Genomic DNA, 72,089 nt, shown 5'->3' on the forward strand with positions numbered 1-72,089 from the left:
TAGCAGCAAGTATAGGGTCGATCCCACTGAGAGTGAGGAACTACTTTACTCTTCGGGTGCACAAATTGAGTTGTCACGGTCTCAACCTGTTTATCTGCACAAGTAAACTTAAACAAAGATCAAATATAACAAGGGGTAAGGTTTACGGTTAGGTCATAACTATTGTCAATATTTATTCCGGTCAAAGGCATACTGATGATCCGTATAGACTCAAGGCGTAGCCCCAAGACATTGGGGCGTTTCAAGAGGCTATACTTCACATTTAGGATGGTTGAGTCCATTGTGATCACTTGGTCCGAAGGTCACACAATCCCCGATCACAAGGCAGTGCTTCACTCCTCCATAGTAGTCATACCCGTTACTCACCAAGTATGACCCTCACCAACCTTCTCTCCTAAGGTCCCCAACTATGCACTTTGAGTGACACATGCCTCCTAGACACAACCATTTCTGGCTTGTCAACCGACCAGTCATAGACATGCTACGGCACAGTAGTTACCTTCCTCGTTTGATAACCATGGCTTTATGCCTCGTCACAGTTGATGGGTAGTTTCTAGAGAAGCCCAAGATTGAGGAAGGACAGTGTATCCCATCAATCCTTTCCTCACCTTCCGGATCTACAACGCCTTTTGTTGACGCTGCTCAGCTACTCGGTCATGGGTATACCGGTTGTCACGCCCTGGTATGCCCTGGCCTTTGCTTAACACGGACAGCGTTCTACCGAACGGAGATCACCCGTTAGGCCCCTACTGCCCATGACTTGGCACAGATCTGTCTGGAACCACGAGACTCAACCGAAAGAATAAATGCCTCATGAATGTTTACATATTGACAACAATTATTTTCACCCCTTAAACCTCACCAAGGGAACTACTCACACATATTGAAAAACGTAAATGCGAGATAGAATGAACACATGAATGAAAGGAAATTTGAAATACTTAATATAAAAAATACCTAAGGCAACAACCTTGGCTTTGTTCGTCACAACGGAATTGAAATACGAAAAGCAACTAAATCGTTTGGTGCGAAAAATGTAAAAAAACTGAAAATAAATTATTTCTTGATGAATTAACTAAAATCTAAGTCTAGAAGAGCACTAAAAATTCGTTTATGAGTTGTGAAAACCGAATGTAAAAACTCCTAAAACTCCTTCTGCCAGCCACACATGCTGAGATTTATATAGCAGTTCGGTAGTAGTCAAACCCTAGCCGGCAGACCAAATCTGGCAGATTATTTCCTTCCATACTTAGCTTGATCCTTGATTTGATTTGATAGATAATGGATCTCCACCGGATTTGGGGTTGATTCCACATTATTCCAGATCCTTCCATTACTAGAATTCGCCAGAATCTTCCGGGCAATCTCATCCACACATCTTTCCATATATAGCTCCAACTGCTGACTGCTGTTGACGGGCATGATCATACTAGCTGCTTTCTTCGGTTGGCCTCATACTAGGTGGTACACTTCGAACGTTCCCATGCCTCGAATAGTTCTGAGGGGTACTTCATCGAGCTCTCTTCCTGGTTCATATATAGCTCATTTGTGCTGACTGCGACTGCTGTTATGGCCTTACCAACTGCTTCCTTCGGTTAGCCTCCCACCAGGTGGTACACTTCAGAGATTCCCGCGCCTCGAATGGTTCTGAGGGGTACTTCGCCGAGCTCTTTTCCTGGTAAGTTTCACTTCTGGAAGCTTGGATAGTTTTGTTCCAGTAATGCCCATTCTGACCATATTTCGTGCAGATGCCCTTTTCCGAGCTTCCTCCTCCTGAATACCTATTTTCTCCCCTAGACGACTCAAACAAACACATAGAAGAGAAAAAACTAGGGCCAAATGGCCCAAAAGTCGAAGACGCATCAATGGCCAATAAGGTGTAACACCTCGTGGTTTTCCTTATTATTTATTTTGAGGATTCGATATTAGTGTATCGAGATTCTAGCATTAGGTTATTGGGGATGAGAATTTTTTTATAAATAAGATTGAGATGTGAGTATTTTAGAAGTTGATGATAGAACTAGTGGGTGAATCTTTAATAGAATGAGTTCTCAATAGAGATGCTGATTAAATTGAGAAGAGATCATATTTATTTCTGATGACGGATACCTAGCTATCTGCGAGACTGATTGTCTTATTATGTTCGTAGGAACATCTGGTTAGAAATAGAGTTGAGGAAGATGAATGAGAATCCCTATAGAGAAGAGTCGATTTGAGAGATGATTTGTTTGACGATGAATGTCGATTGTTTTGATGTGACATTATCTAAGACTATTTGATTGACTGATTATGTGACTATTTGTTACATGTGTACTTGTGATTGAGTGATTAGAATATTTTTGCGAATTATAGCATGTGAGATTTACTTTGAAATCTTTTACGAACGAGATTTATTTTAAACGGTGAATAATAATATCACTAGTGAAAATATAAATTATTTTTTCTAACGAAATTTCTTGAGATTCTTTTTTTCTGAGATAAATATGAGGTGAGTTATGTGTGTGCACTAATTATTAGTGTTATTATTTTTATTTTGGCCACATGAGGGCATAGAGTATAGTTTTATTTTTCGGTTGGGTGGGTTCTTTTTGGAGGGGGCTGTGCAGTTTTGCATGTCAGGCGCTTGATTGGTGCACTCTTTTATGTTGGATAAAGATTTTGGGATGTTGGGTTGATGGGTTTTGGGTGGATCGAATTCGTTATAAGTTGAAAACTCGCTGGGGCTTTTCTTCGAACACTTGGTGTTCTTGGTTTCGGACTTCTGGTTTGGAGCATTTGCTGCTGCTGGTGGCTGGGTTGGGAAGCGTCTCTGGTAGTGCTCAGGGCTATGGATGCGTGAGCGTTTGGTGGATCTGGTGGTGGACGAATGAGAGGAGGTCGGACAGTCAACTCTGGTGCTTCTATGGGTTGTTTAGTATCCGGCGACGGAGTCTCACCGGCCGATGCTTGCAGCCTTGTGTCTTTCTTTGATGTTTTTGTTAGTAGGATATTACCGGCGACGACATCTAACCGGCCGGGTTTCTATCCTCTTGGTGTGCTTTTCCGTGTTGGTTGTTGTTGAAAGTTCATGGCGACGGCGTATAACCGGCCATGTAACTTTCTTTCGTTCTCTGGTTCTGTTCTTTTTGGGCTATCGGCGACGGCGTCTTTCCGGCCGTGTTTCCTTTTTTGGTTGGCACTTTGGCGACGGCATTACTCCGGCCATTTGCCTCTGCTCTTTTTTCGTTTTGGGGGGAAACGCCGGGATCGTTTGGGGACGATGGTTAGGCCGAAGTTCCGGAAACTTTCCCTTCCGCTTTTCCCCTCTTTTGCTTTTGTTTTTAGACAGGTACTCTTTTCCTTTTTCACGGTTTTTCCCACTGAATTTTCCGTGAAAAGGTTTTAATGAGGCTCGGCCCTTAGTCTGCTTTTCTTGTGCTTTCAAGGGTTTCTTTTAGATTTTTTCTTTTCTTTTTTCTAATAAAATCGCATTTAATAAGAGTATAGTTTTATTTTAATTAGTGAGTGATATTACATGATTTAATTTTATCATACACTTTACACTCACAACCATTATTTTAATAATTATAACATGTGATTTTTTTTAGCAAGTGGCAAGTGGATTAATGAGCATTTAATGAAACATTAATTGTGCAAGTGGATTAAGGAACAAGTTGTGACAAAACAAAACAAATTTCTCTCTCTCCCCTCACTCCATTCACACCACCCCTCTCTCTCTCATCTCTCTCTTTCTCCTCCATTGAAACACCATTGTTGAGACCTTCAAATCTTACAAGATCAATTCTATACTTAGTATTCTACCTAAAATCAAAGCCAAAGCTCTTTACCTTGCATCCAAGACCAAGATTGTTTGAGTTAGAGTGAAGAAATTTTCATTTTTCTCAAAGCCTTTGAGTAAGTGTTTTAATTTCATAGATCTAGACCCTATGGTGTTATGTGTGTATATATATGCATGATTGAAGCAAGAAAACACCTCCTCTGTTTTCTTTACAATTTTTTAAAATTATAGGGTTCTCCCCTTCAAAAAAAATTCTTATTCTTTTCTTAAATTGGCATGAGATTTATGCTTATTGAGGTGTTTTGAGATGATTTCTATGTGTATTGAGAGGCTTTGTCATGAGATGTGAATTTTCACTTAGGTTTGGTTGCCTAAAAATTGGGAATTCTTGAGTCTATGGATTAAATGATGAATTGATGACGAGTATGAGCTCATGAGATGACTAATATGATATTTGATGGAGTAGATTGATGATTAAAGTTGATGGTAAAATTTTGATGGGAGTTAGGTTAATGAGAATTATGTATATGTGTCTCTATGCTTTAAATTGCTAATTGATGGTTTATATATGTGATTAAATAACCTAATTTGATAGATCTAAGATTGGATTAATGATTCATACACAGTTGTGAATTTTTAAAAAGTTTTTTTAAAAAAAGGGCTTTCACACCTATGTGTTAATTGTTTGAATTGGCTTAGGATAAATGATATTGAGCGTGCTAATAGTGTTTATTAATGATTAAATTGGTTAATTGTTGCCAATATGAGAATTTAGTTGAGTTTAGTTTACATAGGTTTTGGGTATTCTTAGATTAGGAGGGCAATGTTTGGTTTGAGGATGTCTATGTGCTACTTGGATATTATATAAGATATGTCATACTTGAATTGAGAATTTTCGTTGATATGTGGATTTTTCCCCGAGTTTAGTTTGCATGTACAAGAGGAGTCTTCCCTAATGTGTTAAGTTATGATATAGATGCGATCATATATGGCTATTTGAGGATTATTTGAGCATGTATATGTGATAAGAGATGGAATGGATCATTCCTTGAAAATATTGGTTGAGGACCGAAAATGATGATGAGAAGAGGGGAAGTCGAATTTGTTTTCTTTTGAGTCGATTGCTCATGTAGTTATGTTCTTGGGTATTATAAGAGCTTAATGTGAAATTTTGAGAACCTTTTTAAAAGCTACTGACCTACTGTTTTCGACAGGGTGTTGTTACCCAAAAGTCTTAAAACTTTTATGGTAAGTATATATATGAATCTTAAATATTCTGGTAAAATTTAAAGTCATTTGAACTTTGTTAACTATTTCTTTAAAATACAAAACTCCAACTGCGACTTTCTACCGAAAATTTCGAAGGGCAGCCACTAGAGTCACCCTTTTCAGTAGCTTCCCCTGAGATATGCTTTCCAAATTTTTATGGTAATGACATTATTGTGTTATCTAGATACGCACCAACTTTTAAGCCATTTTGATAATGTTTACTATTTTTTAAAAATCAAAACTCTCGGTTGCACAAAACTGCCAGATATGGTAGACTGTAGGAGAACAGCCATATTTCTTAAACCACTTGGAGTTTTTCAACCTACTTTTTTTTAAATGAAACTAGACTCAAAGAGGTTTCCATTGATATGAGTCTCAAACCCAGAAGAGGTCTGAGGTGAAACGGATAAAATTTTTGGTTTCAGACAGTGCAGAATGGTGTTTGTATGTGATAACTTATATATGTGATTCTATGTGCCTTATGTGTGTCTATGTATGTCTATGTGCTTGATTGTTATTAGTCTAGCCCTACTTGAGTGATAAGTCGAGAGTATGATTTGTGATTTCTTAGGATATATGTATATACTTAGGAGATTGAGACAGTTGGAGTATATAAAAGATGAGAGATGAGATAGGAATGATATACATAGTAAGGGAGTTCCTGACTAGTTTCACTTATCTTATCTCATGAACCGCTCTGATGTTGTGACATCTGAAGATACGAGCGGAGGACGGAAGTAAGATCACCCAAGTACTACGAGAGTAAGCTAAGTTTGCCAGGTGGGCATTATTTTGAGTATACATATTATACGAGCTTTCTTAAATGATATGATATTTATGATTTTGATGAGTTAATGTTATGCTTGAAACTAATTGACTTGCCGAGTTTTGTTGATAATGACTTGTGTGTTATCCTCTACTGATGAGACGAATTCGGTCCTGCCACAAGCAGAATTTTGTGCACAGAGGTGATTGTGAGCCGTCTATCGGGTCGGCCGGTCACGGTACTTGAGAGGGAGGCCTATTTCTCAGTACCTATAATGATGAGTTGTAGATGTGGTACATACATGCTAAGTATTTTGACTGCAGTCGCTTATTTATGATGCTTATGATTTACAACTACTTACACAGGTTCTTTCCAACTAAATCCTTGTGTATTGCTTATGTGGCAAGTTCAATTTATAGCTCTAAGAGCAAGTTTTCTCTTGTTTTTCGGCATATGTCCACTGAATACTTTGTACTCAGCCCTGCATGTATTTCTAAACGTGCAGCATAAGCGAGGAGGAGGGAGATTGGTCTGGTGCTGGTGGGGACTTGTTCTGGATGCCGATTGTTTCCTTTACCGTATTTCTATTTCATACGGTAGCTTTTTTTGAGGTTGGATGTTTATATTTTGAACTCAATCAGGAAATACACTCTCGGATATATGTCTTCATACATATAGTCTGATCACATTTTGCTGCGAGACTCTGTAAATTATAAAACTTCGTAAATATTTAACTATGTCCGCTTTGTAAACTTTGTCGAGAATTGATTTATGCCTAATTGTTCGTATTTTGGGGGTTTGATTGTGCCATGTTTGAGCTAAATATTCTGGAATTTGGTGCGTTTATGAGTCTGTTTTATGCTTTGCAGGAGATTTTGATATAATAGGAGAAAGAATGATATTCTGGAGATTTTGGATTAGAATTGCGTATTCTGGCGCAAACTGGTGCCCAGAGCTGAAAAGCCCGTGCCAGAGCAGAACTGATAATCCCACGCCAGAACTGACCACGATCGACAGAGCTGAAATGCCATAGCCAGAGCTGACTTCCATAGTCAGAGCTCACTATCTCCAGAGCTAAACTTTATCTCCAGAGCTGACCAAACGTTACAGAGCTGACTATTTCTATAGAGCTGACTTTCAGCTCTGCCATACTCGCCAGATCTGCCATGATTTTCCAGCTCTGCTAAGATGCCAGAGTTGCCCAGACTTGCCGAGCAAGTTATCCTGAAATCCCCTGTGAGCGCACGCTGCTTGATGTTTATCTTTAAAGCCCAGTTTTGCAAGGCCTTTTTGATCAGCATTAGGGTTGAAAGAAAGTCTATAAATAGGTCCTTAATGTTCATGTAATAATCATCCTTTGTCCTAATCTTTTGTTTCCGTCTTTGAGAACTAAGCTTCCGTCAAGGCAACCAAATACGTTAGGGTTTTTCAAGTTTTCTTAGTTCTTCAAGTTTTTGAGATTTTTGTTCTAGTTTAATTTCAAGTTTAGTTTTGCTTTAGTTTCCGATTGAAGTTGTAATCAAGTGACAGTGATTGCATCCTCAAGAAGTTTATGGTATTTTGTATTACTTTAATTCGTTTGCTTTATTATGTTTACGTTTAGCTTTCAATTATGCAATTTCGTTATGTTTATGTTTTGCTTTAAACTATGCAATTTAGTTTATGTCCATTCGATTAGAGGCTTTAATTAAAGTTATTTAAATTCTTAGTTAGAAGCGTTTAAATTCTTAGTTGCCTTTACTTTAATCGTTTATTTCTGCCTAGGGTTTAATGGCTTCTTTATGCATGAGTTTTTACGTTTAGTTCTTTTTCGCCTAGTTAATTCTAAGTTCAATTTTAAATTGAGTTTTTAATTATAAGTCTTAGTTTAATAATCAAAGTTTATTGCTTTCGTTGTGAGATAATTAAAAGCCCTTTAAGGTCTTCCCTGAGAGACGACTCCCTGTACTTTTGAACTTATGAAGCCGATAATATTTGTGTCTTTGAGATGATGTTATTGTTGTTCATCTTTGCATGTTTTGTTGTGAGCTTCCGCTTGTTGTTTGATCTAGTTCTTCCTTCTTTACTTCATTCTTTTATTTAGTTGTATCGATACCCAGTCTACGCTATCACTGGCTAGACGTCGGGCTGCGACATAAGGATCGACAATTGAGATAATACGAAGAGAGTTTAGAGACTTCATTACAATTATAGGGATAACTTAGGGGAGTTTTTAGGACACTAACACAGACGTTGGATTGAGGCTACACAGTTCGGAGTTGACGACATCAAGGGCGTTCTACACCTGTTGCCAGTTACCACTACTACCGCCGGGGTGGCAGAAATATGGAGTTTACCCAACATCGCAGTTTATTGACATGACACTGATAAGATGAACATATTACGGAGACCTTAGGGGATGCATAGATACTCTTGACCAACTGTACTTTGCAATAGAGATACCTTCACCGGGACCGCATTTGTTGTCGCTAGATTAGTTCGTGAGAACGGACTTACTGAGCCCCTATCCCATTATGATCATATTTCAATTATTCTACATCCATTTGAGCTCATGCTGGAGCCGAGCCATTTGTGCTTGAGACGATTTTTCCAGATCCACTGTGTTCGAGCCTGAGCCATTTGTGTTGGAGATCCTTACTTTGACAATGGACAATTGATTCATTTTCCACTTAGTTGATTGTTCCTACTTCCAGTATTGATCTACCTCCCATCATATCATATCACAGTTTCTATTCTAGTTTTCGTTCTAGCATTTGATCTTACACTGATTGTGACTTCTTTATTTATTCTTGAGTCAGCACTGGCGGTTATTGAATCATTCCTTTACTTGAGCTCGCCTTGTATAAAGATCAGGCATTTTTATTCATCATACCTTATTCCCTACCACACCCGACAAGAGTTAGGGATTTCTAGGTAACTAGGATGGTATAGCAAGAATGATGATTCGTAGAAAGATGATTTATGGGAGCAGTCGTAGGACACAAATATTACGGGACAAGCACAATATCAGACCATGGATCCTCTCTTATTAGCCACCTGTGGAGAAAGCTAAGCATTTCGAGGACGAGAAGAAGTGATGCTAAGCCAGAAGTAGGCAATAACAGATTCTGAGGAGGATCGAGATGACGGTTTGGAGCAGATGATGTGTTTCACGATAGCAGACTAAGATGATGACTAGTATAGATGTAGCATCTTAGTAGTATTAGGGGATGTTTTGCTGCTTTTATGCCCCGCAATTTGTGAAAGTTCTCGAAAGAGGAAATTTTCTTATATATCTATATATGATGATGACCAGAGGGTCTTTATATTTGAGTAGAGCTTTAATTCATATTGATCCGATATTTATAATCCGATATTGCGATGATAGACATGAACAATGTCTTTGGCATTGAGTTATGAGAATTATGGAAATAGTATGATGTTGAGTAAGAGTCCTATGATTTGTGAGTTATGAGGATTAGTTCTAAGGTTGACGTACGTTTCCTTAGACTGCCGCCGAGAAAAAGAAATAGAAACCGAAAGAAGAAAGAAATAAAGTTTGTTAATTCGAAGCAAGGAAATAAAACCGCAGCTAAATACGATCGTCAATTTTGTGACTTGGCTCGATATGCCACATATCGAGTATATATGAACGAGAAGATGTCAAAATTGTTCCATTCACGATTGAACAAGAGATTCGAGTCGTTTTAGTGAGTCAGAGTGCGTTTATGTATACTGAAGCATTAAATAGAGCCCTAGATGTGGAACTGGCAATGCAATCAGAGAAAATGATTCAAGCTTTAGTATCCCAATCAAATTAGAACACTCAAACGCGAAATCCTCCTTTTTCTGGACAAGGACATGAAGGAAAGAAAAAGTGGGACGATAGAAGCCAAGGTCCCAAGAAGCCGTGGCAGAGTCAGAATGCGCCACCTCATTATCAGAACAGAGATAAACGGCCTTATGTTGGCCCAACTGCCCCAGCAACAGCTCCACAAGGACCGCGAGGGATACCACCTTTCCCGAAATGCAATAAACTATATTTGGGAGAGTGCAAGATGGGACATAATAGCTGCTACACCTGTGGAAGGGTCGGACACTACTCAAATCAGTGTCCAAACCGCCAACAAAGTGGAAACGGAGGAAGACCGAGTCAGATTCGGTCGCAACTCAAAGCGATGAAGGGAATCCTACCGCTACCGCCACCATAGTGACAGCAGCCACCCTATCGACAACGTCAATCAGAAAGGCAGCCATCAGCCTCGGAGGCGAATCAACCACATCATCAGAGAGTGTTCGCGCTTGAGCAGAAAGCACCAGACAAGAATCGAGGAAATTTAGCTGGTATTGGTGAGTTGAAAGGTGTACCTATAGTGATATTATTCGATACTGGAGCATCGCATTCTTTTATCTCCCATACTTGTGTCGATACATTGGAACTGAACATAGAGCCTACTCCACAACATCTAAGAGTAACCACACCCATAGGCAGAACTACTACGGTTTCACACGTGTGTCCTAACTTAGTATTCGAGTTAGGATCGATTAAGCTTAAGGCTAGAAACCTGAGATTGATGCCTATGTGGCACTTGGACATCATTTTGGGGATGGATTGGTTAGAGGAAAACCATACGACGATACAATGTAAGGAGAGACGAATATCATTCCAGCCTCCTGGCCAAGAACCTACCTTCTTCATTGGCATTGAGGGAAAATGGAAGAAGACGCCCATCATCTCGGCACTGCGAGCCAGGAAGCTCTTACAAAGAAAGGATACAACCGTGTACGTTGTATATCTGAACCAGAGTAAGGAGTCTAAGACGAATATAGAAATTACCGAAATTATGAAGACATTTTTTTTTCTGACATTTTACCGAAATTACCACCGGATCGTCAACTTGAGTTACAATCGGGCTCGAGACCCGAAACCCATGTCCCCGTGTTTTATTCGATCTAGTGTTTCCCCATGAGGAGCACCAGTTCTCTTCGTTAAGAAGAAGAATAGCAGTATAAGGCTACGCATCGATTATCGAGAGCTGAATAAGGTAATGTTGAAGAATAAGTGTTCGTTACCCCGAATCGATGACCTATTTGACCAACTACAAGGAGCAAACACAATTTCAAAGATCGACTTGAGAATGGTATACCATCAACGGAGGATATAATCGAAAGATATTCAGAAGACGATGTTTCTTACGCGATATGGCATCGCTATAAATTCGAAGATATTCGGAAGATGTGCCTATTTGGATTAATGAATGCCCCTGCCATGTTCATGGACCTCATGAATCGAGTTTTCCACGACTACCTAGATAGGTTCGTGTTAGTTTTTATAGACGATGTTTTGATTTACTCGAGGAATAAACGAGAACGCGAAGAATATTTAAGGTTCGTGTTGGAGGAGTTATGAGCTGAGAAGCTTTATGCTAAGTTTAGCAAATGCAAGTTTTAGCTTGAGGAAGTCAATTTCTAGGCCATATTGTTTCCGCGAGAGGAATTGAGGTAGAACCAGCGAAAATTCAAGCGGTACAGGAGTGGAGATCACCGACTACGCCGCACGAAATTTGTATTTTTGACCGTACGAGATGAAGTATCCGATACACGATTGAGGATTAGCAGTGGCAGTTCACGCTTTGAAGATGTGGAGACACCATCTCTATGGAGCACGAGTGAAATATATATACAGATCACAAGAGCCCCAAATATCACTTTGAGCATCTGAATACGCGACAAAGAAGATGGCTTGAGTTGGTAAAGGATTACGATTTTGGAATCTATTACCATCCCAGAAAAGCTAATAATATCGTAACTGATGCATTGAGCAGAAAGAATCAAGCAGAGTTGGGATTTCTTCTTAATCGAGAGAAAAGAACCTGACTAAAGAAATCGAGAAAATGAACTTGGAGGTAGTAATACCACTCCAAACGATAGATATCACGATTGCTACGATGAGCATCACCCCAATTTACCATCAAGATTATCACAACGCAATGGGAGGATGAAAGATTTGAGAAGTTACGATTGAAGATTTGAACCGAGATAGTGGAAGGTTATCAAGAAGCGGCAGATAATGCCATCTCAATGAAGAAGACTGTGAGTGCCTGATAAAGAAAGGTTGGAGAATGAAATTGTGAGCGAAGCTCATGACACACCCCAAACCGCACATCTAGGAAGCACGAAAATGTACCGGGACTTGAAACAACGTTTTGATGGGAGAATAACAAGTGAAAGATGGCATCTTTCATAGAAATATGTGAAGGATGTAGCCCCACGTCGATCGTTTCTCATATATCATAATTCACCATACAACGATTAATTCCTAACATACTCCTAGGAATTTAAGTGATGCACATTGGAGTTAGAATCACTTACTTGTGAATTGGATGCAGAGGTTGTTAATGGCTGAATCGAATGACTCCAGTTCTAACCTTCTGCACTGTATCTCGCTCAATTCTCAACGTTGGATGGACAACGAACTATGAGAACGCCCTTGGAGAATTCGACCACCTACACAGGCGCCCCCTGCTACTCTCTCTAAAACCCTAATTTTTGTGTGTCTTATTTTGAGAGCAGATATTTGTATTTAAAGACAAAACACAGACCTAGGGCCCCAATAACAGTAGTGGGCGAATTTTACTCCTACTGGGCTCAGGAGACTTTGGGTCAGTCCAGGGATCGGATACAAGGAATAAAGATGGACCTCTAATGAATTAATTCTTATGATCAGCCCAGTTCATAATTAATTCATAAGTATTAATTCATTCCACTAGAGAATCAATATTGACTTACCCCTTTATTACCGATGATGAGTCGGGGCTTGTATTTAGACTTATTATATCTCCGTATTTAAAATCTCCGACATCCATTAATTAATTAAAGCTCTGACAACTTATATTAATTAATCTCTTTGTAATCCTTAAGTAGTACCACTCCAACCCTATTATTGCGCCTGAACTTAATCAACCTGCATGGTTGACAAAGCCGTCGTTTGAGCTTCGCGCAAATAAAATATCCTGTGCCCACAACTAGACTAGCTAGTGGTAAGTCCAGAGTCGAATCCACAGGGAACTGAGCAGTAACTCCTCCTGCAAGGGTGTCACTAAAAAGGTTTTGTATCCTGCAGTGTTCTGACCACAACGTACTTATGGGCAGAACGGGGTTTCCAACCTAAACTGAAATAACAAGTTAAACAAATCAAATAACAAAACAATTCTGACTTGGGTTTGAATCACTAAACATGAACTGGACACTTAATCATTGGTGCAAAGATTAATCACTATACTCGCATACCAGTGGTTATAGGCATAAGAATTGTTGCGCCCCTATTGTCACTCGTCACGCACGCAAAAACCCCTTGCCCAATCTATCCTTTCAGTGTATGATCCCTTAGAAGGGTCAGCTAATGGAAATCAACTACCCCGGACAACATCCACGCTCTCTGCGATGGCCTATCGCTAGTTGTGTTTTGCCCAGAATGCTTTAAGATTTAGACAGACCCACTTGACTCTTACACCGATATTTCACAGCAGTCACGGCTCCAACACTCGTTGTACTTATTTGGAGGTCGATGGCGTTTCTCCTTATGCCCAAAGTATTACTTGTGACCAAAACTTCCTAGTTAACTAGTGATCAATTACTTAACCAAGTTGTTTCAACCTTTTTGGAATCAAACCTAGTGTATCGGAAATATGCTCATACAGTTGTTATGCCCAAATTAGACCTCTCGAGTTAAGTGTTCATGCTTAGATCATCTTGCCCAAACCAGAATATAAAACTTAGCCAAATATAAAGTAAATAACATAAGCAAAAGATATAAAGGAAAACATAACGGAAATTGAAATTGCTTAAAGGAAAATATAAGTACCTACGGCCAAAAGTGCCGTGCAAAACATGTAATGAAAAGAACTAGACTATGCCCACAGCCCGGGCAAGCTTCAACTTCACAAAGGCTGCACAACAGGTCAGTTTTTCAGCACCCTCGACTTCAAAAGCTCGTCGGGTATTTATAGATGCGATTAGGGCAACCTAAGACCCAGCCCATGATGTTGCGGCCGGATCCATGCAAAGCATGGAGATGCTTATCCCTTTTCAGACCTAATCTCTTGAAGATTTGTTTCCTTTTGGATAAGGCGGTGGTTTGGCCTCATCGGTCTCTTTTGGATAGCTGCCGCCTTTGGCCCATATCAAGCTCCTACTTGCAGTTCTGCCTCGTCCGCCTGTTGAGCCTCTGACTTCTTCCCTTGCCTTTCTTCTCTTGCCTGCCAGCTCTCGTGCGGTACTTATGGGCATAAGGGATGGTTTTGCCTCCAACTCCCCTTTGCTTCCGGCGCATACCTCTTTCACGAAAGGTGTTTCGACCCCTGGAGCAGCACCTCTTGCCCATAAGCTGGTCCTGCCACAGAATTACGCCCTCCCAGGCGACCAAACAACATAAACTAAAGGTAAAAGACTCGATCTAGACCTAAAATAGACACAAAAACAGAGCACAAACCTGGGCTTATCACACGCACACACTTTAAACACGGTTGTCCTCAAGCGTACATGCATGATTTTGCCCAAACACAGACACAGACGAAACAGACACACAAAACATAAAAAACGAGAACACAAAGCATGCTATACTCTCTCAGCCAAGCAGTAAAATGAAGATTAAAAAGAATAATCAGTAGCATGATCAAACAAACAAAAATGCCATCAATTGAGTCAAGATCGGGTTCTGGGCATAAGGATGTTCCTCCCCTTTCACTCTTTCTCTCAAGTGTTTTGGTTCGTGTTTTCACTCTGGACATCTTGATTGGGTTCTGACCATAAGCTTGCCTATCTTCTATTGTCTCCCCCTTTAGTCAAAAGCCCTAGGTGCATCTCATTAGGTCTTTCATTGGTTGTAATGTGGCTTAAGGCATAAGGTGAGAATTTTTGGTACGAGGCTAAGGTCATTCTGAACTTCATTCTGGGCAACTGACTTCCCAAATTTTTAAAACCCCTTTGCCTATTCTTGCGGGCTTAAGCACATTCTTCCCATTATTCTTCCCCTTTTTTTTCTTTTTCTCTTTCTTTTTCTTTCTTTTTATTTATGGACTTTTTCTCTATGGTGGGATCAGATTTCCCATTTTTGTAATTTTTGTACTAGTCCTGCCCGTAAGGTCCACTACACTATCTCCCCTTCTCTTGCCCTTAAGTTCAGTTTGACCGGGACGGCTCAATTCTGGGCAACTTTTTAAGTGATTTCAAATGAATTATTAAGCTCAAAAAGGGCTGCAAGTAATAGATGTAGGGTTGTCGATTTGGTTCTGTGGGCAAAAGAAAGAATTGCCTAAATCATCTAATGCACCTAAGTTATGTACACAGGGTTCGACTAAGAGTCAAGGCAAGTTCTAGCATTACCCAAATCAAGATGTCAATAATCACTCAATGAAGGAAAGAACTGTTATGGGCATAAAACAGCAATTTAAAAGCTCAAATCCTCACATGGTATGCCCAATACCCTATCCATCGTCCTCAACTACATACGGCACAAGTTTGGGAAATCCTACTCACTAAATTGAACCTTCAAACCATCAAAACTGGAGTAACCTTGATTATACAGCATGCTGACACAAGACTCTAAAACATTAAAAGGAAACTGGGTCTTCCCTCCCACTCACACACTTTGCCTTAAGGCAAAGGGTGCGAGAAAAAGGATCACCCAGTGCAAAAACAACAGACGCCTTGGCCCCCCACACACACACACTTTGCTTTGAGCAAAGTAGGTGTGTGGAGGGGGTCAAGGAAGACATCAAACAAAAACAAAACACAAAAGAGAAACAAACAACAAAAGACACAGAAATGGCCATTGCTTTGGGTGCCTGCACCAAGTGTGTTGCCTTTTGGGCAAAACACCGGTGCAGGCAGAAGGTTACCCTTCCCGCAGCTTTGGCCAGACAGACTCAACAGAACAAACAGAACAAACACACAAAAGACACAACAAAGTAAAAAAAAAACTAACTACCTAGGGAGGGTGAAATTCAAGGGGCAGGTGCAGGTGGGTACCTGAACCCTTGGTGCTTAAAGAAGGCCAGAAGGGCCTTTTGGGTTGCTGCCAGTGCAACCTGGGTCTCCACGATCCTGGACTCGATCCTGTCCAGCTGATTCTCCTCGTCCTCTGATTCTGACTCCTCCACCTTTTCTTTTCCTTTGCCCACAGCAGGGCTTTGGACGATGGGGTTGGTGTGTTTCTATCGGAAGTGGTTTCGGACGTGGGGTTTTCTTCGAAGCTTTGGATTTCGGTGGTGTGGGGCTTTCTCTGGTGAGGTCGATTTCCGTGCCTTGGGGTATTCCTCTGAGTTTGTTTTTGGGTCTGGTGGAAACCATGGCGGTGGGGTGGTGGTTTTGTATGTCTAGGGCCGAGAAAGGGGGGTGGTGATTATGGGAAGTTGGATAGTTAGGGTAGTGACGTCGTGGGTAGGGGTTTTAGGGTTTTGGAGGTAAGGCTGACAACTGTCACTTGATGTGACGTGCGTCAGGCGGTTTCGGCCGCATTTTGCCTGAGAGCCCCCTTCTGCCTTTGGATTAATGCCCCTCCTTTTTACTGCTTGTGCCCATACTGCTTCCCCTATTTCTGCAAAGACAAATTCAAACCCTCCTCTTGAAGATAAAACTGAGCTAGCTTGTCTGACCCGTATGTGATCGGTATTGGCAGAAAATGAGCACACTTCGTGAGTCGATCCACTATTACCCAAATGGCAGTGTTCCCTTTCTTTGTCTTGGGCAAACTGGTCACAAAATCCATTGCAATGTGTTTCCACTTCCATTCCGGGATTTCCAGTGGTTGTAGTTTTCCATATGGCCTTTGGTGTAGGGCCTTTACTTGTTGGCATGCTAGGCATCTCTTTACAAATGACGTTATGTCTCTCTTCATGCCTTCCCACCAAAAATGCTTCTTTAGATCTTGATACATCTTAGTACTTGATTTATGCCTAATTGTTCGTATTTTGGGGGTTTGATTGTGCTATATTTGAGCTAAATATTCTGGAAATTGGTGCGTTTATGGGTTTGTTGATGCTTTGTAGGAGCTTTTGATAAAACAGGAGGAAGAATGCTAAGTTGGAGTTTTTAGATCAAAAATTGCGTATTTTGGGCTCAATGTAGTGTCCAGAGCTGACGGCGCATACTCTGCTGCCTCGACAGAGCTGACAGAGCTGAAGTCCATTCGTCAGAGTGGATTTCCCGTGCCAGAGCCAGAGCTAACAATTCTAGAGTCGTCAGAGTTGAATTCCAAAATCGACAGAGCTAAAGTTCCAGAGCTGACCAAGTGGAGCGCCAGAACTGACCAAGCACGACAGAGCTGAATTTCATATGCCAGAGCTGAACTTACATTTCCAGAGCCGACTAATCCAGAGCTGATACATCTCCAGAGCTGACAAACTCCAGAGCTACCTACGCCAACACTGTTCCAGAGCTGGAAATCTCCTTATCCAGAGCTGACTATGACTTACAGAGCTGACTTCCAGCTCTGCCATGACTCGCCAGAGCTGCCATGACTTGCCAGAGCTGCCAAGACTTGCCGAGCAAGTTATCCAGTGCAATGCCCTGTGCGCGCACGCTGCCTTGATGTTTATCTTTTAGGCCCAGTTTGGCTGGGCCGTTTTGAGGGTTTTTAGGGTTGATCGGTAGTCTATATATAGGTTTTAATGTTCTTCATGAAAAATAATCTTTTAGCCTTCGGATCAAGAATAGCTTCGACCTTAGGTAATCAATACAATCTTAGTTTAATTCTTGTTTTTCATAGTTCTTTAGTTTCGAGTTTTAGTCAACATTCAATTCCGTTTTAGTTAGTTCTTCTTTTAGAGTTGTAATCAAGTGACAGATTTGCTTCTCGAGACATTTTATGGTATTTCGTATTTACGTTTATTTATTAGTTTCTACTTGAATTATGCTTTGCTTTCAATTATGCAATTTCGTTTACGTTAGTTTAGATTAGAAGCTTTTAATTAAAGTTATTTAAATTCTTAGCGTAGTAACTTTTAATTCTAGTAGCCTTTACTTTATGCTTTTAATTCTGCCTATGTTTAATAGTTTATTTCTGCTTAAGTTTTTATGCTTTGTTCTTTTAAGTTTAACCTCTGACCGGCCGACCCGAAAGACGGCTCTCGGCCACCTCTGTGTACACAATCCCGCTTGTGGCAGGACCCGAATATGTCTCATCAGTAGAGGGTGACATACAGGCTCATCGTCATCAAACTCGGCAAGTCAATTAGTTCAACATCAATAAATCTCAAATTATTTATCAAACTCATAAACATCATCATCAGTAATAATTTTCATCAAACTGAAATTTAACAGTTAACTCATGTCATTTACTTCATTTCGTATAAGAGGCATACGATACGCAGGGGATCTCTATATACGTATAGTAAAAATAATGCCCACCTGATGGCTTTAGCTTACTCTCGTAGCACTCGGGGTGGACTCACTTTCGTCCTCTGCTCGTATCTTCAGATACCGTCACATCGGAGTAGTTCATGATAAGAATAAAAGAGATTAGTCAGAAACTTCCTGACTAAGAATATCATTCCTATCTTAGTACTATTTCATCTCCTCATCACTGCACTCCGTCTATCACGATCTCATATAAAAACTCTTTCTAAGTAGTCACTATTCTATTCTCGGCTTATCACCTAATTTAGGTCTAAACTCTGTCAAAGAACAACTCATAGATAAACAATCCAAAAGCACATAGTAATCACATACACAAACTCATTTTTGAAAAATCAGAAAAATTTAGCTGTGGAAAAACTCCCAAAAAATTTATTTAGAAGCCAACGATATTTTATAAAACATTCTTAATTTGATTTTTCAAAAATAATTCACATAACTAAATAATCTCATTTTATAATATTTTTAACAAACTAAACTCGAGATTTCATTGTTAGAAAATTCTCATAAATCCGTTTTAAGCTCACATAATACACAAGAGCACAATTACGGGTTCAAATGATTCAAGAAAAATCAAAATCTACCCTCTTCCCTTGGCATATATTAAGCCACTTCTCAAAAATTTTAGGGGTGATTCTTTTCGTCTCATATCTCATATATAGACTCATTTTATTATCACAAAGCCACATATATTCATATTTAACTTCTATCTCATCACAAAATCAAAATTTTATTCAATTCACTTTTTCTGCACTGCCTTAACTTAAGAGAATAAATTGTTTCTCCTTGGAACTTTCCTGGGTTCGAGACTCATACTATTGGAACTGTTTAAGAGATATGACCGTTCTCCCACAGTCTACCAGATTCGGTAGTTTTGTGCAACTGGAGGTTTTGATTTTTGAAAAATAGTAAACATTGCCGAAATGACTTAAAATTTTGTGGGTAGCTAGATAACACATTAATCTCTTTACCATAAAAATGTGGAAGGAAAAACATCAGGGAAGCTCCTGAGACGGGTGACTCTAAGGTCTGTTCTTTGAAATTTTCGGTAGAAAGTTGCAGTTGGTGTTTTGTATTTTAAAAGGGTAGTAAACGATGTCCAACTGACATGAAATTTTACAAGTACGTTTATAACACTCTTATATACTCACCATAAATGTTTTAAGATTTTTAGATATCAAAAACCCCGTCGAAATTCATCAAGTCAATAGCTTTTTCCAAGCTTGCCAAATTAACTCATCAATTTGCCAACTTAAGCATATAGCCAACTATACCCTATTTCTCATCAAACTAATTCATTGAAATCTTCATCAATCACCTCTAATCATCATTTTAGTCCATCAAATATCATCCCAACAAACTCACAAGCTCATAACCATAATCAAATCATCAATCTATCCATGAACTTAAACTTCCCAAAATCATATAAACTAACACTTTCAAAAAAAATCATGTATCAAGATAAATTCATTCTTTGCATACAAAAGATGACTAAAAAGGATATCTCAATAGCATGAATATAATCTCAATTTAAGATTAGATGATGAAATTTTTTTGAAGGGGTATGAACCCTAAATTTCGAAAATTGCAAGAATGAAGTGGATGATGTTTTCTTGCTTGATCTATCAATATATACTCATATCTAACTCAAATATAACTAGATCTAAATTGCTCATATCTAATACTTACTCAATGATTCTTGAGTAGAAAAATAAAATCCTCTTCTTGACTTCAAGCTTTAGAATCCCTCCAAAGTTGCTCTTAATACAAGGTTAATAGGTGTTTGGATCTTGTTTTAATGGAAGATTATGGTATAGAAATGATCTATGAAGGTTTGCACACGATCATCAATGGAGGATGAAGAAGAAATTAAGAGAGAAAGAGGGTGACATGGGACGGTACATTTGGGGAGAGAAAGAGAAATAATTTATTTTATTTAAGTCATTTGCTTAGCCTCCAAGCATATCTTATAATATTTAATTAATTGCTACACATGCTTAAATTAGCAAGTGGAGACCAGAGCTGAACAACTCAGAGGCAGAGACCAGAGCAGAACAACTCAGACGTCAGAGCAGAGACAATAGCATCTCAAAAGCCAGAGCAGAGTAGCTCAGACCAGAGCAGATCAGAGCAGAACAACTCAGAGATCAAAGCAGAGCAGCTCCAAGGCCTGAGCAGAGACCAGAGCAGAGCAGCTCCAATGCCTGAGCAGAGACCAGAGCAGAGTTTGGCGTTGCGCGGTCTTTTGGTAGGCAGTGGGGGTGCTTATGGCGACGGCGTATAACCGGCCTTCTTTTTAAAATAGCAGTTTATATAGCAAGTGGCACAATATCTCCATAGCTTTAATATATAATAATCATGTATCTCACATGCTTCCATATAATCATGCACCAAAAGTGTAAAAATAATTTAAGATACATGTCTCATAACAAAATCGTTACCCAACATCAAATAATTGTGTGACTAAAAATAATTATAATAATAATTAGTGCACACATAATTCACTCCTCATCTATCTCAGAAAACTTAATTCCGAGAAATTCCGTTAGGAAAAATTTTAACTCGATTTAATTATTCACCGATTAAAATATATCTCGTTGGTTACTCGTTTTAAAATTAATCTCGTGTGCTATAATACTCAAGGAAATCATATTCATTCAATCATAGTCACACATGTATCAAGTAGGTCACATAAAAGTCGTTTAAATATTCTCACTCAATTTAAATAGGTGAAATCCTAATGTCAGTGAAAATTTAACGTCAACTCAATCATCTCACTATTTCAACTCTTCTCTATTGTGATTCTCACTTACTCTCATCGTCTCTATTTCTAGTCGAGTATCCTCTTAAATTCTACACTCTAGACCATCTCAAAATAATTATGCTTCCTCTATCGAAAATAGAATCTATATCCTCATCCCAGTTCAATCAGCATCTCTATCAAAACTCATTCTCTCAAAGTAATTCATTCACTAGTTCCATCATTAGAATTCTAGAATACTCATATCTCAATCTATTGAGAAACTTCATCTCGGTCTTAAGCTACTGCTAATATATCAGTGCTCATAATAGTGTCTCGATCGTATCAATCATAGGGTAAAAATACGAGGTGTTACAATATCCTAAACACTCTAATCGAAAGTTGGGTCGGGCAAACTCTCTATCCTTTTAGACATAAAATAACCAACAAGAAAGCAACATGACTAATTAAAAGACATTATAAAACTCATGCACCATAAAGGAAAGATAAATAACCAACGATAAGAAGCTAACGGAAAAATACTAAAGCAATAAAATACTATTTCCTAGATGGCATAGATCTAACCTAATTGCTGGAAGAAATCAATGAACGCATTGCAACAATTATAAACAACCAAAGCATGAACATAAACCATAATTTCGAACCCACAAACTCAACCAACCAATCAAATATCTTGATCAAAAGTAAAAACTTGTAAATGCAATTAACTAGGCAAATAAATAAAAAAAGGAACAACCAAGAACATCAAGCAATTAAGGCACAAAAATAAATCTCAAACATCACTAGAAAATTCATAAATAAACCAATAACAATCCAACTCAGGGAATTATCAAACTAAATAGTTCTTACAATGATTCAAATGATAAATCCAATGTTGTAATCCAAAAAAAATGTACGCGATGAACTACGATCCGTGGAATCAACAAGTGTTTCAATGAGTTTAAAGCTCTCAAAAACTAAGGAAAATAAGTGAAAATCGCCCTAGGAAACTGCTGGAGTCGGGAGTGGTGAAGAAAACCCTAAAAATGGGTTTTATACTCAAAATATGTAACTGCCGGATTTACGTGGGCGGCGGCCGCCTGGAAGGCGGTGGCCGCCGTAGGTAGCGCCCACCGCCCCACGGCGCCGCCGCTTACCCCATTCGTGTCATGTTACAAATTGAACGCAGGCTGGCGGCGTGAGGCGGCGGCCGCCGTGAGGCAACGGTGGCCGGCTCCGAAAGTCTTCAAAACGCCTCCCTCACTTCCTGAAATGCACGAGATCCTGATAACCTGCAAGGACAACACAAGTGCACGAAAAACCATCGAGCAAGTATAAAATGATACTAAAAAGCACAGAGCATGCTCGAAAGTGCACCAAAACATCCACAAAATACGCCTAGAAATGAGGTAAACACGTACCCCTGGTTCAAAGAAGGAGTGAGCAGAAGCACCGGATGCGAAGGCGTGCAAATTGAGGCACGTATACTGCATGCACCACTTTAAAAAAAATTGAAAAATATTTTTCAATGACACTTTTTTGAATTATATATATATATATATATAAGGGAGGGCTACGGTAAAAACACATCTTAAAATATAAATATAAACGTTTTTTAATGTACAAATTTTATCCAACAGGGTTACGAATTCATCAAACATAGTTACGAATTACGAAAAATAATTTTTTGCTACCTTTGGGATTCGAACCCTGGACCACGAATTCATCCAACAGGGTTACGAATCAACCGTAGATCTTGATGATCTAAGGGCTGAAAATCATTTATATTTTATACACTTAAGAGTGTTTTTATTCTAGCCCTCCCCTATATATATATATATATATATATATATATATATATATATATATATATATATAGGGGTGCACTCCAGTGAGACCCCTATATAAATGTTAGACCTAAGACAAAATATATACCATCGGATCTTATGATCCAACGGCCTATAATAATCTGTGAGATTATAACCGATTTTAATTGTTCACTTATAATTCACGCGTTCACACTGGGATAGGGACTTTTTGGTAATTTTCTTGTTGACTCATGAAATGTCGTCCCACCCATTTCCTCGATTCCCGGGATTAATTAATGTGAAGATTTACATATCATTTTTACTCCAACCAAACGGTAAATGAACAAGATGCAAAATTGGAACCGATTTTTCTTACTTTTCTTTCCTTGTCAGTAGATCTAGGGTTTCATCCAAGTAGGAGCGAGTGGCGAAGACGAAGATCTTCCTGGTGAACAAGCGGCGTCCAAAGTAAGTTCCGAAATTTTTCGATTTTTTCGTTATTCAATGGTTTTTTTTTTCCTAATTTTTGGAATCTCATTTTGTTCAACACGATATCGAAAATCAATTAATTGCGGTGTTTTTTTTTCACTTTTTCAAGGTGTTAATCTGGTTGGAAAAGAGGTGAAAATAGTTTGTTCATCGAAAACGCAGAGGTTTGTTCTTGTTAGTATTGAAGTTTCGATTTTTGTACGACTGTATGCAAATGGATGTGGAAAAAGATTGTTTAGAGAATATTTATCTTTTGTGTTGTGTTCTGATTTTTGAGCTTTGATTGCTGTTGATTTTCAAAATTTTGCAAAATCAATTGAAAAATTCGATCTGCTTGTTATTATTTAGCGGACATATTTTTTTGGTGAATATTAAAAGATTTGAAAACTGGATTAGGCAAAATAGGGTTCACAGCAAAAAGAAGAATCTTGCTTCTGGTGCAGCAACATTAACGACACTAGAAGAATAAGAAGAAACCTAGAGGTAATACACAAGAATTAAAGTTATTCACTTCACAAATTACAATAATACAATTTAGGTTCTCTGATTATGTTTAATTTTTTAGTTTTTTTATTATTCAATTAAGGGTACACTTTTCAGAAATAATGCATTCTATTTTTTTTCCTGTTTGTTTTCTTTAATGGTGATTTTGGGAGCATTCTATTTTTAAAATTGTGGCTTTGGATATTTTTGAGAGCATTCTAACTTAAGAATTTAATTAATATTCTATTTAATATGGATGGATCATTATATTTAGTATCATTATTCAGAGGATGTGGAGGTTACTAAGGACAAAGATAATGGAGCTGTGGAGAAGGTAATGAAAACTGTATCAGAATTTTGTGTATTTCTTATGATGACATACAGAAGTTATTCATTTTATTTTAGCAGTAGTGCGACAACAGATTGGTTTAATTCATTAAAAATTCAATACTATACAGATTGGTTCAGTTCATTTCTGATTTATATATTTAATTGTGGAAGGGATTGACTCCCTTCTCTATGCATTTGATGTTGAAATAGGCGTTGCACATGGGTCAAACGTGTAACAGTAGTCGATGTTCAAGGACTCGCTGACAGGGGAGCTCACCCACCGTGGGAGATTGTTGTCCGGATTCTATGCAGGAGTGCTCTCGGGAGCTTTCGCTATCATCACTCCGTTTGAGGTAGTGAAAATTAGACAGCACCAGCAGAGAGGATTGTGTCCTGAGCTCTACAAGTATCAGGGACCTATGCATTGAACTCATATGATTGTTCAGGAAGAAGACTTGTTTGGTATGTGGGTTGGAGCTACCCCAACAGTTATGTGTAATGGAACAAACCATGTTGCTATGTTTAGTGCTAAAAATGTATTTGACGGGTTGTTGTGGAGAAAACACGAAGGTGATGGCAAAGTTCTCCTGCCTTTTCAATACTAGTGGTTCTTTCACCTCGAAGCTTTATTATTCAATGAACTATGCCATATTATTCAATAGCTAAATGAGCTTTGTTCACTAATATGGCTATATGTACCTTATGTATTGCATAGTTATTCAGTAAACATTTATATTCACTACATAAGTATATTTTATTCTCTTGAATACCTACGTTATTCATTAAGTATGAACATGTTATTCAGTTGGGGGATTTTCTTTTTGCTCTTAACTCATATCTTGTTTGAACTGATCCTAATGATGAAAACTCTGCTTGAATTTGGTTTGGTGAAATGTCAGATATGGGAGGATATTTTATCTGGGAAAGTCGATGAGGACTGCAGGCTTCTATCAAGATTCCTTGTCATTTCATTTGTTGACTTGAAAAAATGGAGCTTTTATTGTTGGTTTGTTTTCCCTGTATTGGTTCTTGACCCTCCAACAATTGTTGTTAATCTTAAACCGACTACTCAATGGTTTATTCTGGAAGAGAGAAGTGTTTTGAATATCAAGCAGCTGGGATTATGCTTGCAAGTGGAGTCTGCGAAGGCTGCTTGTAAATAATTTTCTTGTTCATTAAGTTACATATTACATTCATAAACAACACAACTTTATTCAACAAATATTTTTTCATATTCGCAATTTATGAATAGCAAATACATTCGACTTATATTTCTTATTCACAAAATTATTATTCATATTTGGGTACATTTTGACCAATATTCAAATACAACTCATGTTTTAATAATGTACATAACAATTAAATGATAGAAATGAACTTATTCTTAATTTATTCATTGAATTATGGACTTTGTTCGATATTGTTGTATATGTCATTTGGTGAATAAACTCATATTTTAGAATTGAACATAACAATTGAGCTCGAAATGAATTGTTTCTTACCTTATTCATTGAAATAGTGACTTTGTTCATTACAGATGTATATTGTATTCGGTGAGCAAAATCATATTTCAAAGTCATTATACATAACAATTTAGCTATGTCAGATTCGTGGAGAAGAAAATGGCTGGAAAAAAAGAAAAAAAGCAAAATAACATATTGAAGACAAAATTCATGATGAAGAAAAGAAAGGGCAAAAAAACCAAAAAAACGATGTGAGATTCGTAAAAACAAGACATACATAATTGCATAAAAGAATGCAAAAAAAAAGGGAAAGCAAAAAACGACATATTGAATAAGCTGGAATCAACAAAAAGCAAATATAATTAGGGGGGCATCACCATAATAAAATTTTCAGAATGTGTAATAGATAAGTAACGAAAAGAAATAGATATGAAAGAGATGGAATTATAACAAAATTGAGAAAGATATGATTCTAATTAGATATACCACAAATAAAATAATCACAAAGATATCAAGGTACATAAAAATCGGTTACTACTAATTAGCTATTTACAAATTTAACCTTTTCTTAAATGAATAATAATTAAAATAAAAAAAAATCTAGCCATAGGATTAAAAAAATAAACGCACCAGATCGTGCCCTAGATCTCACTAAAATTAAGGGGTCTCATTGGAGCGGCCCCCTATATATATATATTAAATCGACCATTGCATTCAACGACTGTTTCCTTTTTTTCTTTATTCGTTTATTCATTCTCTTCACTCTCTATATATACCACTTTTTGTAATTCATTTTCTACATCCAACAATACATTCTTCTCCAATTCTTCCATCTTCATCTTTCTTTTCAGTTTAAATTTATTACAAAAAATGGAAGGCCAATTAAACGACTATATGAAAATTAATACCGAATTACCTCTTTATTCTTTTAGGTGAGTCGGGGCTATTATTAGACTTAATTAATCTCCGTGTTTAAGATATCCAATATCTATTAATTAATTAATTCCTCTTACGATCAATTAATTAATTAATCAGTCGTTTAATTATAAATGACATCTTACGATCAAACTTATTAATTAATCAAACTTATCCAATATCCATTAATTAATTAATTCCTCTTACAATCAAACTTATTATCGTATCGGAACTAATTTCACCTGCAGGGTTTAATACGATAAACTTATTAAGTTCCTCGAGAGGATATTATCATCCTGTCATTAGCAAGACACGGATCCTTATTGCAATATAATCGCATGTCAAATAATAATTGCTATCACCCAAAGTATCGAGTATATTGAGCTTCAAGAGAACTCTCACCCATGATAAATCAAAGCAATAGTCAATATATTATTCACACCGATTAATCCAACTAAGGTTAAGACTATTTAAGTCGCTGAGATCTTGATTCTTAATTAGTCAGAATATAAGAATTCATATCACCGTGATCCCGTTCAATACACGAAGGTACTAGCATAGAGTTGAGTATAGAAGTTCAGAAAGTATAGAGTTGAGTATTGTGCAAATGGACATAGCAAACGACACACTTGTGTATATATGGTTTATAGCATTTTGCAGAAATAGTATGATTTGTGCATTAATATATTGCCACTATACTTAGAACCAAGACTCCAAGAGCCATAAGAACTCGAGCAGGCTTAGCATAATCCTTAAGCAGAGACAAGAAGCAGTCTACACTTCGTTGTATTCCACAGTAGGATCCGATAGAGGGAACGTTGCCTATGTCTCGATTAATAGTATATGGTTTAATTATAAATGACATCTTACGATCAAACTTATTAATTAATTAATTCCTCTTACGATCAAACTTATTAATCAAACTTATCCAATATCCATTAATTAATTAATTCCTCTTACGATCAAACTTATTATCGTATCGGAACTAATTCCACCTGCAGGGTTTAATACGATAAATTTATTAAGTTCCTCGAGAGGATATTATCATTCTGTCATTAGCAAGACACGGATCCTTATTGCAATATAATCGCATGTCAAATAATAATTGCTATCACCCAAAGTATCGAGTATATTGAGCTTCAAGAGAACTCTCACCCATAATAAATCAAAGCAATAGTCAATATATTATTCACACCGATTAATCCAACTAAGGTTAAGACTATTTAAGTCGCTGAGATCTTGATTCTTAATTAGCCACAATATAAAAATTCATATCACTGTGATCCCGTTCAATACACGAATGTACTAGCATAAATAAATAAATAGCCAAGACAAACTATTTATCAATTTATGCTACAATCTAACAACCAACGTGTGCATAGTTGCCTCGATTGTGAACTCAATTTATATCTAAACCTTTTTCAATTATATGATCTTCTGTGATCTACAACACACCATATAATCTATAGTATGAGATAAATTGGACTATTATAGGATTATGCAATAACAATATTACAGATAGAAGAATCACAGTGAACTAAGGAATCAATGTATACAAGCATAAAGTCTTGCTTTCTGTATACAATCCTTCAGTTTGTTGGCGTTGTGGCGTCTTGGTCGGTGCTCTTCCTGGCAGCTTATTGCTGCCCGTTTTTGTGTTGGGTTGGTTGAGCCGGGATGGCCTAGAGACAATGGTTAGGCCAGAGTTTCTAAGGCCGTCCTTTCCGCTCTTCCGCCCCTTTTTTGCTTTTGTTTTGGGTCTTGTAGACGAGTACTCTTTTTTCTTCGTAGAGGTTTTCCCTCCCGAGTTTTTTCCATGAAGGTTTTAATGAGGCTCGACCCTTAGTCTGCTTTTTCTGTGCTTTCAAGGGTTTTTTTAGATATATTTTTTTTAAAGCCATATTTAATTAATACTTCATCCGTCCCCCATATATACTTCTTCCGTCCCATAAATAACTTCCTCTTTTTCTTTTTTGGGATGTCCCCCAAATAACTTTCTTTTTTTCTTTCCATTTTTGGACAACTATCTCACCACTAATAATATTTTATTGGGTTAATTGCCCATAAAATACTGAACTCTCATCCAATTCTGGTTTTGCACACAAACTTTGAACTGTGGCGTGATAATTACTAAACTTGTGATTTTATCTGATTTTTCTACTAATCCAAATTCCGACCAAATACCAAGCAAATATATAATATGGTGTGCCAATTTTGACGTTGCGTATTTATTCTTGCGTGACAATTAGTTGACAAAGTAATATTTTTTGTTCAATTTCTTATCAATAAAAAAAGAACACAAAGCAAATAACTCAAATTGTCAATAATTTAATATATCAAATCAAATAATATTGTTTTTTTAGTTGAATTAATTAATTGAATAAATTCGATAATAGTAAGGGGATTCTTCCAATTTAGGTGTGTCATCCAAAGAACATTTTAATTATCAATAACTTAATATATAAAAAAATTATTTAACTAAGTAATACAGTTTATTAAATTTTCATTATCTAAAGATTTTTTTTTATAAACTATATATATTTATACTATTTGAATGACTTCTATTTTATATATTAAATAGAATTGGAGTAATCAGTTGTGTAATAGTGAACTAGAAAAAAAATTGATTTAAACTTGAGAATTAAAAAAACACTATTATTTGATTTGATATTAAGTTATTGACAATTTGGGTTATTTACTTTGTGTGCTTTTTATATTAATAGAAATTAACAATAGATACGTCACGTTAAATATTGGCACGCCATATTAGCTTGGTATTTGACCGGAATTTGGATTAGTAGCAAAATTAGACAAAATCTAAAGTTTAGTAATTTTCACGCTACATTTTAAAGTTTGTGTGCAAAATCAGAATTGGACGAAAGTTCAGTATTTTATGGGCAATTAACCCTATTTTATTTATTGTTACTTTTCAGTTTTCACCACTCCCAATACTAATTATAACACTTTTTCACAACTTCCAATAATAATTATAACACTTTTTTCCCACTATTAATACACTTTACAATTTTTCCTTAAAATCTGTGCCGTCCCCAAAGAGGAAGCTATTTGTGGGACGGAGGGAATATATGAAAGATATGCTTATCTTTCATTTTTGGTATATCCCCCAAATTTGCACTTCTACTTCATTTATCCCCCATATATATGTATATCTTTTATTTTTGATATATCCCCCAAATTTGTGCACAATCTATTTTCGAACACTACCTCATACTCCCTTCGTCCTATAAAAATGTGCATAATTTTCTTTTTCCATTCGTCCCACAAAAACATGCATACATTATTTATAATAATAATTCTTCCACACTTGATCTTAGCCAAAAGGCCATATATACTTCTTAGATACTCTCTTGTAATTTTAAAAAAACGTAATAGTTGTTTAACTAAGCATCACAATCAATGTAAGATCATTTCTCCACTCACACTACATTTTATAGGATTTTATTACAATTAGTGTAGTCCTATGCTATGCATGTTTTTATGGGGTGAAGGGAGTATATAATTTTCATAATTTTCATAATTTTATCTTTGTAATTTATAATATTATTTATTTATAATTTATTTAATAATATTATTAATGTGAAATTCTTTCTCATTATTAATATTTTAAATAATTTTTTAAAAATTCGAGTTATTGTTAATTATACATACTTATGACGAACGAAGACTAGCATAAATGCATAATTTTTCTCAGATGGGATCCTCTGTCCCAAACTATTGTGTGTACCACGTGTACCACTCTTCATTGCTTTGTTTTATAAAATTAAAAAATATTATTATATTATAAACTCTAATTAGTATTTATCATTGAAAAATTAAAATTTTAAAAATTATATACACTAACTTTGAATTAATGAACCCAAATAATCTATTATTAATTCAAATAAATATAAAAAAATAATTAAAAACTTTAAATGGTTGAGTGAATCCTTGTTAATTATCTTTATATTATATAAAAGCATAATAAATTAAAATTAAATAAAAATGATTTAAAAATATAAAAAAATAAAGAGTGGTACAAGTGTACACGTTATATTTTGGGACCGAGAATTAGGGGTGAGCAGAAACCGAACCGATAGTCAAAACCGAACCGAACCGAACCGTATTGGTGCGGTTCGGTGCCAATTCTATTGGTGGTCGGTTCGGTTCGGTTCCAAAATTCAAAAACCGAAAAAATTCGGTTCGATTTCGGTTCTGTAGTTTTGGTTCGGTTTTGCACCGAACCGAACCGACTAATATTAATATTTTATTAAATATTTATATTTTATAATATATTTAATTTTAGTTTTAACCTAAACTAAGAAACCCTAAGTCTTCCATTCTCTGCGTGCCGCTCCCTCCCATTCCACTCTGTCTCTCTGCGCGCCACTCCCTCCCAGATCTTCCATCCGGCCCCTCCGTCTCCGGCAGTCCGGTGATCGTCGGCGCGTGTGTAGGCGTCCTCGTCCCCTGCTGCCGACTGCCGTCCTCGTCCCCTGACCCCTGCCCAGGCGCGACAGTCCAGCCCCCGTCCGTCCGGCGACTCCTCAGCGCCTTCTTTGGCCTCGGCGCCTCCGTCCAGCGACTCCTCAGCAGCAGCCGTTTCCAACAAAAGGTAAGGTGGTAGGCTATTTGGGTGTTCTAGAAGTTTGATTTTTGTTTTTAGATCCTCAGCGCCTTCTTTGGCCTCGCGCCTTCTTTGGAAATTCTTCAATGTAAATCTAGTTATTTTAGATCCATTGCCATTTAAATTATTTGCAGTAAACAATAACTTAATTTCCTTATTAACTTGCGGCTGGGGGAAGGGATGGTGGGGTCAGCGCCATTAGTTAACAGTTTATTTTGGCATGTTGGGCAATTTGTGATTATGTTTATTATCTTTTAGTATTTAATATTTAAGCATCATAATCATAAAATTTTATATGAGATCATTTCATCGTGGTTAAGATTTGGTTTTTCAAACTCATGTACTAATGATATATTTGTGAGTTGTGGTGCGATACATCGAGATTTAAATGAACTGTTTAATTTACTTATTATGTATTTATGTGTCAGAAGCTAGGTTGAGAGAGTTATATTATCGCTGTAGAATCAGTATAAATGAACTGGTATTTGGGCAACATTATTCGTGTTTATGTTTTTTATTCCTTACCAGCTTCAGATTCGATCTGCACAATTTTCTTGACTTGAAGGTTTCAAGCAAAAGAAAGTTTGAAGGAAGAAGAATGGAAGACATGTTCTTGACTTGTTATGTTTTTGTTTTTTTGGAGCTAAGACTTGTTTATGTTGCTATTTGTTAAACTTTGACATTAGAATTTGTGTTTTTGTGATGTTGGTATTATCATTGGGGATTTGACATTTGAAATTTGTGCATTTTTTTACCATTTTTAATAGGTAATTTCGAAAAAAAGCAAAAAAATAAAACTGCACATTTCGGTTCGGTGCACTGAACCAAAACCGACGATTTTACCGGTTCGGTTTCGGTTCGGTTCCGAGCCCCCTATTGGTGCGGTTCGATTTCAATTTTCACCGTCGGTTCGGTTTTCGATTTTGAGTTTTTGATTCGGTTTTGCACCGAACCGAACCGATGCTCACCCCTACCGAGAATCCTATTTGAATTTTCCCCTCTAGTACAGCGGCCGTTTCTTGCGTTCCAAAAGTTTGAAAGGGAAATACTAAAGCGGGCCCCATGTTTCTCAAAGTTTCTAGAACTCTTCCTCACTTTCTTTATACCGCCCCACTTATGTGTGTATATATATATATCATATTTTCTTTGCCTCCCACTATTCATTTAAATTCCCCACAATAACACGCCTCTGGATTAAAAATCCCCCAAAAATTCAGAATTTCGAAAGAATAATTTACTGAGTTTCTTCAAAGAAGGTATGATCGATCTCGGGATTGAAGAATATGAGAAGGCAAATGGAAGTTGCTGAGTTCGCAAAGTACGACGTCGTCCACTCTCGCGTTTTCCTGTTCGGTTTTTACTGCTGGGGCTGGGAATTCCTCACCGCTTTGTTGCTCTTTAGTTGCTGATCTCTTGTTTTTGATTTTGATTTTGGATCTTTTTTCTCGAATTAATATACAATTACTCGACGAGACTTAGTTTTTCTTTTTTAATTTAATAATATTGGGGGAAGAGTATTGGATTGGGGATTGGTGAGGAAAATGGCGCAGCGGTCAGTTCCGGCGCCGTTTCTGACGAAGACATATAATTTGGTGGACGATCCGGCCAGCGACGACGTCATCTCGTGGAACGAGGCTGGCACGGCGTTCGTGGTTTGGAAAACCGCGGAATTCGCCAAGGATTTATTACCGAATTATTTCAAGCACAACAATTTCTCCAGCTTCGTTCGTCAGCTTAATACCTATGTAAGTTTTTTTTTTTTTTCTTTTTTCTACATTTTGTTTTTCTCGCTGGTTTCAGTTTTTACTTGTTTTTCTGTTTCTCAACCGCTTAATACTATGATTTATGTTACACACCCATACAAGTAGAGAGATGATTGGGTTAAGGCTACTGCGAATAAGATCATAACTATAAAGATGCTCTGCATTTCTTTTTGCACCAATGAACACTTTTGTGGAACAAAAAAAATTACTATGTGATAATCTTTTATCTTACTACCAAAAAATGACTTCAGTATTTGGGGGCCACACAATTGGAATTTAGTTAGTTTAATTGAAAATCATGTACTTATTTTCTTATTCTTAGATAAACTGCAGAGCACCCCTCAGAAAATGTAGTAAATGCTAGAGAATTGAATTTTAGTTAACGAGAAAAAATTGGAAAGGGAGATGAAATTTGAAAAGTATATTTTAGAGAAATGAAATAAATGCTAAATGCTAGAAAATTTCAGTTAGGATGGAATGTTGCTCATAAGATTAAATAAGTTAGGTATGAGGATTTTATTTTCACAATTCAGAAGTTGTTATAAGTTAATTTTGTAAAATATTTTTCAAGAGCGTATAAATTTTTTAACAATTTGTAAATCATTGTAAAAAGCTTATAAGTTAAGCCATACATCCTCTAATCCGATTAGACAAAACGTCCATAACCGGAATAAGAGGGAGAGGTTTTCAAATGGGGGCCATTGCATTTCTAGATTTGGACTTTAGGTTCAAAAAACAAGGGAGAAAATGGAGATGGATGTGAGAGTTAAACGTTTTAGGTGGGGAAGTAGGCAGGATATCAATCTCCAACCTGTTTCAACATGTTACGTTACCCAATTTCCCAGAAGTTATTCAAAATAACTTCTTGCTATAAACTTGCAATAGTATTAATAAGAATATATATTTGAATATAACAATCTTTTGGCATTAGAAGAGATCAATTTGTTTGGTGGGTTGTTCAACAATTTCTTCCCCTGAATCTATCTTATTTTTCTCATAAGGCTGCTGCAGAAAGTAAAAAAGCGCTATTTTTTAGGATCTAAAAAGTCGGCTTTACGCTGTGAAGTCGGGTCCATTTATTTAGTGGTTGTCAATTTAATCTTGATGTGCCTCTACCATAATTTATAGTCGTCAAAAGAGGTGGTTAATATTGCAACAGTCTTCTATTTGGCGCTCGGACTAGAATAATCCTTTTTTCTTTTGAATTGAATTGGTGACTAGAATAAGAGTTAATATTATCAAAATAGTTGTTTTCATATTATAAAGATAAAAATAGGTAGTACAAAACAAAATAAAAAAGTTTTTTTGTTTTGCTGTTTCGCCTTTAATGCACGGCAAAGAGGATTCATGTTGTGAATTGTAGTAAAAATATGGTCAAATCACAATTAAGAAGCTTTGTAGCTGTGAATTGTTAGCAAAATAAAGTCGATTTGTGAATTGTAAGCAAAATAAGATCAATTTTCGACTAGACATGGTAATAGTATATTCTAAATCCATTAATAAAAGCACATGCGTACTTGTTGTGATGAAGTAGATGCTGGTTTCTAGAATTTGCATTTATTCCTTGGGAAAGTGTTGCACCTAACGTAGACCTGTTTATGAGGTTGTTTGACCTAGTCACACAGTAGAATAAACTTTTAGATATTGACAATATCGGTTTTCTTAACCAAGTTGGTCAGATTTTAATTAATAGATAATGTGCCAAGTAGCATAACCTCAGCAGTCATTTAATTACATTTAGCATTTATTATCATTTCTGATAAACAGACAGCCATAATCGAAGGCTACTAAGCATTATTTTATGTACATAAATATATCTATTTTGATTATTTTGATAAAAATATATTCTAGAATCTACCACCTTTTGTTGACCGTAATTATTGACGGTAAGAAAATTTTCCGAATTATCTGTTGATAATTGCATCATCCTGTCGATGGAATAATGTCGGATTGGATTATTCCGTTATCGGACATAGGCGGCAGGATAATTCGGATAATTTAATTATCCCATCAAACAATTCAACTTTTTGACACTCAACAATTGTGGCGACAAAAATGGGTAAATTCCACATGTTTTTATCAAAGTAGGTATTTTTAACATATAGCTCATCAAAATTGGTTGGAAAAATTCTCCACCCTTATTTTATTATACCTAGTATTCTGAGTAGATGTGTGCTCAGGGTTTCCGAAAAACCGTTCCAGACAAATGGGAATTTGCTAACGAAAACTTCAAGCGAGGGCAGAAAGAGCTCCTCGTTCAAATTCGCCGTCGGAAAACTGCAACAACTACGCAGAATCCGGCCAACGGGAGAGCCGGGGCTGGGGCCGGTGACAATCTAGCTTCGCCGGCAACCTCCGGCGAAGACTTGGGCTCAAGCTCGACCTCATCTCCGGACTCCAAGAACCCCAGCTCGCTGGAGACTCAGGCGACCGCCCAGCTTGCGGACTTATCCGGCGAGAACGAGAAGCTGCGTAAAGACAATCAAATGCTCAGCTATGAACTAGCGCAGACCAAGAAACAGTGCGATGAGCTGATTGCTTTCCTGACGCAGTGCGTGAAGGTGGCACCCGATGAGATCAGCCACATTATGAACCTCGGGGCCGGCTACGGGAATGCTGACTGTGGCGATGACGAAGATAATGACGAAAATGATAAGTGCATGAAACTGTTTGGAGTTGTGGTGAAGAAGAAGCGGGGATGCTGCAGCGGGGGCGGTGCTGATTTGTGTGGGCCGCATAAGAAACAGATGAAACCATGGATGGAGAGCAATAAGGTTTGTAACTAATCGTTTCATTAGGTAGTGCAGAGATGGATTATTGTTGTTTAGGCTTGTAAACTGGATCAAAGAGAATTCCAGAGCCACTCTTTTTTCTTTCTTTGTTATCCAAAGTGGTGGAAGATCAAAAGCAAATGGGTTTTCCTTCGCTGATGTATATTTCCGTCAAGACATGAACAATATCACGTATTCTTTCTGCTTGGTTTACATACGATATGGTAATAATATATCTTTATGGATATACTGGTTTGCTCTGATTTCGTCATTTCAAAAGGCGATGCGTGACGTGTCACGTGACGTTTCGGTTAAGTTGCAATTCTATTACTCCCTCCGTCCCAATAAAAGTGGCCACTTTTTTTTGGGCACGGAGATTAAGAAGGGGATTGTTATGTTTTAATTGAGTATGACCCACCAAAATTAGTGAGTAATTTTTAGAAAGTAGCCAACAATTGTTGACCAAATTAGTGAGTAATTTTGGCATTTTTAGAAAGTGACCTACAATTGTTGACCAAATTAGTGAGTAATTGTTGACTTAATTAAAGTAAACTTTTGCCATTTTTAGAAAGTAGCCACTTTTAATGGGACACTCAAAAAGGAAATGTGGCCACTTTTATTGGGACGGAGGGAGTACTACTTTCAAATCTTTGTTAAATATTCTCTCCGTCCCAGCTTTTTGTATCCACTTTTAGTTGTACAACTAAAATTGGATACAAAAAGCAACTAAAAGTGGATACAAAAAGCTGGGACGGAGAGAATATTTAACAAAGATTTGAAAGTAGTACTCCCTCCGTCCCAATAAAAGTAGTACTAATATTACCACATTTTTAATTTTCAAAATTTAGAGATGGTAATACTCCCTCCGTCCTTATAAAATGTATCAACTTTTAAATGACCCGGATTTTAATAAAGTGATTAAATGTGTTGCAAGTAGAGTAAGAGTCCGACTTTATTATAAGTAGAAAACTTACTAAAAATGACAAATTTGATACATTTTTTGAGGACGGACAAAAATGACAAATTAAATACGTTTTATGAGAACGAAGGGAGTTTGAATTATTAACTAATAAAAGTGAAATTAAATAATAAAAAATAATTATATATCAAACTGAATGAAATAAACCATAGTTAATTGCTAAAGGCGTATCAAAACATTTATAAATCGTCATTTTTGTAGCGTACAAATACATTGGTCTCTCGTACTCTCACTATGGTAGAACTTCACCATATCTGTAGCCAAATCCAACTGAGCCAGGGTGACGCCTATACAACGAATAAAGAATACCCCATTATTCCTATAAATAAATAAATCAAACCAACATACATCTATTTACAATATCAAACCAAGAGTCCTTTCCCTAATATCTGCGTAGAGGAATAATTACACAATCGCAACAGATGTGTAAATAGTCCAATTAAATAACAATGGACTATTTTTGGGTGTAAACGTACAACTTTCAGCTATGCAAATATTTGCTGGATCACTGTTTCTGCATTTCCATTATACTGGGCAAGTAGATGAATCGCATCTCCTCTGGGCAGAGCAAGAAATTCCTGAAACAATAACACACGTAAATAACTGTTTGGATTCCACATAGTGCAACACAAGATCGTCTGTTGAGTCCATTTGTCTACTTGTGGGTGAGGATACTTTTTCTTCTCAATGAAGAATGCAGCAGGTAAGGGAACGACTAACAAGAAATTAGACGATTAATAGAACATATATATAGTGTATAACAAGTAATATACAAGTCTCTTGTGTTAAAAGAGACTTTCAAACATAGGTAGGCGAGAACTCACCATCACTTTCAGTATTGCATTTTCATCACATCCGATATCACTGGATGACATCTGGTTAGAACTACTACCATCTTCCTGCATCCTCATGTTGCTGGAGGATATTGTAACAGGAGAGGAACCTTGAGTGCACGTATCAATAGTCGACTTAGAAGTAGCATCTCCTAACAAACGACCACCATGTTCTTTTAGAGAATTGATCCACAAGAGGCCCTCAAATTGGTCTTTACACATTTGAAGCTTGAACCATTCACTGTGAGTGTGGAGGGTGGCCCTTATGATCTTCATAAGCTGGGGTTCTTCGATACCAAACCTCCTACCAATTGCAACCTTTACACAAGGTGATGAAGCGTAAGTTTAACCAATAAGAATAGGCAATGTAAGCCAAGAGCTTCAGATATTTTCATACCAAAACTAACACAGCCAGTCCAGCCCAATATTTGTAAGCAATCTAGGTATAGTTTAAGTATAATAAAGAAGAACGACAAGGAAAAACTATTATCTTGGTGCTTTTCCTTTCTAATAAACCTCACTCCAAGGGACAAACAGCTTAGATCAGTCCAAAGCATATGCAAGTAATAATATATATACATACACACACTATGTGTATTAAATAGATAGAATTTTTGGACTATATAATTAGCATGTGCAAGGGTAATTGCAAGGAATCTGTCATTGTAAAATGTACAGCATAGTGATGGAAAAGTCAAACCCAAAAACTGTCAAAACTGTTGGTAGAACATTTCTTTTTCTTGGTCTAGGGTTCTTTTTCCAAGGTAGGGGAATGCTCAACCAAGAAACCAATCCAAATAGGTCTCAGAACCCTGATCCCAACACCTATTAGCATCATACAATACAAATCTAACTAATACTCCCTCCGTCCCACCTTTTAGTATCTATTTGAGGATTGCACGGGTTTCAATAAAGTGGCTTGAGTGTATTGTGAGTGGAATAAGAGTCTCACCTTTATGAGAGTGTTAAAGTGGAGTAAGAGTCCCACCTACTTTTACTAAAAATAGAAATGAATACCAAAATGTGGGACGGACTAAAATGAAAATATGAATACTTAAAGCTGGGATGGAGGGAGTATTACACTGCTTCCAGATCGTGATTGAATACAAAGGCACAAACAGTATACTAATTGCCTATAAAAAAGGCATGAAAAGATATAACCACGAGCTGTACAGATAATGGATGTAAACAAACAAGCAAAAGAGGAGGGCATCACATATTAGAAGAAAATAATTAATTATAAAGCACAATATACCTGAAGGGAAGTTGCAAGAGCATCTAAGGGCATATGTTTGCCACTAGCTTCTTCACTTGACCGGAGCAAAGCAAACAAAGTTTCTTTCAAGGGCTTAAGCAAGGCTGAATACTTAGCAGCCAAAGGACCCAAATGAGAAGAGGCAACCTTCAATGCAGCAGAATGATCACCCAGTCGGACAAGCTTAAGAAATTCAATCTGCAACCAAGCAGAGTCACGTAAACACCTCCTTGTATAGCTGATAGATAACAGTATCAAAAAACTGCACAAAGACACAAACCTGCTTCAGTTGGAAAAGCAGTGTTGGGTTCTGAGCAAAAAAATCTGGATCTAGAGCACTTATTTCTTCAACAACCTCTGCAGCCATTCCCTCACTAGCTAATTCCTTCATACCCAAAATGATCTCATACTTGTCAGCCCTACTGCTTACATTTTTTATAATGGACTTTTCGAGAACCTGCACGACAACAGCAGTGATGAGAGGTTCCAATATAAAGTTTTGGAAGCAGAAACCTAATCATGAGATCTTACCATGTTTGTACAACCAAGTAAGGCAGTAGCACCAAGCCCATCTTTGCAGCAGCTTCCAGCGAAAACTTCAGAAGAAACTTCAAAATTTTCATCTCTCCCCCTCCATCTTTTACGTTTGCCCCTATCCACAGTTCCGATGCTTCTGTTTCTTTGAAAAGCTCTGTTATCTTCAGGCTGGCACACTCTACTGGTACTACAATCTTCACTGAGGCTGTTTGCCTCACAGGGATACCGTACATCCATATCAGAATTTTGTGTGCTAACTGGATCAATTTTAGTCTGAGAACCTTCCATCTGAGCACTGCTCACTGACATATCACTGTCAGTAACAATGGAACAATTTTCAGATAAACTGCTGCCAGCTTCCCATTTATCAGCAGTTTCCATTTCAGATGCAACATGCAATCCTGTTGTTTATCAGTAGTAATAAATGGAATTATTAATACAGTTGCAAACAGAAATATTAAATCCAACTTTGAAGCAACTTAAAAGAGACGAATTTCACCTGAATTTGTTGGATCAGGGTCCACGATACCCCTATAAATGCAATACTCGTGAACAAGTTCATCAATCACTGAGATATCTACTTTCATCCGGCATAATTCATTCTGTGATAACCAACAAAATGTAAGATTCATAAGTCTCCAATACAATATTACAATAACAAATATGATATAACTCAAAGCAAGAAGAATACTTCCTCAGTTTACAATGAGCAATTTAAACTGGAACAATGTAAGATATCTTGGTAAACCCTCTGGGAGAGATATCACATGCTCACTTACTAGGAAGTGGAAGGATTTAGAAAAATAATTTGACATGCAAAATTTCCCTTCACACCTGGTTAATAAGACTTTCATCAAAAACTACAGTGTTCAGGAAATCAGGATAAAAGGGTTGCACATAAAAATGGAGAAACATTCATTTACTTAGTAGATTTGCAATCATGAACTTCTAAATTATATTTGACCCCAATGAACTTCAGAAATTTTCCAATTCATAAGATATCTGGCCCTTGTTGCAGATGTGGAGGCCTGAGCGTTTTCTTGACATGTAATATTTGACGAAGATAAATAAAACCAAAATTCATTTTCCTAAAGAATAAAATCAAAATGTTTTCAAAAGGATGCAAATGGCAGATCGAGTAATGAGAGACACAGAGACTTCTATCTGTGGTGGAGATTGAAAAGCCTAACAGACCTGTGGTGATGGATTAAGATCAAGAAACTTATATGTCTAATGGTGGTCAATGATAGAGAAGGCGATTTATTGATGGAAAACTTAATAATAATGAACTGAACAGGAATCCTCAAAGAGGCCCTATGGAATTAACCGTCTCCCAATAATTCCAAAAATCCTAGACATCTAACTTGTACTGCCTCAACTTCTTTAAATAAGAAAAGAGATATGAAACCCTAATGACTAAAGCCCAACGGGCTTGACTCAAACAAAACCTAATTGAACTAATAGCTAATTCCAATTAATAATAAATGAAGTGGCCGGTGCTATCAATTGCCGCACCGGTCGAAACACCCTTGCCCTCAAGGCTGGGAATAGTCCTGTGCGGCCTGATAACGTTGTTGGCGTCGAACGGGTCGTCCTCAGTGTCTCCGACTAGAACATTCAAAGTTGATGGGGAACAACGATGAGACGGGCTAAATTTTAAACCACATTTAAAACATGTACCCGCTTTCAAATGACGTCGATGTTCCTCATCACTCATGGAGCGGAATGGACGAGAGCCCCGCGTAGGACTAGGGGACAAAGGACTCTAAACAGGGGACTGCTGCAGTTGCGAAGAGGAGCTGCGCACCCCAACAGGAAGCGCGACTGGCTGAGTGTATGACGGTCGAGAAGGTGAACGGGGGCGAGCTACCTGGTCAAGTTTCCGCGCTATGTGTATGGCGGTAGAGTAGTCCTGGACAGTGGAGTCGTGAATCTGCGGGCGAATATGGCTCTGCAATCCTCCAAGAAAAAAACCAGGGTATTGTGCGGTAACTAGGAAATCAAACTTTCGAAAGCCAAAATATAGTCCTCAAGGGAGCCGGTTTGCTTAGAAGTCATCAAGGCCTCATAGCAGTTGATGGCCGAGCTATCGCCGAAACGATTCAGCAACTCCCGTGAAAAGCCAGACCAGTCAAGGGTAGGGCAACGACGCAGCAGCAACTGCATCCAAGCCAACGCTGGTCCGCTCAAGGCTATCAGGGCAAGCTTCAGATATTGATCCTTGGGTGTCTCATGGGCCCGGAAATATTGGTCAGCACGCACAATACCTTGGTTTTTTTCTTGGAGGATTGCAGAGCCATATTCGCCCGCAGATTCACGACTCCACTGTCCAAGACTACTGTACCGCCATACACAGCGCGGAAACTTTACTAGGCACCTCGCCCCCGTTCACCTTCTCGACCGTCATACACTCAGCCAGTCGCGCTTCCTGCTGGGGTGCACAGCTCTTCGCAACTGCAACAGTCCCCTAGTCCTACCCGGGGCCCTCGTCCATTCCGCTCCATGAGTGATGAAGAACATCGACATCATTTGAAGGAGAGTACATGTTTTAGATGTGGTCTAAAATTTAGCCCGTCTTATCGTTGTTCCCCATCAACTTTGAATGTTCTAGTCGGAGACACTGAGGACGACCGGTTCGACGCCAACAACATTATCAGCCGCAGCCTGCTGTGGAGGATTATTCCCAACCTTGAGAACAAGGCTGTTTCGACCGGTACGGCAATTGATAGCACCAGCCACTTCATTTATTATTAATTGGAATTAGCTATTAGTTCAATTAGGTTTTGTTTGAGTCAAGCCCGTTAGGTTTTAGTCATTAGGATTTCATATCTCTTTTCTTATTTAAAGAAGTTCAGACAATACAAGTTAGATGTCTAGGATTTTTGGAATTGTTGGGACGATTAATTCCGGAGGGCCTCTTTGAGGATTCCTGTTCAGTTCATTATTATTAAGTCTTCCAGCAATAAATCGCCGTTACTGTATCATCTCCCGTATGGACAACCTCTTAAACGGACAATGCAGGAATGCTACAAAGAATTCAAGCCAATAGGGGCCTTGCAATTAATTCCCTTACTACATCATTAACAATGACCCACACAAAAAGTTAAGCTCAAATTTACTGGTAAATCACATGGCTAAAAATCTTGGTAAAAAGTCGTTGATAGCATTTTATTACAGTCACCACCATCAGTTTCAAGTTTTTTTTAACAAAAACATTAATGTGAATAAAATGGACATATATCATAGTATTTTATATGCACTACAGCGAGTTGCCCACAAGGAATGGAGTTTTTCATTCAACTAAAGAAGTACTTTATAATAAATAATCCAGTAAACAATTTGTAGCTTAAATAATTAAGTCAAATGACATTGACCTGAAATGCCTTGTGCAGATCACCCTTGGCAAACCTCAAGCTATCAATGGCGCCCTGTCTAGTAAGCTCCACTGCATGAGCAAGGGCTTGAATGTCCACCTGGTGGGGAAACCAAACATCAGTAAAACTAAAAGATAAATTCTTAAAGCAAGCAATGAGTTTCTGTAAAGCAGGCTGCCTGAAGAGGCCAAGGTGGCACTCTGATTTGGATAAACCAACTATCTAAGTGTCACACCTCATCAAATGGAGGTGCCTCAAACAAACTTTCTTGTGGTGTAGCTGGGGGGTCACGCTCCTCAAGGAGCAGCCTCTCTGTAAGATTGGCTAAGGGTGATGAAACTCCTTGGTGAAGGCAAAATCCTTTGTGTATACTGCGTGTCACCAAAAGTTCAACATAGTTACATTAAATCTCAAACTACGATAGGCTTGCACAACTTTGTGCACCTACACAAAACTGTGCACTGTATTTTGAATCCCATTACAACACATATAATTAAGTTAACCTCCCTACATTATTATAAAAAGAAGACATACCTTATCAAATATCTCAATGTCATTGTAAATATAGGATCGTATGCTTGTAAATGGGCCCGTAAAATAGAAGATAGAAGCCCTGCAATCTCAAACCTTCTTCTCTCAGACCACTGAAACAATTACAATTAACAAGCACATTAGCATTTATACAAAACAAATAAATGCCATTTATTTGCTCAATAAGTCATACAGATAACTCTCAGATGTTGGAATCTACTTAGGTTTGCACTCATGATCCAAACATCATTTTCTTTTAGGCTTTTCCAAACAGCATCATCAAATGCTTGTGATAGATTTCTTTGTCAGGAAGAAAATGTCATCAACAAGGATGTACTTATTTATCTCCCATGAAATACAAACCCTCTTCTGCATCATATGACCTACACATGCTAACTAAGCATGATATGACCTGACCTACAGATTACAACTTATTATCATCCAATTTCAATATGGAAGCAATACATAGTACTCCCTCTGTCCCGTTACAAATGTCCCATTACTTTTGGGCACGGAAATTAAGAAATGTGTAAAAAGTAGATAAAGTGGGTTGGTGGAAATTATTTAAATATTAAGAATAGAGAGAGAATATATTGCCAAAACAGGAATGGGACATTTGCAATGGGCTATCCCATTATGGAAAGTGGGACATTTGTAATGGGACGGAGGGAGTACTATTCAGGTGATTTTCCAGATATCATGTATTCATGCATCCAATTTGTAAAACATGTTGGAACTTTGAACATATACCAGATAATTGAGTCAAAGACGTGATGAGGAACTTCATTATCAAAATTATACAGATTAAGAATTAAGACACAAGGTTTAAGGCTCCTAACATATAACGGATTATTCAAATTAGCATTTATTTTGAACTTAAAACCACATGTGGAAGTATATCAATAGAAAAGGCAAGGTCAGGCAGATGTCATATCAAACGAGATCAAATAAAGATCAGTAGATCAAATAAAGATTAGTTCTCCAAACACTAAGTAGACAGAAACTACTTTTTAACTTATCTAAGTGCTGCTTAGGCAATGTAATACTAATCAGAAAGTGAACTTTAAAATATTGATTTTTTCTCAAGGGACTTGTTTATTAATTTTCTTCTGAATTCCCTGAATATAAGAACTTTCATCAGCTACTTGTCTTTAGCTATAAGATCATCAAAAAAAGAAATAAAAAATGCAGCCAAAAAACAATATAAATATTCGCTTTATACAACAAATTTGCCGAACTTGGGACCAATTATAACAGGGTTCAGCTACATGGTGCCCTAGGCCAGCTGAGCAGTGCACCGAAATGCTTGCCTCTATTTTCTTTTTTCAGGTTTCTTAGAAACCTAAAACAATAATCATACATCTAAATAATTTAGTATTCAATTCATGTAATCTATTTTTTCACATTTTAAAGTGATTCTCTTAACTGGATATGCAAATCAATGGGAAAGACACGCAACAAGTTAATAATATCATATACAATTGGGCATATTTTAATTAAAAATCAAAGCATTATCCCAAAATAACATGTATTTGGCTTCAACCAATTAAAAAAGCAAGTTTTAGACCAAAATAATGTAGTCTTGGTCATTAAATTTGAAATAAAAAAAAATTAATGGGAGCCTGCCCCACCTTGCCCGCCTAGGCAGCTTGCCACATTTTAAGGCCAACTTGGCATATTCGCCGAGGCTGGGGCTGCCTGGCCGCATTCTGCGACACTGATTAAGCAGATTACTTGAAGATTTATTCTTAAAAATTCTTTAAATCAATCTGTCCTCCAACAAAACATCAACTAAAGTAATAGGATGGTCTGTCACATAAGAGGATGCAGTATTATCATAACGAAAATATATTTCACCTCAAAAAAAAAAAAATGTATTTTAGCGTACCTCATTAGCCACAGGAGACATCTGATCATCTTTGTCATAAATGAAGGCAAGAAGAGCATGCTTAAATTCCTCGTATGCTTCCTTCAATTAGAAACAAAATTGAATTAGCAACTGACTAACTCCTCAAGTATGGGAGCATGAAACTTGGTTGCATCAGCATAAACGAGGAGTTCATATTTATTCACTAAACACGGACAAAAAGAGGAAATAATCAAAGGTACCGGGTAGGCATCCAATGCACATGGCGCAAGAGATTTTCGCGCACACTCGATCGCAGAATCACGATCACCGGCAGTTCCTTTCCTTAACAGCTCAATGAATTTCTAATTCCAAAAATTGAAAAATGAATTACGGAACGTAAGAGCAACCAAATATCATATCACAGCTGAGAGAAGCTGAGGCGCGTGCCTGTTTCTGCAGACGGAAGAGGAGGCGGTGATCATCGAGCACGGCGGGGGCGTATCCTCGGAGGAGGTCAATAGCGGAGTCGATGTCGCCGGACTCAATGGAGCGCCTGATCTGGCAAATCAGGAGGCGCCACCGGTAAGAGGAGGAGGACAGAGAAGTCGGCGACGGCGATGGCGGCGAGTCACCGATCAATCGCTCCGACTTGGCGAAGTCGATCACGAGAGCATCCAGCGCCTCCCAATTTACTGGCGTCGAATCCATTGCATCTAGAAGAATCTTTCTTCCTATTATTCGCTGCGCTTCGTCTGAATTGAGTGTGTGTACTGTAACATTTCTCTAGTATATATATAGATATCTGTGTGTGCGCGCGCGCGTGACGATTGACAAAGGCGTGATCTTTATGTTAAATTTAGATGGATAGAATTGAAATGTATAGTTAGGGTTTTTGGATTTTGATTTTTGGGAAGGATTGGATTTGGATTTGGGGGGTGAAAATTGGCAGAGTAAGGCGGCGCTCACCCATGGTTGAATTTGCCAGCCATGGATGTGGTGCCACGTCGGCATTTAACTCCTTGGATTTCTGCACAGCTAGTGTGTAATTCCACGAAAAATTATTTTAAATTATTATTTAAATTATATGATATTATTTTTGTATAAATAATTATTTATATATAAATTATTTATAAATTTATTTAATTTGAGGTAATATAGTTGAAATTATATTAATTTGAACCATATTCCTCAATTAAATGTTAATTTTCTATTAGAATAATAAATATTTTTTTATATAAATTTTTATTTAATAATATTTTGAAAAATGTCGATATAAGATTGAAGATTTTCTTTCATCTGAGCATCATCTGGTCTGAACCTTGTAGGATCATTTCATCATCTAAAGCCCGAAAGACGACGTCTAACGTTTGAACACCAGACTTTTGAGCATCATCTCGTCTAGATCATAAAATATAAAAAAAATAAACTTTTATGCAACAATTTTTTTAACATCATTTGAACTTTGAATGACCATAACTAAGTTAAGAGAATTATCTCGTGTGCAGCTTTAAATACCATTATCAATATCATCTTAAGTTTGTAAGATCATAACTAACTTCTAAACATCATCTTGTATGCAACTTGAAAAATCTTGACAAATTTTTGTGCAATATTTCATGTGGAGCTTGAAATATCATAATTGAGTTTCGAGCATCTCGTTTGAAATTTGAAAGAAGAAAATTGACTCATGAACATTATCTCGTTTAAAGTTTAAAAGACCATTACTAAATTTTGAAAATCATCTCGTATGAAGCTTAAGAAAGTTGATGCGAGATTCAAATTGTATTAATTTATTTAGTAATTTAATTGAAAAATTTTCATAAAAAATCAATGTTGAATCCAAATTTTATTTTTAAAAATATAAACAAAATATATTATTTTCTAACCAAATTTATTTGAAGAAATAAGAGTGGATTTTTAAAATGGCCACTTTCATATTGTAAAAATAAAAAATGTCCACTAAAATAAAAAACTTAAAAAATATCCACTGTTACCAAAATGCCCTTCACATTAAAAATTAAAAAAATGTCCACTTTACATCACCCCTTTAAAAAATCCCGCAATTCACAACCAATCGAATTCACAACCAGAATTTTTTGTTTGTGAATTCACAACCAGTCGAATTCACAATCAAAATTTAATTCACAACTAGATTTTTTTGGTTGTGAATTTACAACCTAAATTTAATTCACAATAAGAATTTTCTAGTTGTGAATTCAAAACCAGTCGAATTCACAACGAAAATTTAATTCACAACCGTAAACCCTAAATCATATCTAAACCCTAAACCCTAGTTGTGAATTATTACAATTGTGAATTCACAACTGAACTGAAACAGTAAATTCACAACTGAACTGAACTGAAACCCTAAACCTAAACCCTAGTTGTGAATTATTACGATTGTGAATTCACAACTGAACTGAAACAGTAAATTAACAAATGAACTTAATCAGTAAATTCACAATTGAACTGAACTGAAACCCTAAACCCTAAACTCTAAATCCTAAACCTAAATCCTAGTTGTGAATTATTATGATTGTGAATTCACAACTGAACTTAACTGAAACCGTAAACCCTAGTTGTGAATTATTACGATTGTGAATTCACAACTGAACTGAACTAAAACCGTAAACCTTAGTTGTGAACCCTAAACCCTAAACCCTAAAATTTAATTCACAATCAGAATTTTTTGGTTGTGAATTCAATTAGTTGTGAATCTGAGTTTATAAAGTTTGAATTCACAATTAAAATTAGAATTTATTTTGGTTGTGAATTCGAGTTTTAGTTGTGAATTCAAGAATATTAAGTTGTAAATTCATCGAGCTTGTTGTGAATTCAAGAACATTAAATTATAAATTTATAGATTTGGTTGTGAATTTGAGAATATTATATAAGTTGTGAATTCATAGATGTGGTCGTGAATTCAAGAAAATTAAGTTGTGAATTCACAGATCTAATCGTGAATTCAAGAATATTAAGTTGTGAATTCATAAATCAAGTTGTGAATTTAAGAACATTAAGTTGTGAATTCATAAATCTGATTGTAAATTCAAGAATAAGAAACCTCAAAAACTCATCTCCATAAATTGATCACGTAACCTCATATATTTAGTTAAACTCACATCAATTTATCCTTTATTAATATTTTTTCTACTAAAATCAAACATAGTTTAATTTTTTCACAGATTTTAAAAATAAGGAACAGCCAAAGCCGACCCCATAACTAAATTCTCAATCCACTGCAATCTGCAATTTTGATTAATTAGAGAGGACAAAATATAATTTATTATCCAATTTATAAAGAACAATCAAAATTGTCTTGATTTCTCAAATGACTTGTATTCCCCACATTTTCATCATATTCATATCCACTACATTATGGTCCACTGCTCCTCAATCCTCAGCCCTTCAATTTCCGATCAACGTCTGGCCGAAGCCGACCTCCATCAAGCATAATCTTTAAGCATCTAAGATAAAGAACAAACTGAAAGATAATAAACAACAGCAAAACATAGTCAATCAGAATTCAGAGCCCATGTGACAACAAGCCATTTTTCAACACAGTCCAAGAAATTTGCAGTTTCTAACACATCTAATCCAAAACAAAAGAGGTGAAATTTTCTTACCATGAAGCAGCCAAAACAAGTCTCCATTAGGCATGAATTCATGAACCAACAATTTCTCATCCCTAGCGAAATAGTAAGCCTTCAATCCGATCAAATTAGGGTGGCGGAGGCGGCCCAACCCACAAGCAATCCGCCTCTCCCCCATATTCACCATCTCCAGCCCCCGCCACCGTTACCTCATCCGCGCTGTCCGTCGCTACCGCCGCCTCGTCCTCTCCGAGCACCACCACCCCCTCGTCCCGCCACTCCTCAACCTCACGTCTTCTCCGCCGCTTCAAACCCTCGCAATCACCGTCTCCGACGTCGCCGCCCCTCTCCCACGGCATCGACGTCTGAATTGTCTTTCATGCTCAACCTCTGAATTGTGCAATTCCCCCATTCGAATTTGATTTCAGAGAGAGCAAGGCTTCGCCAGCAATTCCTCACCTCTGAATTGTGCCACCGCCGTGCTTCCACTTCAAGCTCAACCCTAGATCTGCGTAGAAGATGACCGGAAAATTGAAAATCGGCAACAAGGACGTCGAATCGCTGGCGGCGAAGGGGGAAAACCCCGCGGAACTCGAAGCGCCACCGCACTCATCCTCCTCTACTTCGAAGGAATTGGTGGCGGGCGGAGGCTAAAGTCGCGGCGGGGGGTGAAGCAGGAGATGGCGGAGGCGACGAGGCCGGGGCAGCGGCGCTTCGCCGGCGATCTGAGCTCGAAGGAAGAGAGAGGGGGGGGGGGAGGGTGAGCGAAACCGTGAAAGAGGGAGATGAGATGAAATGGCCTATTTTAGGCTGAGGGGCATTTCCGTCCTTTCAACCATAAAGTGGACAGTTTTTATTATTTTTATCTTAGTGGACATTTTTTCATTTACAATATGAAAGTGGACAATTTTATATATTTACTCAAGAAATAATTTACTTAATCACACCAAATTATTTTTCAAAATTAAATTAATTAAATTATGTATTTAATTAAATAAATTTGGTCAAATTGAATTGACAAAGCAATTTAAATTGTAATCCTTCCGTCAATTAAATGTAGATTTTTAATTTGGAAAGCAAGAGCATCTTCTTGTATAGGTTTTATTTTGGTGAAATCTTATAAAAAAAAATCAATATATAATGAGGTGATCTATATGAATTCTTCACTCGATTGAGATTATTATAAATTTGATACAAGATTAAAGTTCAAATATATTTTAACATCATATTCTCTATTGTTCTTTATTTAAATTCTTCATTTATGCATTACTAATTTCATAATTTATTATTATTATTACTAGTATGTCTCCCGTGCGATGCACGAGAAATATTATATGTATTACAAATTTAATACTCCCTCCGTCCACGAATGAACTTCCTATCTTTCCTTTTTGGGACGTCCACAAAAGAACTTCCTATCTATTTTTGGACTATACCCCACCACTTATAATCCTCTTACTTTTCACTTTTCACTTTTCACAACTCTCAATATTAATTATAACACCTTTTCACCACTCCCAATACACTCAACTACCTTTTATCCACTCTCAATACACTCAACAATATTTTTTCTTAAAACCCGTGTCACTCCCTCCTAGGAAGTTCTTTCATGGACGGAGGGAGTATTTTATTAATAGATACAAATATTTTTAAATTTATTACTTTTATTCATTAATAATGAACTGTAAAATTTTAATAAGTGTTAATATATATTAGTAGCCTAAAATATAAAAACATTTTTAAAAAAAGCCACAACTATAAAACTATAGTAAAAGTAGCCATTTTGTAGTGAAAAGACAAGTATATCCTTAGTGGAGCCCACAAATCCCTCTCTCTCTCCTCTCCTCTCCTCTCTCTCTCCTCTCCTCTCCTCTCCTCTCTCTCAAGATTTTTTCTTGCTTTCAAATTTATTTTGTTCCTCAGCTGCCGCTGACACCACAATTAATATGTAACTTATTTTGCAGAAAATAAGAAAATAGAAGACAACTCTTCTCTCTCCGCTCCTCTCTCTCTCTGCGGCGCGACTCCGACGCTTCTCTCTCCGCGGCCAGGACCCTTCTCTCGCTCATGGGGTTGGGAGACGACGACCGCCTGAAGCCCCGCAGACAGTCTGCATGAATCGGTGGAGACCCTCGGCTTACCCACTCCATCACGCACTCACCCCATGCAGCACACTCCCCTCTCTCACGGCTCCATCCCCCTCAAGTTTCACTCCCACACGCCTCATACACACACACACACACACACACACACATATATATATATAGGTATATAAGCTCTCTCTCTCTCTCATCTACTCTATCTCTCACTCTCGCTCAGCTCTCTCTCGCTCAAACTCTCTCCATCGCCAAGCTCCAGCCGCCGCCGCCAACTTCCACCGCTGCTGTCGAACTCGCCGATCACCATCAGCCGCCTCTTGCCGGCACAACAGCAGCTCCTTCAAGATAGCAGCAGCCGAGCAGCAGCAGGAGCTGGGAGTCGTAGCAGCTGCTGTCAGCAGAACACGAGACAAGTAGCCGCGCGCAGTTTGGCCGCGCCGCCCCCGTCGTGCCGCCGCCTCGCCTATTCGCGCCATCACCGTGGAACACCACCACCCCTCCCTCCTTTTCCAGCTCCAAGCTCCCTCTCCGATCATATCTTAACAGCAACCGTTAAAGCAGGATAGCAGCTGTTCTGCTTAATCACGTCGCCACTCCAAACTCGCCAATAGAGCTCCGCCGGCCACCGTCGTCGCCGTCATCCTCGCACAATCAGCCGAGAAATCCATGGAACAGAAAGGGAAACGCTGAGAAAAGCCCTCTGTTCTCTCGCTGAAATTAGAACAGAAGCACGAGTGGGCCCTCTTTGCCGGTTTATTTCGTCGCCGACCGGCCACGAGGCTGCAAACCGAGAACGCGTAGCCCTTCACCTATCTACAGGCTACCACCACCAACAATCGAAATGCTCAAACACTCTCTACATCTCCCAAACCAATAGCCGCAATATCCTCCGGCGAAACGACGTTAGTGAACGATCTCAAGAACGTTTCATCTCGTTCTTGCTCTCTCTCACGATCGCCTCGTCTCCTGCGACGGCTAGAGAGCAGGCCTTTTGAATGTAGTGTTTGCAAGAGCGAAAAGCATACAAAAAATTTATGTCCTAAGCAGGTTGGTGAATCTTAAGTGTCATTTTTAATTTAAATGTGACTATATAGCTTGAACCGTATTGTTATTATGGATGGATGTTATCGTTTTGGACTATGTTGTTATTGTGGATGGATGAATTGTTGGAGCTTTTGTTGGTTGTAGGATGAAATTGTGCTTAAATTATGTTATCGTGTACTATTTGTGTACTGAAGAACCAGGTTTTGTGTACAATTTCGTGCACTTGATAACTATGGATGATGTCAAGTTTTGTGTACGTCTTTGTGTTCTAATTTATAGATTTCGTGTACTATTCGTGTACTGAAGAAATAGGTTTTGTGTATGACTTCGTGTACTTGATATTAATAAATAATAATAGCTTTCGTGTACTGTTTCGTGTTTATGTTTATAGGTTTCGTGTATCTGTTTACAGGTATTGTGTACTATTTTGTGCACTTGGTATAACCAGGTTTCGTGTACTATGTCGTGTATTGAAGAACATGTTCAAGTGTGCACGAGATATTGCACACGACTATGATCTTTTGAACACGGCACTAGACACGAAATCAAATAACATACTTTTAAATGATTTGACATCGATATGGATGTTAACATTTTCATTTTCATTGAGAATTATGCTTCAAATCTCAAAATAAATTTACTTAACACGATTTTATTGAATTATCTATTAAATTAGTAAAACTTAAAACTTACAACTTTGTAAGAGAATGTACATAAATATTAATGAAGTAACTTAAGATTTATACGAATAATAAGTTATATTGTTGTTTTAAAGGCATTCTTAGTAAAGATTATGAAAACTACTCAATTGGCTCATTGCACCAATTTATAATGATCGATCAATTCAAAAATCAATCTAAAATCAAGCATCTTATACGGTGCACGAGATTAGGGTACACGAATCATTCGTGCAGTGCAGTGGTTCGTGTACCCTAAGGATTCGTGTACCCTAATCTCGTGCACCGTATAGGATGAGTGATTTTAGATCGATTTTTGAATTGATCGATCATTATAAATTGATGCATTGAGCCAATTGAGTAGTTTTCATAATCTTTACTAAGAATGTATTTAAAGCAACAATATGACTTATTATTAGTATAAATCTTAAGTTACTTCATTAATAGTTACGTACATTCTCTTACAAAGTTGTAAGTTTTAAGTTTCACTAAATTAATAGAGAATTCAATAAAATCGTGTTAAGTAAGTTTATTTTGAGATTTGAAGCATAATTCTCAATGAAAATGAAAATGTTAACATCCATATCGATGCCAAATCATTTAAAAGTATGTTATTTGATTTCGTGTCTAGTGCTGTGTTCAAAAGATTATAGTCGTGTACAATATCTCGTGCACACTTGAACATGTTCTTCAATACACGACATAGTACACGAAACCTGGTTATCCCAAGTGCACAAAATAGTACACAATACCTGTAAATAGATACACGAAACAGTACACGAAACCTATAAACATAAACACGAAACAATACACGAAAGCTGTTATTATTTATTAATATCAAGTACACGAAGTCATACACAAAACCTATTTCTTCAGTCTACGAATAGTACACGAAATCTATAAATCAGATTTAGTAATTGTTCAAAAGGACCAACTAAAAACTTGTCTAAAACCTCTGCCCCAAATGAGTACAAGTACGTTGCCACCTCTTCCAAGACTTCATGACGGACGTAAAGATTAATCCGTCCTTGATAGGTTTGCATGCACGGTCGCATCCATTCATAACGAGGCTGCAAATATAAAACATGAAGCTATTTAATTCAGATAAAAACATTAACATTACACTTTATAGATTATAAATCAATTTTGTTGAAAACAATCTTCATAGAAAAATTGTAAAACCAACAATTAGAAAAACAACTTGGAAAAAGATTCATCAATTAAAAACAAACTTAAACGATTTGAATTGCTAATGAAGTTTCTGTTCAAAAAAAATAGATTAATAATATATTTTTCTCATTTAATTTATCCAACTAGATAATCCCTTTTCACCATTTCCACTACAACAAAACAGATGAAGCACAATTGGAATAGCCTAATTTAAAATATAAATTGAGTTAATTAAATTCTTGATGATAAAGTAATAGTGCATGTTCCAAGAATTTCCCTTTAAGTAGAAATTAAGAATTAAATTGAACCGCTAATTAGATTAGATTGTACAGTGTATCTAAATAAAAAAAATTAGATTGTACAGATATGATTAATCTTGTAAAGAATCAAAATAATTTGCAGTACCTAATATTTGCATTAGATACCCATTTACATGCATAAATTAAATCATCATTAATTTTCCTAAGGTTTGGTGAAGTATTGAATGAGATGTATTCAATGAATACGTGAGAGGATGGTGAGAGTATAGGAGAGAAAGAAGATTTTGTGGGAAGAGAGAGATGGAAGAGAGAGGAGAGAATAAATCGAGAGAGGGAGAGAGGAGAGAGAGGGAATAGAGAGGATAATAAAATTGTCCTTTTCTTGCAATTATCAATTATGTTTTTTATTTTATTTTTAATATATTATTGTTATATTGTTTGTGGGCCCTACTGAGGATATACTTGTCTTTTCACTACAAAATGGCTACTTTTGCTATAGTTTTATAGTTGTGGCTTTTTTGAAAATTATTTTTATATTTTAGGCTACTAATACTTTTCCCCCTTTTAATAATATACATGCATTTCATTCATATATACTTTTTTGGATAATTGTTCTCATATTAATTAAACTGCGATTTTATTAGAAAAAGAAAAGAAAAAAAACCTAAGAAAACCCTTGAAAGCACAAGAAAAGCAGACTAAGGACCGAGCCTCATTAAAACCTTTTTACGGAAAATTCAGTGGGAAAAACCGTAAAAAAGGAAAAAAAGTACCCGTCTAGAAGACGAAAACAAAAGAGGGGAAAAGCGGAAGAGAAAGTTTCCGGAACTCCGGCCTAACCATCGTCCCCAAACAATCTCGGCTCTAACCCCACGAAAAACAACAACATGGAGGCAAAAGGCCGATGAGACACCGTCGCCAAAATGCCAACCAAAAAACAAGCCCAAATCAAAGAAAAGTAAGCTACACGGCCGGTTATACGCCGTCGCCGTGAGCACGAATAAAAGGCCCAAACAAATGAAGGAAAGCTACACAGCCGGTTATACGTCGTCGCCGTGAGCACTCCACAACCCCCAACCAACCAATCGCACAAAAAGGTATCTACCCGGCCGGTTATACGCCGTCGCCGGAAGCACCCCACGATCAAGAACACCCCAAAGGTCAGCGCGACCAAAAGCAAGACCAAAAGCAAGACTGCGCAGAAAGCTCTGACAAGCAAAGCATCGACCAACCTCAAAGTTCGATGCGAACCGTGCTATGAGTCGCCATATCCAAAATGACAGCCGACTTAATCTCCTCAAGAGCAAAAGGCCACCATCCCTCATCTCGATCCATATTTGCCATAATGTCAGCCGCTCTATTACCTTCACGAAAAATGTGCGACACCTGCAAGTGAAAGTCCGACAACTTCTCAACCGTTTGTTTCCAGAGAGCAACAAACCTCTAAGGGATGTCCACACTTCTAGAATGAAGAAGCCTGACCACATACTCCGAATCAGCTTCCACCCAAAGATAAAACCAACCTCGATTATGAGCAATCGAGATTGCATTAATAATAGCCAAAAGCTCAGCTTCAAAGGCAAACCCACGACCGCCCTTAAAGTGAAAACAACCTCGCACCCATCCCCAGATGTCTCTGAAAACCCCACCAGCCGCAATGCTACCTGTCGCCCCATGAGCCGACCCATCCGTATTCACCTTCATCCAACTAATAGCCGGAGGCCACCAATGAACCTCAATCATTGTCGGCGGAGGCCTAACTCTAGTGGCAACCCCAATACTACGAAGAATAAGATAATCCGACCAAAAATTATTGGAATGACCCAACTTTTTGAAGTGCAGATCCAACTCCCTAAAAATCACTTTGAGAAAGCTCTTAATCATCATTGCATGAAATTCCAACTCATCAAAGATAACACGATTCCGACAATCCCAGATTTTCCACAGTAAATTAATGGTACCCGCCTTCCAAAAAGCATTGATTAAAGAACTGAACTCCGAAGACCAAGCCGTAACAAGCAAGCTATGAATATCCACGCATTGCATTAACTCCCCTTTTTGAAACCAATCTAAGAACTCACCCCATATTGGCTTAATCACATCGCAGTCCCAAAACAAATGAGAGATAGATTCTTCAGCATGTCCACAAAGCACACAACGATTGGGACCCTGTAAACCCCGACGGATAAGACCATCAACAGTCGGCAAACGCTGATGAATAATACGCCAACACACAAGCGAACGCCGTTCTGGTATAAAGCGTTCCCAAATCCACTTTCCCCACGAAACTTTAGGAAAATCCTGGCTTGTATGCGTATACGCCGTGGCAGACGTCACCTCACCACTAACCGAATGTTTCCAGTAACGCGTATCCTCATCACCATCCACAGGAAGTAATAAAATATCAATAACAACATCAGGATAAGTGATAATAAAATCTTCAGTGAAGTGCCAGATACCATCAAAAAAATACTCATCCACGGCCTGTGTCAAAAAATCAAACATGAAGTGAGGAACTTGCAGCTTGTCAGTCAATCTATACCCAAGCCAATCATCACACCAGAACATCGTGCCAGCTCCCGAACCAATATACGAATAGGAATCATCAACCAACTGATTAGGAGAAGACCCGATATTATACTTAGCATAACCAAAAGAATTGAGATACCTCGTGCTTAAAATGGCAGCCATAAAATCTTTCCCTTTCACCAGACGCCAAGCTAATTTCATCAAAAAACTTTTATTCATGGCGGAGAAAGAACGCACCCCTAAACCTCCCTCCACACGGGAGCTGCAAATTCTCGACCAACTGACCGTACAAGAAGGTTTAATGTCAATGCTTTCGGACCATATAAAATTACGACAGCAGCGATCCAGACTATAGATCGAAGATTTTGGCCATCGGTAAATCATCATAGAGTGAGTGACAGAACTCTGAATAACAGAGCGAACCAAGCAAATGCGACCGGCCATAGAAAGATGTAGCCCCCTCCAATGGGCAAATTTCTGAACAATACGATCATGGATGGCAGCAAAATAGGAAGCCCTGATCCGTCCCACAAAAAGAGGAACTCCCAAATAAGTAACCGGCAGCCCCCCGAAGAAAACCCAAGACTTCTCGAGATACCATGTCTCAGTGCCGGCGAAACTCTATCAGCGAAAAAAATGCGAGACTTGTCCGGACTGCAAATCTGCCCAGAAAGATCGCTGTATAAATCTAAAATTTCCTTGATTTTCCGAGCATTCTTTACAGAAGCTTTACAAAAGATCATGATATCATCCGCATAAAGAAGATGAGTAGGAAAGTGAGCAGAGCGGCTAAAATCCATGGGAACCAGATGTCTCGACCGCACACAATTCAAGAAAAGATGACTGAGAACATCTTCAGAAATACCAAAAAAAATCGGCGAAAGAGGATCCTCTTGCCTCACACCACGAGAGCAGGCAAAATACCCACTAAGTTGTCCATTATAAAGAATGGAAATACGAGCAGAACTAAAAATAACCGAAATCCACTGAATAAACCTCTCATGATAGCCATTCACTCGAAGCACCTGCAAGATAAAATCCCAACTCATCGTATCAAAAGCTTTGCGGATGTCAATCTTACACGCCATGTTAGAACGTCGACCCGTTCTATTCATGCAACTAAAACCCTCCGACCCCATAACAATACAATCATGAATAGAGCGACCACTAATGAATCCAAACTGTTTCTGAGACACACAAAGAGAGGCAATCCCTCCCAGCCTCGTAGCTAAAATCTTCGAAACGATTTTAAAGAAGAAGTTGGAGAGAATGATAGGTCGAAGATCTGCCACAGTATCCACTGCCTCCTTCTTAGGAATGAGAATCAACGTGCTCGCATTACATCCAGCCGGTAAATAATTCTTTAGGACAAACGTACGAATGGCAACAACAACATCATCTTTTATAATACTCCAGCAATTCTGAAAAAAGTAACCAGAAAAGCCATCCGGGCCAGGCGCACTGTTAGCATCCATCCCAAAAACAGATGCCGCTATCTCTTCATCATCCGGAATGCGAGTGAGAAAATCATTATGCTCCTCCGTAACACACTCATTAATGATTGCTTCAAGCATGACTCTGTCAACAGTGCGCTACCCATCCTCTCTAAAAAGTCTCGAGAAGAAATCAATAATGTGATCTTGAATGACATTCTGATCATAAACCATGGCACCCCCAGTTGTGAGATGTTCTATCCTCTGAGCTCTTTTCCGGAACTTTATCAATCTATGAAAAAATGACGAATTGCGATCACCGTCATTAAGCCAATTCGCCCTACTCTTCTGCTGTAAAAGGCTACACTTCCTGTTTAGCAAAGTCCCAAGAGAGGCCTGCGCTGCAACTTCCTCATCAAAAAGAGCATCAGAATACCCCATATTCGAAATTTGATTCTGCAAATCACTTAACCGCCTCTGACCATCCGCAATTTGAGTATCAAGATTCCCAAACACTATTTTATTCCAAGTTTGAAGATCCGAACGTAAGCGTCTGAGCTTATACATAACCCGAAAAATAGGGCAATTGGTCTTCACGACCTGCTCCCAAGAAGAAGTAACCAAATTCTGAAAGTCCGGATGAGTGACCCACATGTTGAGAAATTTGAAGGTCCGTCTTCCCTGAATAAAATCAACGTGACACTGCAGAACAAGCGGAGAGTGATCAGACGTCAATCTAAGAAGAGCATGAGTAACAATGTTCGACCACATAGTAGCGAACCCATTCGAGGAAAAAACTCTGTCAAGAATGGACTCAACATGTCTTGGGAGCAGACGTCACCTCGACCAAGTAAAACGCACGCCAGAGGTTGGGGATTCAATAAAATTCGAAGCATCAATAAACTCACAAAACTCACGGCACGATCTTGTGTTAGGCACCGCAGAGCTCAATCTTTCATTAGCTCCCTTGACAGCATTAAAGTCACCAATAAAGACCGTATTACCATCTGTAAAATTGAGAAGATCAGCCCACAACTCACGACGAGTGGCGTGATCATTAGCACCATGCACCATCGCCACTCTGAAATTCCGAGACAGCCACGAACAATCAACAATGATCACTTGACTGGAAGAGAAAATAATCTGAGTAACAACATCCAGGTGAGCAAGAAACCAAATGTTAGACCTACGTGGAAGTCTACAATTTTGATGATGAGGGACCATATTAATAGATCTCCAAAAACTTTGACGAATCTTATGAAATCTCGACTTCGGCTCAATTAAACCCAGCACCAAAGGAGAGTAAGAGCAACAATGCTCTTTCAAAAGCTGTTTAGAATCATCCGACAACCCTCGGATATTCCAAACAAGAATATTCATGGCGGAGATTAAAGTTTCGTGGCCTGGGCATCAAATTCAAATTTATAGAATGTGTGCAGAGATTAAAGTTTCGGATAATTGTTCTCATATTAAAAACATGTTATAGAAAATAAAAATAATTCGAAACAAATCAATGGTACATTAGAATAATTAGTTGTAAAATAATTCTCGAATTTATATTTATTTTACAAATTTGACCTACAAATTTTAACCTTTGCAAATAAAAATCAAAGTGTTATAACTTTTGCAAGCAAAATTTCTTAGTACAAAATTTAAATATATAATACTCTAATATTATCAATTGTGTGCTTAATTGTACACTAAACAACGTCGCTTACTCTCTCTCTAATGGATCTTAGCTGCCGTTGGTATTCACGTCATCTTTTCAATTGTCAAAAAATCGAAGAAGCGTAAGTTGCAAAATTTAGAAAGATTTTATATAAATTTAAAAATAGTTAAAAAGTGAGATCGAAATTACAAAATGAGTACAAGTTCATGATTTAATTTTTAATTTTGCTTTTTAGAAAAGTTGATTCTAAGCGCTTCTTAGAAAAGAATAATTGATTCTAATTAATTTTTTTAAAAAAATGTTGTAACTTATGCATAATATTCTCTATTTAAATTTTAGTTTATTAACTTTCAACATATTTAAAATAAATACAAATGTATAATACTCCTAATTAAAAAAAATAAAACTAAAGGAAAAATAAGAAGAAACAAAACTTTAAGAAAAATTTAGACATGTTCGATCTTTAGAAAAAAAAATATATAAATAAAAAAGAACTATTTGATTGATATGATTATAATTTATTTCAAATTCATTATATACCTAATTAAATGAGTTTCCATGATATTTTATTTAAGATGCATATATTATCCAATATGAAACCAAACAACAATAGTAAAATTGTGTTTGTACAAGGAATAAATAAAATAAAATTTAAATATTACACACTACTCGTCTTTTCTAAAAACACATCTCCTCACATTACACAATAATTGGTTGTATATTTATTTACAAATAATATAGAGTGGATTTTTAAAATGGCCACTTTCATATTGTAAAATTAAAAATTGTCCACTAAGATAAAAATATTAAAAAATGGCCAGTGTTACCAAAATACCTTTCACATTAAAAATTTAAAAAATGTCCACTTCATTTTACCCTTTAAACATCACCCCTTTAAAAAATCCCGCAATTCACAATCAGTGTGAATTCACAACCAGAATTTTTTGTTTGTGAATTCACAACCAGACGAATTCCCAATCAAAATTTAATTCACAACCAGATTTTTTTGGTTGTGAATTCACAACCAGTCGAATTCACAACCTAAATTTAATTTACAACTAGCACGAACCATTCGTGCGATGCACGACAAACATTGAAATTGAATAATATATTTAAATAAATAAATAAATATATTAAATAAAATTAAAATATATAAACACAAAATATATTTTAAAAATAAAATAAACTAAAACATTCCACGTCAATCTATATATTATATAAAAGAGCAGTATAACGGCTATTTTTTCCAACCAAAATTTCTCTCTCTTCATTTTCTTTTTTATTTTGATTCTTTTATAAAAAATCGTCAACTTTGATTAATAAAAAGATATTCAGCATGGATGTTAAATTAAAGATAACGAAAAGATCTTTAATTTGATATAAAATTTATAAAAAAATAAATTTAAAGCGAATAAGTTATTATCAATTAAAGTTACAAACTTATTTTTTTTCTCTCTCTCATCTTTTATCTCTCCTTTCTCTTTTATAATTTCTTTTAGTTATCAATGAAAATCAATTAATTGGTAATTGAAAATACAAAATTGAAAATTTATATATTTTCGAATTCATTTTTTTTTATTGAATTTCAATTTTATATTTACATTTATTTATATTTAAATTATAAATATTTAATATACATATTTATTTATTTAAAATATCGTTTAGTTTTCATATTGATCGTGCATCGCACGAGTAGGCGTATGCTAGTTACTTAATAAAAGCCTGAACTTCAAAATATAAATTTTCAACTTTGTATAAAGCGTAATGATAATTAAAGTTATTAAATAAATATAAAAAAGTCTATAATAAAAATTAACACTACACATTATTATTATCGAGTATTACACATCATAATAAATAAATATATATATTTTCATACACAAACATAAATGAAAAATTGTAAAATTTTAATAAAGAGAGAAAATAAAATATTTTAATTTTTATTTTTTTTTCATAATTTATTTGCTTTAAATTCATTTTCACGATTTTTATACTATATTAAATTTAAAATGCATATTACATATTTTTTTTAAATCAAATCATGTGACAATGTTTAAAAAAGAATTAAAATATAGAAAAAAATAGTGATAAAAATTGATGGGAGAAGAGAGAGAAAAAAGAAAGGAAAGAAATAGAGGAAAACTATTTTTTTTATACATTACATAGATTATACACATTTTAGAAAGAAAAAAAAAAGAAATTGGGAAAGTATCATGTTTTTAAAGTGGGCTGAGAAACTAAACCGTATTTGGATAAATTGGATGAGTGTTCGAAAATATGGGATTATAGTTGAAAAGAAAAAAACTAATTTTTTAAAATTTGGCGCTAAAAAACAGTTGTTAGAACTGCCTTTTTATATATAATATAGATAAGAATTTTTCGGTTGTGAATTCAAAACCAGTCGAATTCACAACGAAAATTTAATTCACAACCGTAAACCCTAAACCCTAAACTCACTCTAAACCATAAACCCTAAACCCTAAACCCTGAACCTTAAACAGTCAAATTCACAACAAGAATTTTTTGATTGTGAATTCACAAGCCTAAGCCCCCTAAACCCTAAATCCACTCTAAACCCTAAACACTAAAACCTAAACCCTAAACCCTAAAACCTAAATCCTAAATCCACTCTAAACCCTAAATCCTAAACCCACTCTAAACCCTAAACCCTAAAACCTAAACCCTAAACCCTGAAACCTAAACCGTAAACCGTAAACCCTAAACCCTACACAGTTGAATTTCACAACAAGAATTTTTTGGTTGTGAATTCACAACCAGTCGAATTCACAACCTAAATTTAATTCACAAAAAGAATTTTTTGGTCGTGAATTCACAACCATAATTTATTTTGGTTGTGAATTCACAACCATAATTTATTTTGGTTGTGAATTTGAGTTTTTAAAGTTTGAATTCACAACTAAAACTAGACTTTATTTTGGTTGTGAATCCGAATTTTAGTTGTAAATTCATAGATCTCATTGTGAATTCAAGAATATTAAGTTGTGAATTCATCGAGTTGGTTGTGAATTCATCGAGATGGTTGTGAATTCAAGAACATTAAATTGTGAATTCATAGATCTGGTTGTGAATTCGAAAATATTACGTTGTGAATTCATAGATTTGGTTGTGAATTGAAGAACATTCAAATGTGAATTCATAGACCTAATCGTGAATTCAACATCATTAATCATATTTTTTTTTCTCTTTCAATCAATTAAATCTCTCAAATAAAATTCATATATCACCACTGAAAAAATTAGTCTAACAAAGTCCAACGTACTTCGTATAAAATTGAATTTGAACGCATAGAGAATTGTTTGAAGAATTAGTAATTACCTTAATTGAAGGAATTAGTCATCCTTCGTATATACAACTCCAGATTCGCACATCACAATTAAACATCAAAATTACATCTCTCGAATTGTATAATCTGGAATTACCCTAATTGTAATCTCATCTTCCATCTCTTTTGCATTAAGAATTATACAACTCCAAATTCGCACGAACTCTACCATGGTCGACTCCGGCGACGGCGGTGTCGCTATCAGCCCTTGCCCCCAAACTCTCTCATATTCAATCTCTCTTCTCGGAATTTACAACTCCAGATTATACAAAATCGAGCCCTAATTTCTTCGTTTGAAATCGCCGACACCTCTCCGCCGCCGTCTCTAGAAGACTGGCGAGAGGTCGACTCTTTGTCCACCATCTTATCTGCTTCTCTTCTCTACAGATTTGAATCTGAAGCTGGCGGCGGTGGTCGAGACTAACAGAGAGAGATAGAGAAGAAAGAGAGAGAACTATTCTAGAGCATTTCTCGGATAATAGCCGACGAGATCTAGCCGCAGGTTAAAGTTGATGGCGGAGCTCTGCCTGTGGAACTAGAACTGGGAGAAGGAATTTGTCTTCCTTTTGCCACTTGAATTGCGGCAGGTAGCTGGCGGCGACGTCAACGGAGATGAAGGCGGTGGAGATGCGGCGATGGAGATAGACGGCGACGTTTCTCGTCGGCCACCGCACGACAGAGAGAGAGAGAGAGGATGGAGAGAATGACGTGTAAGAGAGGAAGGGTGTGTGGCCATTTGTTAATTTTTTATGTTAAGGGTAAAATTGTACTTTTACATCAAATCTGGCCAAATTTTAAAGTTTTTATCTTAGTGGACAAATTTTAATTTTACAATATGAAAGTGGCCATATCTATATATTAACTCAACAATATATATATATATATATATATATATATATATATGATGAGGAGTAATATATGCAGAGCAGAGGAATCAACCTGAATAGAGGAATCGTTCGGATCAGAGGAACCATCTACATCAGAGGAATGGACTTAGCCAGAGAAATGAACTCAGTCAGAGGAATGAGCCTAGTCAGAGGAACGAGCACAATCAGTGGAATGAGCCTAGTCAGAGGAATGCTCTACCATATAAGATAGTCAACGGTAGGAATGACCGCTTCACCCGGGAAGCACTAGAGCAGAGGGATCGTCCGTTTACAGAGGAATCGCCCGTTTACAGGCGATATTACCACTATACCCCTGACCATGTGGGGAGCATGTCCTTTAGGCCGAAGTTACTATTTTACCCATATCATGTATTATATAAATACCCATGCACCTGTATCTTGTGAAAACACGCTCTCTCTTAATACCACAATAGATTTCCTTTTGTTCTCAAGCAATTCAACTATTTCTCTCGTTTCTTACGTTCAACCAAAAGGTAAACACCAAATACTAACAAGGCAAAAACAAATACAGGGTACTTGAATCCACAACTGGCCCATGCTGCTGGCCAACCTCGGTCTCGTCATTTTCACAGTTGCCTTCCGATCCTTAGGATGGATCTGGGTCAGCATCTTTCTAACAAAGTCTCGTCCCTTCATAGACGAGACAGGCTTTCAAAGTAGAGGCCTCTGATGCCTCCGCAGAAAGGGCCAGAGGAGTGCCCTCCTCGACATCCACGGAGGTGGTCTCCATTTCACCTGCCGGTTCTCCCTCCTCCACCAGCCTGCTTCCCTTCTGCAGGCTTTCCCTCCTCCTCTTCTCTGCAAGGGTCACCAAGGTACCCTTTCTCTTCCTCTTTGTAAATGCAGAAGTAGGGATATCTTGGACATTCTCGGGAGCGGGAGCATCTTCAGAGATGTCCACCATGGGAATAGTACCCCCAAAAATGATGGACCCTCTCTCTGCCCTGCCAGAGCCAGAGCCCGAACCGCCAGCCCTCTGACTGTCTGGGCTGAACATGGTCAAAACCTCCATGGACTTGCCCTTGCATGGAGAGAAGCGTTGAGTAGGGGTGACCGCCCCAGCAACATCGGACACCGTCAGGGAGGTGTCCATCCTAGAGCCAGCGGGCTGCTCTGGTGTATCTGTCCTAGAGCTGGTGTCTCCAGAGCCCTGCCCGCCAACACCAGAGGGGCTCGACACTTCTGTCTCCACGATATGCCTGCAAACAAACAATGTTATATGATTAAGAGTCAGAGTGAGAACAATTCATGCATTTACTAACACATTATATTACCTATAGCTGTGGGTGGATACAAGGGGAACAGGTCATTGGCTGCTAGAGCCGAGTTGCTGTCTGTGAGCTGTTTGCAGGGGAAGGGGTTTTTGTCGTTGAGGGTGTTTAATTTGGCTATCACCCCCAGATCAAAGTCACTGGGGGTTCCTTGGGAGGGAGGCATGTGTTTAGTGCGGAGCTCATGCCACTTCAGCTCTTGGGCACCGTATTGGCGCCAAGTGCCAGTGGAGGTCACCACGAAGCAACAAAAGGGCAGGAAGCCCTTGTCATAGGAATTAAGGGAGTTGAGGAAAATGGCGAGATAGGTTTTGCGGGGGCCACCCTGCAATCTCAAGGATTGGGTCTAGAGGAACAATTTTTTGGTGTCTTTGACACCGTGAGCTCTACATAGAATATGAAAACAAAATAACCTCCGAATGGCGGAGGGAGTTATTTTGTAAAAGGGGATTTGGAAATGGTTACAAACCTCCACTAAGAGTGGAGGAGGAGGAAGCCTCAGGCCGGCGTCAATCTGGGCCCGCCATATGGCCGCAGTGTTCATTGACATCCTATGGAGCGGCTCGAAGGATTTGGACTGGAGTTTAAACCTTAGGCCGGGAGGATTCCTACACTTCTCGACCATCCTTTTCATGTCCGCGATATCCAGCCTGGAATCGGGAACGGGCTTCGGCATTTTGGGAGCGGAAGGAGGAGATTCGGGGGAGGCCGGAAGGTCTTAAGGGTGGGTAGGGGCAAAAGAAGTAGGAGGCTCCGGGAAGTGCTGGGGAGCGGGAGAGGAAGATGGAGAAGAGGGAGAGAGAGAAGGGAAAAAAGCAGGTTGGGCGGCGGAGGAAGAAGCCATAGACAGTAAAATCTAGGGTTACACGCTCAATCAGAGCACCAACAGATTTAATATGACTAATCTACACCGAATATAAGTACCAGGGGAGGAAGATGCGCGATTTACCTAGATAAGCTGGCGGAGGGGACTGGAAAAGGAAGATTGCGAAGTATACGCCGGAACTGAAGGAGGAAGATAGCCGGAAATTGGGAGAGCAGTTGAAACGATTCGAAGTGAAAGTCAAGAAGATGAAAAATGAAAACTAAGTTCGAATTCATCAAAGTATAACCTACGCGGGCAACAACAAAGTAGCGGGATGAACGACACGTGGCACCAGGGAAAAGATCGACGGTCAAGGATTTCTACGGGAACACGAAAAGACGAAAGGTCTGAAAAGATAACCTCGGGATACGGAAAAGTATGTTGCAGGAAGGCAGGCATTTAATGCAGGTGACGTCAGCAATGCGGGCGAATACTCTGACTAGTTACTTCATTTCAAAGTAACTAGCCAGACCAGATGGGGGAGTAGTTGATGAGGAGTAATATATGCAGAGCAGAGGAATCAACCTGAATAGAGGAATCGTTCGGATCAGAGGAACCATCTACATCAGAGGAATGGACTCAGTCAGAAGAATGAGCCTAGTCAGAGGAACAAGCACAATCAGAGGAATGCTCTACCATATAAGATAGTCAACGGTAGGAATGATCGCTTCACCCGGGAAGCACCAGAGCAGAGGGATCGTCCATTTATAGAGGAATAGCCCGTTTATAGGCGATATTACCACTATACCCCTGACCATGCGGGGAGCATGTCCTTTAGGCCAAAATTACTATTTTACCCCTAACATGTATTCTATAAATACCCATGCACCAGTATCTTGTTAAAACACGCTCTCTCTTAATACCACAATAGATGTTCTTTTGTTCTCAAGCAATGCAACTCTTTCTCTCGTTTCTTACGTTCAAACACTAGGTAAAATTCGTAATCTAAATTAGGTGTTGATAAGATACTTTATCAATATATATTATTAGATATATTATCATAGCATCCATATTTATAAATGAATTATTAACTTTTTTTTTTATTTTTGTATAAAGTAAGATTTAATAATCAATTACTTGGATGAGAGTATTGAAAATGTATGTGCGCGCACCTTTTTGCATATAATTTTAAGAAAGATATATAATAATCAATTAATTGGATGAGAGTTTGAGAAAGTATGCGTACATATTTACGAAATAATAAAAATTAAAAATATATATTAACAACAATATCTGCATTTTATATGAAAAAAGAAATAACTAATAAAATTAAAGTAACACCTGTATTTTTTGAAATAATATATGTTAATAAATATTTTACTGAGAAAGTACATGTACATACATTTTTCAATATAAAATATAAAGAATTAATTAATAATCAATTAATGAAGAATTAATTACTCATCAATTAATTGGATGAGAATTTGAGAAAATTTGTGTACATATAATTGTAATTTATAATTTTACAAATAATTTAATATTGAATTAATTAAATCAGATTATTGAATTAGTATTTGTTAGGTCCGAAGGGTCTCAAATGGGTGTAGGGGGGGGGGGATACACCTATAGGCTATTTTCGATCTTTACAAGATATCAAAACGAAACTTCAAACACAAACTCAGACACCTATTTACTGAAAAGAGTTTTGACCAAAACAGGGTTGACGACTGATACTGAATACTCTTCAGTAAGGAGTTATCAGTTAAGTAAAAAGAACTTAACTGATGCACGTAAGGCTTCAGTCGAGTTTGATAAACAGAGATGTTATAAATCTTACTGACTATCAGAAGATAGATCAGTCAGACTGATAACACACGCGGAAAACTTTTGTTTCGCAATAGCCTGTGAGTTGAGCACGTTGTTAGTCTTAAGTTTCTCTTTGCAATTAATCAGTATTCAGTTTACGAAAGGTAGAACACAAGTAAGAAAGAAAATACTGAAAACTGTAAATAACACAGAGATTTTTACGTGGTTCAGAGAAACACTTCCTACATCCACGGTCGGTTGATTAGACCAACAACTTCACTGGGCAAGTGCTTACAGGTGCACTGCCAACCTAAACATGTGCTTACGGGTGCACACAACCGAAAGAACCGAAGATCCAATCTTCAATACCAACACACCTTGTTGGATTTCACACTCCTAGCACGCACCGGGTACTAGGATCTCACGGAGACAGAGTACCTTTCTGAACTCCTTTACAATACAAACACTCAATTCAGAAGGTTGAAGGGAGGTTTGAAAACTTGCCAACTAAACTTCAAAGAACAAGTTCTTTGGAGTTAGTTTGACCTAGGCTTTGGATGAGCAAGGTTTACCTAAGGTCTAAGAGAATGTATGTAATCAGCAGTGACTGATTTTTGACTTTGGAATTATCTTCTTCGATTCAAACTTGGGAGAGTCTGGGCTTTAGCTGAGAAACAATTTTGGCAGAGGTTCAACTTATGTCGTTGAATCGGTGAAGATTGAAGTGATCCTCGAGCTCTATTTATAGAAGAAGTCTTGAGTAGATCCATTGGCGGAGAAGGTCTTCAAGATTTCTTCCGTTAGAGAGTAATTTGAACTTGGGCTGAGGCTTCTATCTTCGAGGTTCCTGGTTTGGTGAGAACGGCTATGTTGAAGAGCAGAAGATGCGACATCTCTGAAAAGGTAATCACCAAAGAGGAATGACCTCTGCAGAGAAAGAGCGATCCTGAGATCTCTGCATTTAATGCGGCTGTACTTCTGGAGTGCGTGGCTTCCTTTAAACGTTGGAGGTTCAGTCCGAGGAAGAATGTTTAACTGATACTTGACTTTAGTATCAGTCCGCTGATTCCACGTGGCTCGCATTAAGTAATCAGTTAAAAACTGATTCTTCGACTGATGCTTCAGTCGGCAACTTCAGTTTTCAGTCTTTAGTCTTCAGTCTTCAGAACAACAACTAAACTAGAAAAAGAACTCTAACATTTGAGTTCAAACAGTTCTAGTCTATTACAAACGAGACCTATTGATTTTGGTATCATCAAAACAAGGATTATGATATTCCATTAAATTCCCAACAATTTCTCTCTTTTTGATGATGCCAAAACCACACAACAGTTCTAAGCAAGAAAAAGACAGAACTCAAAGCACAAGTTATTAAACAGGGTGAATACTATTCCCCCTTAACAAAAGATCCTAAAACTTGTACTCAGAGAGAAGAACGCAACAATTCAACAAAACAAAATAAGGACAAGACTGAAAAACATTAATCAAAGCCTGGACAAAAAGTCATTGTCTTCAGGTTGAGATCAAAATGAAGTTCTTTTCATTTAAGAAAAACTGATGAGACATCAGTTGAGGTACAGAGCAAGACATACAAGGGAGCAAAAATAACAAAGAAAATACATGGAAAACCCATGGACTCCAGCAGTCTGCTTGTCTGCGCCTTGAAATTCTTGATCTTCATCTTCAGTCTTCATGTTCCTAAGCTTGTTCCACTCACACTTATTTTCCATTGACTTGAGGTCTTTACTGAAACGTCATCCTTAAAACTTCTGGTGATCCTTTTGCTTTACCATCTTCAGTCTTTCGAGAAGATGCAGGGAACTACCTTCGTGAAGGTTTTTCTCTGACTTCCTACTTTCCCCCTTTTTGGCAACATCAAAAAAAGAGCTGATGATGGAAGCTATGATCAGACGGTACTCAACTCTGATTGTCAAGAACTCGTGAGAGGACTTGAGAAGAGGATGAGTCCAGAAATGCAAAAGAGGAAGACGCCAGTGGGGAGGGAGAGGTGAGGAGGGAGACGGAGAAGTGAAGGAAAGCGAGAGGATGAGGGAGACGAAAAGATGAAGGAGGCTGACTTAGAAAAGGGAGAAGGCTGCCTTGGAGGGAGAAAGAGAGGCTTCAGAAAAGAAAAGAGGTGACGGGGATGGAGAAAGAGGGAGAATATGGGAGAAGGGTGTGAGAGGGAAAAATCGAATCAGTGATAGTCGTGAGGACTAACACTATCGATATTGCGCCGGTTGACAACGAGCTCCTGCTCATTGTTGTTGCACACCATGGAAGCTTCACAAAAGTTGTGAGAGAAGCCTGAAGGCCGGGTGAAGTCCTCTTTTGAGAGAGGTACTTCAAACCACATCCTTGAGAACCTAAGAGGCTTCTTGGTGCCGGGCATGAGGATGGAAGACACTCGTGTTGCTGGATATAAGTGAGGGTAACAACAAGCCTGACGTTGGAGAGACGCTGAGATCCAGTGGAGGGTGGTGAAGCTCAACATTCAAGCTTAGATCTAAATAAATCAGAAAGAAAATCGGAAAGGAGGTCGGATTAACCTGTGTGGTGATTTGAGAAGAAAACTTGCTGTGGACTTGCAGATGAATTCCTTAGAGTATTCTCACGTATCTATTATAATGGATTACATGGAGTATTTATAGAGTTACATTAAGGTGAAGGGTAAAAAAGACTTTACAGGTCATTCACGCGCTCCACATGCGGTGTGCGATCATGATTCTCTTATTTACTAACAAACTTTCCTAACTAATTCGCAGCTTTATGTTGAACATGTGGTCCTCCCGAGCTCAACGCTGGTTGCTTCCATTCTTCATCCGCGCTGACTTTACCGGGGCGAGCCTTCGTCTGCGGCGCCTTAGATAGGACGGACTTTCGTCTGCGCCGCCCTTTATATAGGGCGTAACCGAACCCTTCGTAGGTGTTGCCTTCTGGTCTTATCCACGCAGCTCTCCTTTTAATCCTTGTTTCCATTGGAGATGTTTCTTTCTTTGAGTCCTCTCCGGGTGTTGTCTTGAGGTTGAGCCGTCTCTTCTAGTCTACGCAGACTTTAGTCTGCGCCGCTGACTTGCTTTGTCAATTATGTGACGCATCTGCGCTCTTTGAGCCAAGTATGTTTAGAGCCCAAATCAGCGCTGCTGTTTCTCATCTCCTGGTTTCTGTGCTGACCCGATATTTCTGGAGTAGGGTGACTGATGAGATCCTTACTCCTCATCAGCTACTCCCCCTAGTCTACGAAAAGAAGTTTTGAATTTTCGTAGCTGCACTAGGCCTTTGACGATTTCTCATCAGCGCAGGGTTTTCTCTCTCTATGACGTCTCCTCATTTAATGACTGACACGTTCACTATTCCCCGTTCGCATCTTTTCGCAGCCCCCGGTTCAATCTAAACCCTCCGTTCCCAACCGCCATCTTGTGATGCAATCTGGACCCTTCCTTTTCTGCACACATATTAACCCTAATGATTTTCCCCCTTCCTCGTCTTTTTAAATTCCCTTCTTCTATAAATATCTGTCATCTCCTTCTTTCTTTCTTATTCTTTTTCCCTCATTTTCCTCTGCGTTTTATCCCTGCGTCAGTTTCTTCTTCTTCTTTGCCGATCGCTCCCCTTCCTCTCCTCGCTTTCCCCGTCGCTAGGTCTGACCAGGTACCCATTCTCTCCTCCCTCTGATTTGTAATACTTTACTTTTTTTTCCAGCAATCTTTTCATCGTCCCCCTTTCCCGCCTCGTATTACCTTCCCCTTCAAAGCTCGGCACCATCCATGGCTGTCGTGGAGTCCGAACTTCCCCAATCTACTCTGTATGCCCGGTCTATGAAAGCGATGAGGGATGTTCTTCGTATCGACATCGCCGATCCGGACTTTAAAGTCCGGATCCAAAATTCGGCTGATCCTGACTCCGATATGCCTGACACTCGTCGGGGCATTAATCCTGACGTCATTCCGATCTGGTTACATCAAATCAACGCAGGATTGCGAATCCCTCCCTCCCCCTTCTTGATTGATGTCTGCAATCGATATGGAATTCATTTTTTCCAACTGTCTCCTTTATCTATTCGTCGAGCCCATTTGTTGCAGATGGTCTGCGCCGCTAACAATTATCCTCACAGCGCCGCCTTATTCCATAAGACCCATGTCTTGAAACGGACCAGGTCCCACTATAATTTCACTTCCAAATCCGGAGGCCATATGGCCTTCATGAATAAATTGACCTCCTTAGACAAGAACTTTCACGACAAATATTTCTTTGTCCAAACCCAACATGGCTCTTGGCCAGACATTATCGGCGCCGATGCCCAAATTCAATGGCATCGTACCAAACATCTTTCCCCTTCTAGTTCTGAACGTGTCACTGATCTTGAAGACAACCTTTTGAAACAATTAGCTTCGGCCCGCGATGCTAATGTTTTGAGGGTGAAGGAACTAGTGACTAGACCCTCTGTCCTGGCCGGCACAGGCTTATTCTCTCGCTATCATCTGTCCACCGCGGGTACTAAGTGTGTTGTTGGTATTTAATATTGGTGTTTG

The 72,089-nt window shown here is 37.8% G+C and overlaps 2 protein-coding genes across 2 annotated transcripts; one reads left to right on the forward strand and one right to left on the reverse strand.

The window, feature by feature from the left end:
* Window positions 1–32,134: 32,134 nt before the first annotated feature.
* Window positions 32,135–35,839, forward strand: LOC130988987 (heat shock factor protein HSF24). Its single transcript, XM_057912977.1, has 2 exons — window positions 32,135–32,803; window positions 35,002–35,839. The coding sequence occupies exons 1-2, from the start codon at window positions 32,600–32,602 to the stop codon at window positions 35,605–35,607; spliced, it is 810 nt and encodes a 269-aa protein (XP_057768960.1). The 5' UTR covers window positions 32,135–32,599; the 3' UTR covers window positions 35,608–35,839.
* An 884-nt stretch (window positions 35,840–36,723) lies between these two features.
* Window positions 36,724–45,943, reverse strand: LOC130988978 (uncharacterized). Its single transcript, XM_057912967.1, has 12 exons — window positions 45,398–45,943; window positions 45,211–45,312; window positions 44,990–45,070; window positions 43,105–43,214; window positions 42,806–42,941; window positions 42,571–42,669; window positions 39,696–39,798; window positions 39,191–39,597; window positions 38,940–39,116; window positions 38,660–38,857; window positions 37,396–37,722; window positions 36,724–37,149 (listed from the first exon to the last, which is right to left on the reverse strand). Exons 1-12 carry the CDS (start codon window positions 45,656–45,658, stop codon window positions 37,057–37,059), a joined length of 2,094 nt encoding a protein of 697 aa, XP_057768950.1. The 5' UTR covers window positions 45,659–45,943; the 3' UTR covers window positions 36,724–37,056.
* Window positions 45,944–72,089: the final 26,146 nt, after the last annotated feature.

This window comes from Salvia miltiorrhiza, chromosome 6, assembly GCF_028751815.1.
Source record: "Salvia miltiorrhiza cultivar Shanhuang (shh) chromosome 6, IMPLAD_Smil_shh, whole genome shotgun sequence".
Taxonomy (NCBI): Eukaryota; Viridiplantae; Streptophyta; class Magnoliopsida; order Lamiales; family Lamiaceae; genus Salvia; species Salvia miltiorrhiza.

Excerpts from the sequence above, each read along its gene's own strand:
- LOC130988987 (XM_057912977.1), top strand. The coding sequence starts at position 32,600 with ATGGCGCAGCGGTCAGTTCCGGCGCCGTTTCTGACGAAGACATATAAT. Across the intron at positions 32,804-35,001 it reads TTCGTCAGCTTAATACCTAT|GGTTTCCGAAAAACCGTTCC; the intron begins GTAAGTTTTTTT and ends ATGTGTGCTCAG.
- LOC130988978 (XM_057912967.1), bottom strand. The coding sequence starts at position 45,658 with ATGGATTCGACGCCAGTAAATTGGGAGGCGCTGGATGCTCTCGTGATC. Across the intron at positions 45,071-45,210 it reads GTGCATTGGATGCCTACCCG|GAAGCATACGAGGAATTTAA; the intron begins GTACCTTTGATT and ends TTCTAATTGAAG. Across the intron at positions 39,598-39,695 it reads CCCTGATCCAACAAATTCAG|GATTGCATGTTGCATCTGAA; the intron begins GTGAAATTCGTC and ends GATAAACAACAG.